The sequence below is a fragment of the Haliaeetus leucocephalus genome, unplaced genomic scaffold, assembly GCF_000737465.1.
Source record: "Haliaeetus leucocephalus isolate CR32 unplaced genomic scaffold, Haliaeetus_leucocephalus-4.0 Scaffold195, whole genome shotgun sequence".
NCBI classification, from domain to species: Eukaryota; Metazoa; Chordata; class Aves; order Accipitriformes; family Accipitridae; genus Haliaeetus; species Haliaeetus leucocephalus.
The window spans coordinates 10,572,957-10,645,045 of NW_010972631.1; positions in this window are offsets into that span (position 1 = coordinate 10,572,957).

Consider the following 72,089-nt stretch of genomic DNA (forward strand, 5'->3'; position numbering starts at 1 on the left):
ATATACAGTTAATCCGTTTAAAGGTAACATCTTAAAATAGAATCAAGACTCTGTATCATCCTTGAGATTCTTTTTGAATTAAAGTTGGATTTTTTTTGATGTTGCAATAACTATTTTTGAGGACAGCTTTGCCAATAACCATCAAGAACCATAAGCTTTAAAAATAACTTGAACATGTTAATTAGTTTGGCATTGTTTGTCCTGCTTTGGGCAGTCAGAAATAGATCCAGTGTGTCATTATGAATTTGCAGTGGTAAAGTACAACTTTACCAGATTAGCCCTAAATTAGCAACCTGAGGAGAGTCAAGAATTTCAGAATAGTCTTCACGAGGGTTGGCAGAAAGCTGTTTATGCTAATACCTTGCCTATGCTGAGGCATGGATTATTTTAACACCTACCATTCTCCAGGACTAAGATGCTTTCCTCCTTGGACCCCAGGAAGGACCCTCCTCAACTCAAGGTTTCATAATCTTTATGGAATTATAACTGGCTTTTAAAATCATTTACTTACTGCAAAAATGGGGCATCAGATCTTTTCACATGGGACTTTTTTTCAAAACTTCTTTCCTATTTGGTCAGTATTTTAAAAATTCACCTGATATGAAAGTCCTGGGCTCAGATTTGTTTTTCTTTAGGGAGATTCGAAACCATATCTCCCATGAGAGTGTCCCATGTCCCATGAGAGCCTGAATGACAGTCTGCTCTAAGGCTTTGCTTTCACACAGTTTTTCTCCTTTTCTTACATAAAAATTTCTGCCTGTTGGGAAAAGGTGGGACCTATCTGTTTGCGGGCATATTACTGTATAAGGCATATATATAATGTATTTTGGAGTTATCATTTATGCAACATTAAGAACATTTAGTAATACTCAATGTACAATATAATCTAATCTATTGCACACTGCTAGGCACAGCAGTGAGAGTCCAGCTTCTTGAAGAGCACCAAAGTCCTCAGCAGAGTCTAAGAGAGTAATTGTCACTTACAAATTCTGGGAGGCTCTGTTCATGCAAAATGCATTGAAATTATTGTCAAGGGAGGTCACTAAATAGGAACAGAGACCTGAACTCAACCATCAAATAAGCACTTCAAGGACAAGAAAATGGCAAGGTCAAGCAAGCATAGTAATAAAAATTACTTAGTTAATTCTCCAGAACTACCACAGAAATCAGGTTTCTGCCAGTGCTTGAAAGTTTAAAATTAAAAAAAAATACTTAGAAAAAAAAGGCAGTTAAGAGAAATTGCTAATTTTGAAATCTGTAAAAAGTTTTTGGTAAAAGTATGAGAAAAAAAGCACAATGGTACCACTTTGAAAGAACCAGAGGAAACTGAAAAGATGAGAACCCTTGGAGAGCAACTCTAACAGATGTTAATAATTTGTTTTATCACACTGTTTTATCAGCCAAAACTGGTTGTTCATGTGTAAATTAAGAGTTGTTTTATTGTTACCAGTGCATTCAAACTTGAATAATAAATCCATAGTTACAAACTTTTTTTTCTTATTCATGCACGATAAGGATGGATATGATCTGCTGTGATACAGTGGACCATAGAGTGAAAGTAAACACGAAAAACTTACCTGAGACATCCCTCTGGGATAGGGATTTTATTTCCTGCTCCATTGAACACAGAACATTAAACAAAAATACTTCAACAGAGCCTGCCATATTCCTTGTGGAGCTTCCTTCTTTGTGTGATCTTTTTCCTGGCCCAGTTAACTTTGATTTTTTTCAAATGCAAAGGAGAACAATCTCACCAGAACTCACTAAGGCTGTCATCTATTCTGTTCCAGGGGAAATACAGATTTTAATAATCAGCAGGCGGAATGCTTCAAGCATTTAGGTATTGGTTCAAAGGATATCATTGCCCCTCCTTTATGTAGGGAGAACCTGACCTGCAATGAAAACTGTACAATTATATACTAGATTGTCCTCAGTCTAGCGAGGGATATACAGAGAAAAGTAGTCATTTGTGTGTACTGGTGGCATCAGATGAAAGCCACCAAGGTCCTTGGCTCATAAAAGGCTAGGGCCATTTCTTGAAAATAGTAACTTCTTGTTTAGCATCATTTCAAATATTTTCTAGGTAGTCTTCTCAAACCAGATTGTGTTACAGCTACTATACTGATGCAAAACTGTGAAAAGCAACTGGGAAAAGCTATCAGGAGCTATGTCAGTAATTAATTATACTGTTTTCTTTAACAGCTCTTAATTTGCCAGTGAAACATGGTTAAGAAGTTGTGAGAAGTATCAGAGGATCCGTAAAACTCGTAGGTGTAAACATTTTGGCTTTTAAAAAGTTCAGACACTCTTCACCTCAGTGTCATCCTCATTATGAAGTTAAAAAGACAAATTCAAATTATCTACATTTGTCCTGCAATTTTAACTGGATATTGGATTCCTCTGTATTTCCTTTATAACTATATTTGCAAAATCATTGTGATTGCCATCAACTTTGTTTGCTGTAATTTAAAAATCAGTTGTAGACCTAAAAGATAATCTGTATTTCTTTATTTCCTTTACATTCACAATAAAAGAGTTTCTCCAAGTATCTAGGATTGTGCATCCATAAAGTTACAAAAAATGTAATATCCCCCAAAGAGAGTCAGTATTCAATTTCACTGTTAAATGACTGTTTTTAAAATTATTATTGATTTTTACTCCTGTTTTTATATTTCTGTGCTTATTTTCATAGCTTCAAATAAGTCCCAGAACATGCTTTGTCTTTTCCATCTTTCTAAATGTGTTTATTTAGAAAAGACGCTACAACAGAGAGAGCAAAAGTAAGTTATGGTATTTTTTAATGAAGTTTCCTAAGATAAGGGACCCTCTGACCAAAGCTACTGCTACAGAGTGAAAGTGAGAACCTGAATGTCTAACACCCAACTTGTATTAACTTCATAATCTGACATTATTAAATTAAAAGCTTAGTCTAAGAAAGAAGCCTTAGGACCCTCTGTATTCAGTGGAGGTAAAGAAATATTTTTAAAGGAAATTTTGAGAGCCTCTAAGATCTGATTGCCTTCTGGACATCCCTTTCCAACTCAGAAAAAGTCACCATAGTTAAGCATTAGAGGTAGTTGGAATAAAGCTACATTATCTTTGGCAGTGTCCACCTCTTTATATCAAATTTGAGAAGCAGGGTACTTTTGTTTCAGCAGAGTCTTTAAATCCTTATAAGGTGCATCTGAGCCTAGCCTGGATCCACTTTCATGGACAGTATTTCTTGGATTATGTGCAAATTTAACTTGACTGATCCTATCAAGAAAATGAAGCTTTGGAAAGAAACTGAATGATTTGCAGTGATGCTTGCATGGCTTTAATAAGAACTAATAACTGCATTTCACCGATACTTTTAATAGAGATGTTGGAAGAGGAAGAACAGAAGATGGGAGAGAAGGGTTTGATGAAAAGATCAGTTAAAATTAGAGGGAAACATTCCAGGGTTTTGATTAAATATTGTTTCTTTTCAGCTATATAAAAAATGAAGATTATTATAATTAATGAAGTTACTTGACTTTAAGCTCATGTCTCCTAAGAATTTATAAAAGCAGAGAGTCAGAAATGCAGAAGGAATTATCAACTGTCTGATTTTAAAGCTCAGATCTCATGTCCACCTACTACCTACTTATTTTCTTTGTTGGTATGCTCACCTTCTCCTTGACAAGAAACATTCTGAAAGCATCAGAAAGGTCAAAGAGAAATCATCCAGTTTAACACTGGTATTTCATTGCCACTAGATCTATATCCCCTTGCAAGTCTGATGTAAATGAAGAAAAAAGTAGTTTGGCCCAAGAACCTGCTTTGCTAGCTGAAAATTCCTGCCTAGAGCACTGGAGAAATATTCTTTTGGTCATTTATGTTCAGTATGAACAAACTATGACTAGAGAACAGTCCAGAAGAGTTATGAAATGCCTTGGTCAACATCTGTTTTAGCTAGTGGGCAGTTACATGCAACTTCAGTAAATTATGAAATTAACTCCATAGTATTAATGCTATACAAACCCCATTGGATTATATAACACCAAGCTTGACATTAGAATGCATATCCATCAATTCTCATGCCTGAATCTCAAAAAGGAAGTGACACTCTGAGTGGCACTTCAGCTGTATTCCTTTGTATTTTGTTAATAAAGAGAAATCTTATTAGTGGGAGACTCAAGATGGTATAAACAAGTTTTTGAGCTCAATATACCATATGCTATAGCTCTGATTATGTTCTTGTTGACATTTTCTGCATGTGGGAATATTATCCTCTCAAATTCATTATGCTTCTGTTCACATGTACTGTGTTAATTGGCATGTGACACTTTAAAAATCTGTTCCCAGGCAATATTCATAAATAGTTCTGTTTCATATGAGCAAATGTATTCAGTGGGCCTGACATTTAAAAGACTGTAACAATATAATTCTTTTCTTCCCCACTGTTCTATTTTAAAAATCAAGTTAGTTTGAATTTGTTTCATCTTTTCTTAAACCATGATTGTTTCCAGTTTATTGTGATATGTCATGTTTAATGATTTATTGTCTAAAAGTGTGTTTTGTTTATATAACACTTAATTTTACTGGGTTCTTTGCAATTAGTATGTGCAAAATAACCAAATAATCCAAAACACCTTATTCCATTTAGCGTTATTAACTAAAATCCTAAAGTAGTAAAGGACAAGCTAGGGTGCATATGCTGTATTCCACAGAACCAGAGAGATTTCATATATTTCAAAGATGACATCTCAATTACAGCACTACAAGTGCAGACTGCAGAAAATGAGTAGGATATATCTGAAGATCCTAGGATGAAAACAATAATAGCTCTGTCATCAGCAAAGACAGTAAGAGCTTTGTCATCAGCTCCCTCTAGAGAAGGTTTGAGTGAAGAGTTCAGGATGCATCTCATCTAAATGCGGCATCAAAATGAGGCTTCCAGGTTGGAACATAATCACGTTAGAATGCTTGTGTAGTTAATGCACATTGATAGACATCTGTGAAGGATGGCTCGGATCTCAGGTGGGTTGAATCACCTTGTTAGACAGCACCATGTTTTCTCCTTAATTATTTTGGAAGTCATAGCCCACTCCTCTTTTTCAGTGCCTAACGCTAGCATTTAATATGAGTTTTTTTCATTCTCATCATCACTAATCATAGCATTTGGGCAATTTTTTGCGTGCTTTTCTTGGTCTAAAAGAGAAATAATAACATACCTGCAATCTTCTACCCACATTTGTTACCAGCTCTGTTCATGTATCTGCTCTTTGGCTACTGTTTCTCTGTTGCCAACGTGACATTTTCCATTTCACATTGTGGGGCAAGCTGGTATTTGGTTTCTCTTCCCTGTTCTCTGCAAGTTCTTGCTGCATCTTATTCTCAAAATCATTATTTTTACCTTCTGTAATATATGAATAGGAATAGCTGAAACAGAAGAATCATTGCTATATGCCAAATAGAGATCTTGCTGTTACCAGGCAAGCATCTTGGTTCCATCTAATAAGTGTACATCTTCCATCTGTGTTAGAAATATGAATTAATCAGACATTTCCTTCAGGAAACGATAAATTTATTCAGCTCTAACTGCTATTTACATCTCTGATAGACAGGACGGACTTACATTCTCACAAGGAAGAACAAATGTTTCCAAAGAACCTGGTCACAGTCTCTTCATCTCTGTCTTCTTTACTGCTGATTAATAACATTTGGCTTGTAACGTCCAGAGACTATATACAAATCATTTTGATACTTGGACATCTGGAAAACCTTGTACAGTGTTAATGGTGTGCTTCAAGTTGCATAATTTCATTCTGCAGTAGCACAAATTATCCTGCAGAAGGCCACTGCCAGATACGAGGAAGGACAATATGTAGTACTCAGTGATGCACAGCCATAGCAACAGATTGTAAAAAATCTTGGAAGAGAAATGGAAGTTAGAATCTATTACTATTTTATATGCATTTATTTAACATTTATGTGGTGCACATAGTTAATCAAATTTATCAATTTTTTTTTCTGTCATGCCTACTGCTAGGAGTTGCTGAGTGCAGCAGCCCAATAAATATAAGGCTGCAGCAGCCCCGTGACCCAAGGTGCTGTTAGTAATGAATAATGAGGCTGAGCACGCACCCCTAGCAGGCACACATGTGTGCATACACACAATACATATATGCATGTACACGTGGCTGGCCACACGGACCAACACAGAAGGAACACACAGCATTTAGGCAACCACAAACAGCAGTAATGGCCTGATCTTGTTCCACTTTCTGGCTGCTCAGGATGAATGTCCATTAATGGAAAATATGTGTATGTATATGTGTAATAGGGATGTCTCCTGCAGCTGGCCTTAGACACACAGTCTACCCAGTAGCTGACCTCTGTATCCTCTGGTTGCCAGACACATGCAAATGGGTCTTCCAGTTGACTGCTAGACCTTACAGTCTCCTCAGCAGCTGGCTTGGACCTGCCACTCTCTCCAGGAGCCAACAATTTATGGTGATTTTGACACCTGTCTCCCAATCTCTTATTTCACTTGCCAGCAAGGCCACCTTGATGCCCACTAGCAATTCCATGCATCGACATATATACGCACACGGTATGCGTGCATTCCAGGTTCTCTCCAGTAGCTGCTACCCAGACACAAGGGACCCTGTGACACATAACCTAAAGCTACACTTATCCCTGTATGGACATACATGTAGTCAAAATCACCATCATCTCCATACAGATGACAAACAGAAGAAAATATATATCCAGAAGTCATACGCTTCAGGTCAATATTTCCACTAAATGTCCTCAAAATTGTATGGCAAGAGGGTGGCTAAATTCATTATTCCATTCCGGATCCTTGCCAAAAAAAAAGACACATTAGCTCTTCTTGTTTGCATAAAAGACATCAGAAGAGCCAATTTCTTGCAATTTCCACACATCATAATCAGGATTAGGTAAATAATTAGTAAATTAACAGCACAAAAGAACATTGTCAGTGTAATTTATCTTTAAAAATTCCATCTGCAGTCGTGACTGTTAAAGAGAGATGTGGTCAGGATATCAAACATTTGATTTTGTACATGAATATCAAATCTCAGCTTTGAAGTGTCTGTAGTTCTGAGACATTATTTGTCACAAATATTGGCATAAATATGAAAAGCAGGAGAGACTTGTAAATAGTGAAACTTTTTTACTTCCCATTCCATGCAAATGCAAAATCATTATTCTACAGACTTGCAAAAACCTAGACACTGCAAATATTGTCTAGGTACAGTCACCTTTTCTACAGTTAATTCAACTTTTGTATTTCTTATTCCTTGTACTATATATTTTGAAAGTAATTTTCCTTTTCCATATTTCCCTTATGTTTCACATCCAAGGGAGTTGCAATTGATGCTTTAAATTGCCTTTTAGTGGAAATTAATGATACAAAGTCACCATGAGAAATGTGAGTGTTTCAACATTAAAACACAATTATTTGAAAGGAGAGTTTTCTCACTCCATCTGTGTGCAGGGTGCTGTACATCACCAAAAACCAAACAAACAACAAAAAACCCCACCTCTGTTTCTTTCCCAGTCTCACAATTCTTTTCATCTTGACTAGTTCCATCCATTTGAGTTTGTACAAAACCTTGCACTGTTTGTATCATGTCTATATGTTTTTCATGCCTTGTAGACCAGAAGAGTTCTTATCCACTGGCTTGTGGGTATATGTTCTTGGTAACATTGGCAGACAACTCATGTGCTAAGAAGAACTTAGCATTAATTTTAACTGAAAGAAAAATGGTAGAATTCTAACTTCAGCCACCTGAAAGCTATGCACTTATCCAAGCTGAAGAACATGCGTTCTCAATATAATTAATGAGAACTAACCAATCAAGCAGGAGATTCACTTTAAGATAATTTCTAGGAGAGGATAGGTGGCCAACAAATATAGCAACTTATTGTATTCCACTGACTATAAAAACAGTCTACAGTTAGATATTAAGTTTCCCCTTTTCCTTTAATTCCTTACGTTAAACGATCACTAATTGAAATATGTATTCCTGATAAATACACAGTACAGTCTGTCACAGGAATAAAACTTGAACAAATAACATATAGACCTAAGACAACAATTGTAATTGATAAAATGAAATAAGGCCTGCAAATGCATTATAAGAAATTTCAAGAACTGAAGAAAATATAGACTCTGCTAACAGAATTGACATTCAACATATTCATAAGTGGTTTAGAAAAAGGCATAATTAATGAGGTGACGAGCTTTGATATGAATACAAGGTACTACAGGACAGTGAAAAAAACCCGGACTGTGAAAAGGTGCAGGAGGATCTCATTGTGATGGGCAGTAAGTTGGCAGATAAAATTCAGTATTAATAGCTGCATAGTGATTCACGTGTGAAAAAGCAACCCTAAAAAAATCTGTACAAACAATACCCTGGAAACTACCTTTTTCCAGAAGGAGATCTCAGAATTACTAAGGAGATTTAACTGAAAATACTAGATCAGTGGTAAAAAATGGTCAAGAAGTCAAACAAATTAACATGAAAGGAGAAGACTACATGAAAAAAAATGGTAAAAGATTTAAATAAATCAAATGGAATACTGTATATAACCAAAAAATAGAAAATACTGCTGCAGGATGTTATGGTTGCCAGAAGTAGGCATGAGTTCAAAAAGTGATTAGGAAATATAAGTCTAATAATTTACTAATATTACTAAACATTAAGATTATAATTTGTGAGTCCAAAAAATCTCTAAGTCCGAAATTGCTACAAACTGAAAGAACAAATTAAAAAACCCCACTACTCTGCACTTGTGATGTGCATACAATCTTCCTTTAGTGTTACTGGCTACCATCAGATTCTGTTCTACCAGGGTAAATAGGCTTTTGATCATTTTATATGACATGATATTTTCATCTTATATTTTTATCACACTCTGTCTCTTGAATTCTGTCAAACTGGAAAAGTCATCACGACTAAACCCAATTAACATAGACATTAAGACATATTAATTAAGATTTAATAATGTAGATTTATTGGGTTTTTTGCCTTTGTATCAACTCTGCAACAAATTATCAAAGTGCTTTTGCATTGCATGTAGTGTTGACAGAGACAGTTTTTAAGAGATAAACACTATGATAGTCTCAGGAGAAAAGCTACCAAAGTGTATTCTTGTCGTTCCGGGTGGCAGGTCACAAGGGTAGGGCGGTCATGCCAGTGGCGTTTTAAAATAATAATGTGGTTTGTTTCAACCGCAGTTGATTGATACAGAGACTTTTGAAGATACTGACATTATCAATGATGTATACAATCAAGAAACAACTGTGAAGAGTTAGTGCCTTAAGAATATTAATACCCAAAGTAGGGAAGAAAATGTGCGTTCTTCACAGAAATTGATGAAAACTTGAAGCATTTATAAATAAACATCAGGAACGTCAGGCTTTGTGTGTGCAGAATGGAAATTTTATCACATTTCGGTAACATTTGGAAATGTTGCCAAATGTTACTCTGGGAGAAAAAATATGAATTTGTGTAAACTGCAAAAACTGTGTTGCAGTTTCAAGAGTTTTAGTCAAGAACCATAAGGTAGCGTAGAGATCTCCTGAGGAGATGCCACATTTCAGATTTCATCAGTTCAGAAGCAGTTGATATGTCTTTAGGTGAGATTAGAGTTTTGATCACATAAATGCAGCTACACTATTTGTTTCTGTCACAGTGAGATGCTCAAGTCTTGGGAGAGTTCTGATACTTATAATCAAGAACAGTTGGGTTAGAGGTAGGTTGTTTTGACCATTACCTGTTTCATAAACAAGTCTAGCCAATATATGTGATGAAATTGTTAATCAACTCAGAATCTGGTAATTTCCCTTGCTGCTCACTGCAATCCATTTCCTCATCAAAAGAAAACATATACGAAGGAGGAACTTAAGAAATTATTTATTAATTAGCATTAGGGAACAACTTCAAAACAGATTGGTTTTGTGCTATTACATGTATGTTAGTACCTGTTATTAGTATGAGCCATATTAATTAAGAAAATTGAATTACTAAGCAAATATTGATGAACAATAAATATTAAATAGGTATTTGGTAATTACCAAGAATTAATGCCTCATTTGACAGGGGTTCAGCTGTAAATGTGTGTTGAATGGGATAAACTGTTACAGTAAATTCTAACTTGCTAATAATAGTTAGGCTCTATTGAGAATTAACAAGAAGTAATGTGAATTGTGATGACCATAGCATGATATCATTTTTCCATCTTCCAAGTAGTGTTCTATAATAGTAAGCATGGTGCATCCTCTTGTCTACATCTCTTTGGATAAAATGTGATGGTTATATATAATAACTGGTCAGCAGCTATTTTACCTTTTTTTTTTTTTTAATGCTAGCACAGAACAAGAAAACAATAAGAGTGAAAATTCCTTGTAAAATGAAATTTAAAACAATTTCTGATCCAAATCATAAACTACCAAGAAGTTGAACAAGTAATTTGGATTTCAACTTCTAGTTCATATAAAAGTATACATTTCTTAAATGGCAAACAGATGAGCTCCATCACACTGTGCAGTGTTTTGCTTTTAAAACTGTCTAACATTATGCTTCTGGTAAAGATTTCACTTTCAAATATTTGGCCTTTTCTGATAAATCTACTTATATTCCTTGGAGTTTTTCTGATCAGCTCTGTTGTTATGATATTCCTACATTGCAATTGTTCAATCTTAGAGGACAGTTTCAAGGGATTATTCTGTCTGAAGTAGTTAGAAAAGTAACTTGGAACGAATGTCATTTAAACGAGCAGGAAGCCCAAAGGCAGCAGGGGTTGAAGTATATTTATATTCTCTCCCCCTCTCCCAGAATGCACAGTCTTTTGAGGACAAAAGACCAAGTTCTGTATAATGTTAGATATGTCTTTCACAGAATTTAAGCTCCACATAGAGGAATTTCAACAATTTCTGAATTTCATGACAGTGCCTACATTTTAGGGTAGAGCTGTGGAACTTTTTGGAACCTTCCTCCAGAGGCAACAGACACACAGGTGGGGATGTTTCATTCAGGTGTCAACATGAACTGGGGTTTATGCCCCAGAACAGAATCTGTACCTGATGTTCAGACAACCAAATGCTCCACAGAGTGTAACTGCCCCCAAGTATTGATTTTGCTAACAGGTACTAATGGTATCATTAACCTCAATAAAAACTGAGTACTCTCCTAGGGGAGTGTGGGATGAGTTCGGATCACTGCTCTTTTGTAAAAATTAATAATTTCTAAGGATGTGGATTGCTTTTTTCAACATCGGAGGAATATTATTTATAGGAAACAATGTGTGCCTTTTTTTTTTTTTTTTTTTTTTTGTAATGTACTACCTATATGCAATGGTCTACACAAGACTTGTACCAAATTTTCATCGTGTCAGGAGCTTTACAAGCTCTATAGACAATTGATTCCTACAGCCAAAATAGCGGTCAACAAAACTGAATTTGTTCCATATTGGAAAAAAGGGTCAATGGTTAGATGAAGACAGATGGAGAATGTTTTTCTTCTTTTTTTTACACCTAAAATACACTTAATTACTACAATCATGATGGACAGCTTGAATAAATTGTTTTTTATTTCCTAGAGGTGAAATCTTAGCTTTATTGAATTCAATGAAATAACTTGCGTTTAGTGGGGTAACAGGGGAAAGGGCTCAGCATTCACGTCAGATGTTAACCCAGGCACAAATAATTGCACAGAAAATAAAACTGTATGCTTTAAAATGGATTTTAGAGATCACCAGTTTTGCAAACACTATTTCATGTTTCTCAATCTCTCAGAAATATATAGTTAATCTGTATGTCATGTATTTCTGTACTTTTTATTTACATCATAACCTTACAGTCATTGCAAAAAAACTATTGCTAGACAATCATTTTAACTGTGTAGGGATTCTACACTATAGTCAAATTTCAACCAAAGTCCAACAAATTAATATTAATTTCCAAATGCTCACACAATGAACTTCTGGTTCTAGAGATGAAAATCTTATCCACTGAGCCATGTTCTTCTCCTTCTCAAAAAATGCAGTCTTTTAATAACATATTTAGTGTAATCAATACTGACAGAGACAATGTGCAAATAATTACTTAGTAGGAGAGTGTTATAATTTGAAGGCAGCGTGTGTTTGTAAATTGTTCCATACCTCCTACCTCCATGTGCCATCCAAACATTCCTCATCTCAGCAAGGTTGCAATATGAAATATGTAATTTTATAGGAGTTGAGGTGAGTTTTTCAGGTGCTTTCTTCTAAAATCACCTAATTGCAAGCATTTTCTCTGCCAGTTCAGATGTTCCCCTATGTGTCTTTTCTGAGTCAACTCAATCTTTAAAATCTGTTCAAAATTCTTGAGTTTTAGATCCTTGTGCTGTATAAATGTACTGAAATAGATGTTAACATGCTTACGGTAACCCATTGTAAATATTTGGATGCTGGCTTGTGGCAGTAATATTTCACTTGACATATACTACAGTTTATTTTCCCGCACAGTCATTTGCCAGAACCCGGGGACTATTGGTAACATACCTTTATATTAAGAGTTGTACTGATTTTCTTATTTTTCAAAATAGAAATTTAAGGCGCAATAATTCTGGAATCAATGTTCCTTATTCAAAACTTTGTTATCATGTCCAAAACATGTAACTGTCATTGTCAGCATTTATAAAATGAGTGTAATAATCAGAAGGAGCTTTCAGGCATAGACAAACCAGCTGGCTGCCAAGATGGATTCCTATCATTGCTGTTGATATCAATTCCAATTTGCACGTGCAATCACTCAGGCCCTAATTCAACATGTTTCTTCAGCAGGTGCCTAATTTTAAATACACCAGTAGTCTTCAGTGGGATAACTCAAGTATTTATACACAGGCACCTGCTGAAGTGCCTTACTGAACTGGAACCCTTAGTATGGCACCTTTAGAAGGGGAAGAATATATGAAGCAGAGAAAAGAAGGAACAATAATAAAAGAAAATATTTTAGTTGTACTTATATTGCCACTCTGGTGTTAAAACCCTATTCCCAAGGGTCACAAGGGAGGATGTATCACCTCTTAGTCTGCAACATGTTACCCTGAGCATCCTTTGCCTGCTGATTCCAGCTATTCCTGTGCAGACTTTGGAAGGCTTTTCTGCTAGCAGTATTCAATATTTATATGTGCTTTATATCTTCCATAACAACAACTTAAGGACTTCGTTGTGTGTCACTCCTATCATTGAACAGTAGAGCACCTTTCCAAATATTGAAATTGCTATTCAGCCCCAACATAAGGAAAGAGACTATATGAAAACAAAGGAGAGAATGTGTTCTGTTTTAATACACACAGCACTTACAGTTTACCTGATTAGTATTATTCTGCCTGGTTGTACACACATAAATAAAAGGATGTGATCAGAGAAAACGAAAAGCAAACAAAGAGAGGACAGCAATAGTACTACTTAAAGACAGAGAGCCTTATCAGAGAAGAGAATCTCTTTATTTGAAAGTCCCACTTCTGGGCAAGCCTACAAGAGAGTAATGCTGAAACCACGAAAGGTTTTTTCTTCAGAGGGAAAAGATATTGCTCAGGCTGATAACAGATGGATATGAATCTCAAGCAGACAAACAGAGAAAGCATATTACAGAAGTATAATCTGATTCTTTTTCCCCAGGAAATATCAATAACTAGGATGACTGGGACTTACTAAAATTTGAACAGTTAAAGCCTAGGTATGAAAAGAATACATCTAGGTTTTCTTTGTTTTTCTTTGCCCTACATGATGTACTTTCTGAGGGTTTTGTTTGTTTTTTTTGTTTTGGTTTGGTTTTTTTACAGCCCAAACTGATCTTGAAGCTCTGTTTATTGTTTTGAAGTTCAAACAGAATGTAATCCATGAAAGGTACTGAACACGTTAGTAACTGCATGGAAAGAAAAAAAAAAGAACAGCAACACCTACGAAATTATTCTCCAGTGTTGCTGAACCACGTAATTCCACTATGCAAGAGGCAAAGGAACCCGTACATTTAATCTGCAAGGTATTTTAAATGTGGTGAACAAGGAACTAGGACATGATTTTCTCAATAAATAGGCAGGTTAAAAGTAAGGTCTGCCTCTGCTACAACACAGAATAAGCTAACATATCTTTGAGAAGTACGATTCCGAATACACTTAAGGTCAGATGATGGAATATAGTGGTCCCAAATCCTTTTCAAAGCCTCCCAATAAGGATTCCTTTCCTTTTGCTTGCAGGGCCATGTTAAGCCTCAATAGAAATACTACAGATGCATACCTGCATCAGGATTATGGGAAGGATTTTAAAGTTATTTCCATTTGAGTGAATTATATATCAAGCAGACATTCTGGTCTTTCCCTGCCAGCTTTCTACTTGGAGTATTTAGTGTGTATGTCTGTATTAGTAAGTAGTGCAGCTCAGTGGAAGTTAACCTTCAGACTGAAACAGTAAATACTGAAGAACCAATGTCTGTACTATATGAGGTTTTACTTTTGCTAGTTCTGGACTGGTACCCTGGCTCGAAGCAATTTTAGCTGTTAGAGAACACTAGAAATGTTTCTGTTCACTTTAATCCAAAATGAATCCAGCTGACACTCTCTGAAACCACTCTGTGATGTGAACCCAAGTGTGTGTGATAAGTGAGAAAAATGAGGAGATTCACCTCAAAATTATAGTCCTGATCTGAACTAAAACATTAATGTAAATTCTTTATTGACTGTGTTTGTAGGAACACAGGCTTTCAGTTTAACTCAATGAAATACATTCAGTAAAGGGAAAATAACAAAATTAATACACCAAAAACCTACTAATGCCAATAAACATAAATGAAAATGCGATCCCTTAAATCACTAAATAAATTCACTACCGAGAACACTTATATTGAAATTGCTTATAGAAGTTATTAGAATAATTTAAGTACTTTTATTTTTTTTTCTGAACATGTTTGGATGTTTGCAAGCAGTGAGAGAAAAAAAAATAAAAAAGCAATGCTTGTATTTGTACTGGCATTTAGCCAAACCTCTCAACAAAAGTGCTTTCTAGAAATCTGAACTGCAGATTTTTTTTTCTGAATAAATTACTGCCTTGATGAACAATATCATCAACGAAAAAATTAAAAATACAAATTTTCATCAGAAAAAAATCTGCTTTAATTACATTTTATATTTACTTAAAACCCCCCTACAACATACAGCTGTTGTCTCCCTCCCTTTTTATTTTAAAGAAATTCCTTGGTGATATTTTGACTTAGTATTTCTTGATATTTCAGATTTTAATTTTTATATATACTTGAAAAAAACAAAACCAAAACTCTCCAATGGATTTCCCCTCATTTTGGTTTGAAGAGGTGCACTGCCATGACAATCTATGGTTTTGGCTTACTGTTTATCTGAAGTAACATTTTTTTCAAGAGGCAGAAGACCTTGTGTTACTTTAAGACTTGAAAAACACCAAGGGGATTAGCAAATAATTTCAAGAGACTTGGCCTAACATGAACAGTACAATTGCAAAATTGTTAAAGTTTCTTTCTCAAAAGATGCCATAGGTAATTGGCAAGGACTGTACCCATTATTTATGTAGAGTTCCTATTGGCATTTATTTTGCAAGTACAAAGTCCCTACATTGCTATCAAGGACCAGGAGGTTAGTTTCACCTACTAATAAAACAATATTAAACTAAAAGGGTTATTTTGTTGGGTATTAACCTCAACTGAAAGGTACTGGTATCTAAGTCTCTAGCTATATATTACAAACTTTTTGAGCTTCTGGTATTGGTCTGTCAATGCTATACATAGTCATTTGTATGTTACTATTTTAATTTTGACTACGGTGCTGATGACATAACCTAGAGTTAGGGCTAGTTTCTCTCACAAGTCTAAAAAGTCGGTTTATTCATAAGAGGTCTTTCTAAATGAACTTAAAAAAAAGCAATAAAGGGTAGAGGTGCCTAGTTACCAATGGGAGAGTGTTTTTCACAAATATCTATTTAATATTTAAATGGAGTTCAGCAGAGCATCTTCAAAAGATCATGACAATTAAAATTCATAGCTCAGTTGAATGTTAGGGGAGAAAAAAAAAAATTGACTCATTAGAAATGTTTGTTTCAGAAGTTTACTTCTTCACCTCACTCGTTCCTTCCCCAGGACAAATCTCTCTTTCTTGTCATACAGAAACTAACAACATTATCATTTTTCCTATTACAGTGGTCCCTGGTCTGCAGCTCCAAAACTTTTTACTCACAGTTTCTAACCAATGAGCACAATCAAGCTAAACACAGAAAAATTGTTCTCAACATGTTGCTAGTTTGTGAGACTGCTGTTTCTGTTTAAGACTAAAACGAAGGCTGTGTTCCTGAAAGCTTATTTCCAATTCTATCGGTTTGTCAGCTACTACCTCTCCCTACAGATTTTGTCTCAGAGCATAATGATAATGAGGTATTTTAACTTAGGAGGTGACTCCCTAGTAAACAAAAGACAGGAAAATATCAGTGTCTTGAAACATGTGCCCAGATAAAGATAAAGAGGGAATGAGTAAATAGACTATGCATAGTCAGCAGCACAGAAAGAATTAGGAGCAAGTCTACTGAGCCAAGTTCAAGTTCCTTGGCAAAGGAGTCTCAGGACATTTCATCCATGCAATTAATAAAGATACAGTAATCATGTCAGGAATGGAGTGCAGTTGGCTTCAATACTAAAGTCTCCAGACTACCCAAAGCATTTTTCTGTCAGTACTTTTTGCAAATAGAATACCCCTTGGAAAAGTAATTTTGCTTTCATATTTTCATTTTATCAACATTTTAAGGACATAATAGGAGACTTACTTCATCTTACCTTACTGATGAATAGTGACTGTGACTGGCAGGGGTAGGTAAAGGTATCATTACCTTCCTTTTAACACTGCAGGGCCACGTTTCTGCCCAGGAGCTGGTAATGTCCTAGCATTCCCTCCTCTGGTCCTTCTACTAGAAAACAGTAGGCATTGGTTATTTTTATCCTTTTATTTTTTTTTTTTCTTGGAGGAGGAGCTTCCACACCTTGATAGCATCTTTAGATTTTATACTTCTGAAAGGCAAAAGATATTAGTGACTTAATTATTTAATCACAGAGGTATCTGACTGGTGACCATTAATCTTGTAATTATGAATGTTAACATAACTACAAAAGGTTATACATTTATTTGTTCAAAGAATTTCAACTTTTCTTTCTGAGAACTTACACCTGTGAATGAAAAGCATAGATAAGAGAAAAAATTGAAATGTACTTGCATAAAACATGGGTTTTTTTTAAATCTAGCAAACTTTTAGTGGAAGAGATCTGTATTTATTGTGATCCTTAACTTTCCATTTAAAATGTTAGCAATTTATGTTTTATACTCTTTAAATAAATAATTGGGAATAAATATGGAGGTTTTTTATTTTATAATATTTTTCTATAGTAATGTGGTTCCTATAGTAAAAGTAGAGAAAAAGATGTCAAGTTTGTACTTTCTCATTGTGCAAATGCACAAAACTGACTTTACTACTACCACAGCTTGTTCTTTAATCCCAATAAAGTGTTCCATGATTGAAACAGTACAAGCTTCAACCTGTTCAAAGCAAAAAACCCCTGTGATGCTCTCAACAACCGCAATAGAGATTTGCACTTACAGAGGAGAGTCATAAACTGAATCTGGCAGAGCTTTGCTAACTTCATCAAGACAAGACACCCCAGGTGAGGAAATTCCTCACCACTTTTACTCAGCTGTTTGCCAGGCCCTGCCTATTTCTGCTTATTTTTCCCATGGGCCCAAAAGTCCCGTTTCAGCCCAGCCGTGGACATCTGCTCCAGCAATGCTGTAGGATGCCAGTCTCCAGCTCTATCCATGGGTTATTTACCAAGGAAATATTTCTCATTTAATGTTCTTTTTTAAAACATCAGTATGTTAACTATTGGGATGCCTATTAAAGATAATTTCCGATACAGTAAGAATTTGAAACAGGAGCTGGTATTACCTTTCCCTTCAGCTGCTTCTTTAGACTGCTTTGTCTTCATGCCATCAGCCAGATGCCATCTGGCTGCCCGGGACACTGAGTCGTTCACCTTTTCTACCCATGTGAGGAATTCTCAAAAGCAACATTTAACAGAAACGTAATGGATATGTATGCTCAAGATGTATGACCTTTTGGGTTCACCCGCTTGTACGTAGCTGTGAAAAGGAAATGGATTCCTTTGTGCCCAACCTCCAAGCCAGTTATCTAATGTAGTTGAGAGACCACAATACAACATTTCTTGTCAGACTGAGTAGAATTTTTTTCTTTTTGAGAAAGTCTAGTTCTTCAGTCCTAATACTTCCTCATTTTTATTACCTTTTGTTGCGGGTTGAAATATTGATGACCTATCTATGGTAGTGTCACTTATGGAAGAGATGATGCAGAATTCAACAGCAGTGAATGAAAAACAGATGCTTCATTCCCACTGATGAGCACTGCAGGCTTGCAGGTCTTCTCTGCTCAGTAGTTAAACACTTGCTGTGCAGGTATTTTTCATTCCTGGAGAAGACTGGTAAATTCACTTTTTTATTCCCCACTCAGTCCATAGCAGTCAAATCTGAAGCTTTTCTCAAACCAGGACATGCTATTGTAGATTTCCATACAGCAGTTAAACCATTTATAATCTGAATTTAAAAAAAAAAAAAAAAGTCTTTAATGGATAAGATCAAAGTTTATGTTTCTATAATAATTACAATCATTTGTAGTGAGGAATACTACATTTTGTGTGTTATGAGAGTCCTTTTAATGTACTTGTGTGAGACATACAGTGATTTTCTATTTACAGGTAGATAGGACTGGAAAAAGATCTGAAGATATGTAGCAGCCCTGAACCCAAAAAGGACAATCCTTATTGTATCTGACAGGTTTTGAAAAATCTCTTCTTAAAGACCCCCTGTTATGGAGATCTCTGTTCTGGATACAACTTGGCTCATTCTGTGCAGGTGATTTCTCTAGGCGTATATTTTAAGACCCTGTTATTTTACTGATTAGCCTGTTTGGAGAACCTGCAAAGGAAATCTGTCACAATGCTTAACTAAAGATTTCTTTGTGTAGAGTGTAGTATTCCATGTTTATATTACAAAGCAGGTGTGATGGAATATGGTATCTTATATGAACTATGCAGCTGATTGTATTGAGTATTCACAGAATTCTGTATCTGCTCAGTACTGTAATGTTAAACACACATGGAATTTTAATTTTCTGCTTTTCCTTTAATATTTATGTCTGTGCCTAACTTTTGTCAACACTTATTGAAAAGTTTTCCTTATTTACTTATTTCTTCATTAAAAATCATACAACCATAGAACATTTCTCTATATACCCTAAAATTCAAATTGAAGGGAACTCCCTGATGTTGATTTGATGCTGGAGTACCTACTGCAGGAACTGTCACCGCCACTATTCTGGCACATTTGTTCTGAATCTCACTCAGTGAATCATTCACCAGTTCCTGAGTGCTAGGGAAGCTCTATCTCATCAGTGGGACTTCTGTGATATCTATGCATAGTGCACCTGTAGAATACTTTTTTTTAAATTTGCTTTAGCTTAACCAAGATTTGTAAAATTTCATCGCTACATTTCTTTTAAATGTAATAGTTGCAGTAAATCTCTATTAAATATATTATATTGTATGTACATAAAGACCACACAAGATGTAAATGGCCTTACTCGCAATGACCCATGAAAAAACACCAGTCAACCCAATGAGCTGTGAGTCAATATTGCCTTTAAATGCATTCCAGCATATCATTTTATAAAAGTTTAATGTAAAGCACTAAAGCATACTATTTCCTAAATGACACTAATGACCTATAGTAAAAGACAAAATTCTTCCCAGGTGAAAATCAGGCCTCTCTTGCACAGTATTAAAACAAAACATTTGTGTACATCACATTGCTGAAACTGAGGTACTTCTAATAACAGGCATAATTTCAGAAGTGCACTGTGTCCTAAATTATATTCTAATGTCATCAATAATCTCATTTCCCATTGAAAATAATCAAATTGAATGCTGCTATCATCTTAGGTACTGACTTGGAGGTAATGTGAACACCTGCTAAGGTGGGAAATAAAAATAAAAGACATCCAGTAGGAAAAACAAAACAAAACAAAACAAAACTAAGATTAATTCAGCAAAATTTGATTTAAATTTAGTTAAGCTAAATTACATATAAAACCTGGGAAATGCCAATGCAGAAAGATACTGAAAATCAGAGCTAACAGTATGTCCCTGACATCATGTGTCAGGTAAAAGCTTCATTATGAGCTTGGTCTACACAGTTAATGAAGTATCACAGCATGGAGCAGAATGGTGTCAAGAATTTTTATCCCAGTGTGAGTCATAACCTGTACTTGCTGAAACCTTAGGCTTGGATTCATCTTCTTTGCCAGTAACGGTCTAAAAACTAGCTGCTCAAACCCTTTCCAAAGTCTCCAGAAAGATCTTTAAAGGGGAATTCATCCCACCTGCCTTACACATCTCAGGTGGGATGAATTGCCCTCTGTATCTTCCTTTTTCTTTCCATTATTTATAAAGGAAACTTATATAACTGTGCTAAGATAGGCATCCAACTTGTGATCAAGAAATGTAGGTGATGGTGAATCTCACTGTTGCTTATCAAAAAAGGCTAAAATAGTTTGCTAGAGATAATTTTAAAAGTACTGGTTTCTTACTAAAGAACTATAAAGAGCTTTTTTCAAATTTGAGGTGTTTAAATCTGTCTTAAACAGAAGATACAATAAATAATTTCACATTAATTTTTTTAGTTATAGAATAATCTGTTTGTCTGAAATGTTTTATGCAGTTTATGACTATGAATTCAAGTTTCCTCTAGCAAACCTTTTAACCCATCTGTCTGTCTGTTATATAGGCAAAGCTTATACCACCACATAGAGAGTGTCATCTTCCATCGAACAGGTCTGCTGACCATTACTTCTAACTTTGTCAGAGTAAAAGTAGTTGACACTGAAGTGCAAACTAAAGCAGATTTCCCTACTGAGAATCTGCTAGGGTATGAGGGTTTTTCGTTAATCTGCTTATCTTTTTTTCAACCTTTGGAAAAAAAAGTATTTAGAGATACAGCTAGAGGAAAGAATTGGCAACAACAGGTTCCATGGTTCCTGCCTTCTGCAAGTAAGCTTCAGTCAAGGGCTGTGTAGGCTGAACAGCGTTTTTTTCCTGGCGTTGGAGATCCTAGCTTACATGGGAATGGTACCAGAAGAGAGGTGTCTTGCCTGTGTTTTCACTAATCTTTCTACTGGCCTTTGAAGCAAGGAGGTGGAAGAGATGGCTGGCACAGCCTGGGTACCCTTGTATGATGGGAAAAATAGGAAAGCAGAATTGCTAAGAGTAATGGAAAAGGAGCCAGTAAAGCTGATTTTGGCCAAGTTAAACATTCAAAACTCACTAAGTGACAGAATAAAGATTGACTGAAAGTTTAGTTCACATTTATTTCCTTCTGGAACTATAAATATTTAATTCCATGATCAAATGCCATATAATCCACAGATCTTGCTCTGGTTTAGTGCTCTCTGTATCCTCAAAATGGGCCTGAGATCCACCCTTCCATGGCTGAAGAGGGGCTTACTTCTTAAGCAGGATGTTACATAGGTCAGGAGTATAATAATTAAAAAAGGAGTAAATTTAAATTAAGGATATCAGAAGACACAAAGCAACGGAAGCCTAAGCTCCTTCTGTTTCAACAGGGTAGTGATAACTAGGATTCACTACCTGGAAGGAGTATACATTTACCACAGAGCCTCACAGGACCTTTCATTTTGTCTCCCTTCCTTAACCAATACATGGCTATCGAAAGATGAAAAAATAGTGGTTGGAATTAAATTTGACTGCCACTTTAATTCTGAAATTTTCCAACCTTTCAAGTCTAGTATTGTTTAGATGTATTTGTTTAACAGGAATTTTATACATAAATCAGTATTTCCAGATGAGATACATACATACATTTTTAGGAAAACATTACTTTCAAACCTGAGGAAAAATTCCATGCTCAAAAGTTTTTCCCCAAAATATCAGTTGCTCTAATAAAAGGTTTTATTTTTCCCTTCAAATAATACATTGCATATGTCTATGAAGTATTCTGGCTATGGCGTTACTATTGATATGGATAAGATTTGTCCGACTGGCTGACATATCTGGCACGAACCAAGAACTTTCATTGCCAAATACATGAGGTATTGTAACACAAGCCAAACGTCGAACTGGCCACTATCTCAAAAAAAATTCAAACTTTTCCCTTTGAATTTCTAAGAGCTACACTTATGAAAAAGAAAAAATTACACATGCAAGGCAGAGTAAATAATTACTATAGAGGTACAAACTGGCATGGTTTAAACAGTTAAAAGTATAAGAAGGAAAGGAATTCCTTCAGTTATTGCCAGTACAGTCATTAATTTGACTTACAATCTGCATAGTAGATGAAATGAGTAGGGCACCACCAAACATAAGAACAGTCTATGACAGTGTGTTTTTGTTTTGTGATCTAAAGCTTTTTATGATGCACACATTAAGTAATATTGACCTGTACAAAATTTGTATATTTTTATGTAACTTTGAGCTATATAATATGACAAAGTGAAACCACTTAGATATCTTTGGGAAAACTGACATTCTTTACTTCCGCTAAGTCAGTGGAAGGGTCTCAGTATTTCAGTGGCTTTGTGAAACTGAAGTCTGAAAGGTTGGTACAAAGGAAAAAAAAAATCTTCTTTCCTTTGGTTTTAAATAAAGCTGATACGCTATGTCAAGATTGAATATCACCTGTAGATTTTGAGACAATAACTTGGAGATCTTTTGATCAAAAGAGAGCACTGTTTGCATATTACTGAAAGACAAAATTTTGTCAAATTAAATTGTGGAGTAATTGCATGAAAGTCTTTGTTTTCATCTTGCTTTGAATTACATCTCTACAGTTCAAATACTACAGTTATGGTGAAGTAATATAAAGATACACTACTGAGTTGAAAAAATAACAAATAAGGAAAGCAAAACAAAAGCATTTGCCAGTCTGTAAGACTGTTCTTGAGAGAGAGGATTTGTACATTCTAAGAATCATTAATTGTGCATCTGATATTCTGAATGCTTTAAAAATGTTAATTTTTCTGTCTATATAGTCACTGAGTCCTACAAATCATTTTGCTATTTCTCATCAAAATCTATCTTAAAGAAGTATGTAATTTAAAGAAATTTCTCTATTTATACTTATCAATGGATATAATTTATGCATTTTTTAAAGAAATATTGCATAACTGTAAAAACAAGCCTGCAGAATTAGATTAGGAATACTATTTTAGTTTCCAACTTTCCTTTTAATATGAATTTATTATGCCCCCTAAAGTCCATTTTGAAATGATTAATAAGTGAAGTTCTTGTTGAAGGCCAGTTCCAGCAGGCTAGAACCCTTCTTGCCTTTCAAATGTGTAAAACACTGAGGTCCTCACTTACGTTTTCTGTTGTGGTTGGGGTTTTGTTTGGGTTTTGTTTTGGTTTATTTTTTTTTAACTAGCAATACCTAATTCAGCATTAATACTAGAAAACTGGAAGTATTAGAAGGAAGATTACAGTCCTAATTCTACTAGCTGACAACAGGAACCAAAATGAAAGAAACATAAACCACTCTAGAAATTTCATACTAGTTACCAGAAATTCAGAAACCACATTAGATACATTGATGAAAAGTATACGAAAAATATTTCTGTCATGTTAAACAAATCTACAAGCATAAACAACACACGGATGCTTTGATTTAGATATAGTAAAACTGAAATTACATCATTCCTGCTTGTTACTTTATTTAAATATATTTGAGGAATTTCATTAATAGTTTTTCTTCTTCCTCTGGTATTCATATTTTCCTAGTGCAGTCTCCAGCAGTTTGTCATGCAGATTACAATGTCACATTAGCTGTAATGTAAAACCGAAACAGTAATGGGTGCCCCATAATGTTTCAGTGGATGATTGTACTTCAGTCTGTTCGGTGTAATGTGATCCATTTACTAACAACCTGAGATGCCCATTGTTTTATGAGGTTATATGAAGATGACAGATGTTCCTTAAAACCCCACTCAGTGGGTGAACTCCTTGTATACAATTGTTTTTACATATAAATCATTAATACAGATTAATTTATAAAAATGTAAAATATCCAATAAAGATAATGTACTGCAGTAAGCTCCTTGACCTGAACTAAATGTAAATGGGCATGCAAGATGCTTCTAAGACAACGAATAATTTGTTTAGGACCGTATCAGCAGATCATGATTTCAGTTTGACCGCATCAACTGATTTTGACCAAAGGACAAGCTGATATAAAAGACATCAACATAGATTCTACTGAGATTTGCATGTTGCAAAACATATTAATATCATATCTAACCATACATTTAAGGGAAAAAAGTGAATCTGTGTGGTAATCTTTAAAAAAATGAATCTGTAAATTAGCATATAAAATCAGGGACAGTTAATTTCATTAATATCTTGAAAGAAACCCCCCAAGTAGATTCTACAGCTTTCTCTCTCCTTCTTTGTTCAACATTTCATAAGTATGACTATTTTGTTACAGATTTTCTTCTGCAAATGAAAAGCCACCAAGAAATATAAGAAACCAGTGCCAGAGACTGTCTCTGCCATTTTGGTACTAAAATTGTGATTTAAAAAGTGTTCAACTGTTTTATATAAGAATATGTGTTCTGAAAACTGTCCTGTTGAACATCTTTGTCAATGACCTGGAGAAGGTGATGGAGTGCTCGCTCATAAAGTTTGCAGGTGACCTCAAGCTGGGGTGGGCACTAGTCAATACAAGGAAGGGCAGGGCTGCCACCCAGCAGGACCCAGCCAGGGTGGAAGGGTGGGCCAACAGGAACGTGGTGACACTCAGCAACGGCCAGGTAGAGAGGCAGTGTTGTGAAGAGACTGTAGGAGCTCTTGATTTGAACTCAGGGGAGCATTTTCGAACTTTCTGTGGTCCCTCTATAAGAAGATGTCTGCTTGATTGAGTACTGTGAAACTGAAGAACAAGCCTCAAATTATGAATATTTAAAATCATGAACGTAGTATGCATCACTTTTGAAACTGTGAGTTTGATTTTCCAAACACTTATATACTACAGATAATTGCATCCACTTGAATAATCACAACATCAATTGGTATGACTAGCCAATCATGGCTACTTCCCCACTTGCTTGGAAAATGTTACTAGGGATTTAGGAGTTAGGAGGCAGGGTTTTTCAAACAGTGTAAGGTCCATAGCCATGAAGGATGCATTTGCATCTTCAGGATCTCAAATCTTACACAAGATTTAGATAGCTATTATAAAACTCTCCCCCCCCACACACATTGTAAGTCTAATTATTTTTTTGTCCCTTTTCTTCAAATAAAAATCTTTCTTCAGCTATAAACTTCTGGATACAGTAACTTGAAACAATGATAAATTGATAACAGGCAAATGCACATTCTGAGCTGAACACAGATATCTTGAGGAACTGAGTTAATTTTTTCATATTAAACCCTTTTTTGATTAAAAATACAAATGTGGTGATTTCTATGAAAAAAACCCTTTTTTTCCATGATTTGTGAGGTTTATGTTGGGGTTTTTTTTGAAGTTTGTAATTATCTTTCATTCAAATATTCCTTCAGTTACTTTATATGGAAATAGTTTAATGTAATTTTTAGTATGGAAAAGTAGTATTTTTATTTATCCTTAAAACCGGACATTTTTATGTTTGTGCTATGCCAAATGCATTTACTAAAACTTTAAACAGAGAGATGACCTATCACACAGCTCTAACACAGAACTCCTGAAAAGAGAAATGCCAATTACTTTAACCTGGTTAAAATTATAATTTTGGGGAAAACTAAAAATGCTTGTTAGTAGAACATAGGTGGGGTTATTCTTAAAGAATTTTCCAAATATTTATTTTATCAGGTGATTTTTCAGATTATTGCAAGTAAATCTTAACAAAAACTTTTCTGTAAAAAAAAAAACCAAACACAAAACACCACAACATTGCCAACTTTTCATGCAAAAATCTGTGCTTTAATTTTGTTGGTAATCTGATTTCCTACAAACTTTATTCATATTTCCAAGCATTTGCAGGGTCAAGGCTTAAAAAAGGGTAGCTAATAACTTTCTTACATGTAGAGAAGATGAAAGGATAAAACAGTCAAGAATGGAAAAACAGCTGTTTAAAAAGCTGAACTCAGATCCTGGAGCAGGGTTTTGTTTGTGGCTTTTCTGCTCTTTCTAGTGGCTTTTTTTTGTTGTTTTGCTTTATTATTAATTTTTTATTGCATTGCCTTCTTTTTTATTGTCTGGTTTCCTATTTAGAAGCCAAATGTGTAACCATTATTCATATGAACAGCCTTATTGAGAGCAAGAGAGGGATTACTGATGCATATAATTACTCGTGTACATTTGTAGTATCATAGTATTCAATTAGAAAAATCACAGGAGTGAGCTATACTCTTACAAGTTTTATAAAACAGCTGGTAGCTTTTTGTACAAGCAACATAGTAAATTAATTAAATCAATATTACATAATTTCTCAAACAGTATGTATCACGTTAAAGAGCATCAACTCTGGATTTTAAACTTATTTACAGTGTCTTTTAATATCATTATTTATTTGCCTTTCAGAATTAATTTTTTTGTGCTTTTTTTCATCTACAATTTGAGATGCTTTGGAATATGGAAGAAAAAAGAATGGTATCTTTGACTTAGAGAAAGCACAGAAAATTCTTCTATTTTACAAAGAAAATGAGAAATAAGTATGCTGCTTCATTATCTTGCTTTATAACCTAGGATGCTCTAGTTTTTAAAAAGTTCTTAAATCATAGAATCATAGAACCATAGAATAATTTATGTTGGAAAACACTTTTAAGATCATTGAGTCCAACCATAAACCTAGCACTGCCAAGTCCACCACTAAACCATGTCCCTGAGCACCACATCTACACGTCTTTTAAACACCTCCAGGAATGGTGACTCAACCACTTCCCTGGGCAGCCTGTTCCAATGCTTAATGAAGCAATTTTTCCTGCTATCCAATCTAAACCTCCATCTCCTCTGGTCCTATCACTTGTTACTTGGGAGAAGAGACTGACCCCCACCTCACTACACCCTCCTTTCAGGTAGTAGTAGTAAAGAGCGATCAGGTCTCCCCTCAGCCTCCTCTTCTCCAGGGTGAACCACCCCAGTTCCCTCACCCGCTCCTCTTAAGACTTGTGCTCCAGGTCCCTCACCAGCTTTGTTGCCCTTCTCTGGACACGCTCCAGCCCCTCCATGGAACATAAGAAGGCTATTTATGAATAATTTGAATGTTAAAATCAGTACCTGAATAGATCTTATTGGGATTTCACTACAGTGTATCTTAGTTTAAAGTTTTATATCTACCAACCTCATTGCTCCCTTTCTGACTAACAACAGATTGAGGCTTATACTGTGATCCCTCGCTACCTCTGCTCCTCAGCAGCACGTCACGAGCCATGTGCCTCATTTCTTTCAGGCACTCTCAGCAAGGAATGATGCATGTCTACGTAGTGAAGCCCATTATCTGAATTGCTCTGTCTCTCCTGGCACTGGAAAAAATGATTTTTGCTGTCCAAAATCTTCACCTGGGAAGTGTGGATTTCTTGATAACGTCATATTCTTCCTTGCCTTTGAGGTCTCCTGGGAGTACTTTTTATGAATTTGATGCAACCACATACTGATAGGATCTGAGTATTCATGAGGGTGGCAAGCTATAACTGGCTGTCTAGCTGTTTAAAATATTTATGCAGCTTGCAAAAGAGAAACTAAACTTATCTAATAATGCTGCAGGAACCACGTTAACTGCTTTCAGCCACCCTGCTGTCTCAGTCATGTGTGCCACAGGGTCTTGGTCCAGCAGACTATAGTGCTATGTCATCCATCATCATGCTTCACTCGAATTAGCAAACCTGTTTCTCAGCTTCAGGAATTAGCTTAAACTTAATGGAGTTATACTACTTCCAGTCCCCGAGCCAGTTCAATTGTTCAATGTGAGCTGTTATCTCTGCACAATGCTGACATCCTCTAAAAACTTAGGAGCAAAAATCCATTGAAAATCACTGGGACATTCATAAAAAATCATGTAGACTTTTTAAAAATCCAACTTTACTTTCTATTTTCCTGTTGCTCAATATGACTGTAAAGAGCTTCTGGTCTATCCATGTTTGCCTTCAGTGTGTAGACAAGAATATTGTGGCCACCTTTCGTGTAGAAAAATTACAGCAGCATCAGTAAAATTCAACATGGAGAGCAAAAAAAAGGTTATGAGCATTCTAGGCCACAAGACAAACAATATTCATCACTGATATGCATCAGATAACTGAGATGGAAAATATTTGCTGTCCATTTCCTTGCTGAAACAAAAATTGTTACTCAGATGCAGAGTACTACTGCACCCTCCTTTTACAGGGAGTAAGCCTGAGCTAGGGATTAATTGGGCTTTAATTTTTTTTTTATTCAGTGTAATTTATTTTTCTTTAACTGCTTTTTTTCAGAAAATAAGTTTAAAATAATTCTCAGAGATGGCAGTTTTGTAATTTAATGCAAGTATCGATACATTATTTCACAGTGAATTCTAATTCTGCTTTCAGTTTATAAACATGGTAATCCATTTATCTGACAGGGTTTTCTGGATGAAAATCTCCCTCTAGAACAGATCTTTGCGTTACAAAATGTCTATGTGTTTCACTTAAATGTTACAGTCAAAAATTGTAGTCTAAAAATCTTTTTAACACATTATTATTTGAGATCCACGACAGCTTTTTATTTAAAAGAAACTTAGTCAGTGTTTACCTGACATTTGTAATGAAATAAAATTTACCTGCAATGAAAGGTGCTTAGATGAGTAAGTAACAACAAATAAACTGAAAATACAAGTCTTTTTATAATTTTCCCATGCAGTTTATCACTGAAGAAAAAGTCAGTAAATATATGCATCAAGCCTCATTGAAAAATTATATTCATACTACTTTGGATAAACCAGAAATATGTTTAATACATAGCTGATAATATTTAAAATTATGAAGGCTACTAGTCTGTACTGAAGTCATGAAACTCACTGTTTGTTGCAAGTGCCATGTTTTGAGCGCACACTAAGACTGTGGAATAGTGTCAGAGTAGCACAGTCTGCTTTTTCTTTAAAAGCATTATCTTTCCTCTCCTTTTTCCTTTAGATTCTGTCTGCAGCAAATTTTAGTAAAGACGGTACATGCCAAAATCCAAAATTCATATTGAATTATGGTCTGTTTAAGCTGCCTCTAGGCCAAAACTACTCATTACTGCGAGAGGAAAAACTATTCTCTCAAACTTTACAGTTAAGGCTCAGGATAGATTATTACTATTTTCTTTTCCAGTAGCATCTTTGAGCTCTGAAACAAGATCCTACCTTTCCTCAAGGTACAATGGCCAATAAGATAGGATTGTTTGATTTTGTTTGGTAGTGACTTAAGAATGACAGAACAGTCATTTGTAGAGTATTGTAGTTGCAAGTGATTTGATGTTAAAATTAGCTTAGGGTTGAGATACCCTTTTGTTTTTCTGGAAGATAGGTGACATTCTTTCTATTGTGAGAAACTTGCTATAGTCCTTGTTTTAGAGGACAAAACATAATCAAATACTTCTAGAGTTAGGCATGACTACACGTTCTGAAGGACTTTAAAAAATATGTTGTAAACACCATAAGATCTTCATTTTGGAAAGCAGATCTATGAAAGACTACAACTCAAATATTAAAATAAGTATACTTCTTATAAAGCTGATATTTCTGATATTTTACTTAAACATTGTTCAGAAAATCAAGCAATATCTGGTGCAATCGGAGCTTTAACCACAAAAGAATGCCTCAACTTTGATAACTAAATTCAAATTGTAGACCCTCACAACCACAGCTCAGTTGCCGCCTATTCCTGAAAGCTCCCGAGATTAACAGATGTCTTTTCCTTTTTCCAGTGTTAAACTTTCCTCATGCCAAAACTTCGTATCTTGATGAGCTACATGGGCTTCAGTCTTTACAACATTAGACAGTCCATGGTCCAGTTGATATTCAAACTTTGGCAATATACACAGGGTAGATATCGTGTCCCCTTTAAATAATATCTCACTAGCTGTAACTAAGTCAGGATAAGATTAATTCAACTAAATTAAACATAGTTCTGACCAAAGTTTAATTTTCTCTAGTGTCTGAAGAGATCCGAGCCCTTATCTATCACCTGAGTATGACAGCATCCTCTCTCTCAAACACACTGTAGGCTGCACTTGAACACAATTTCTAGAGACTCCACATCTTTGGAAACGCTGCAGTGAGGGGAAAAGGAATGTAGGAAAGTGCTCTGGGGTGTCAGCAAGGTGTATTCGGGGAACCAGCTCTGTATTGTGGGCCCCTCAACATTTCTGAGTAGAATGTCATTAAGTAACTACTTACAAGTATTAATCCTAATTAGTTAATTAAAAGTAATTAAAACACACCTCCAGGTGTCATATTTACTAGTGGACAGTTTGTTTGGGTCCCTCAGCAGTTCCTTTTTTAAAATTCCATACTCATTTCCAGGCAGGGATCCCCTAGCAGACATTTTACTAGAAATGTATTTAACTCAGGGAAGTAAATTTTGTCTCTGAGGCCAAATGCTGAAATGTTGCGATGCTCCAAGTATTGATACCAATCTCTTAAGTTTTTATTATTTGAAAGGATATCACGAATTCTGCAAAAAGATGACATTCTGTGGCACTGAATACTGCATAAAAATGTCAATTAACTATGAAAAGGATAGAATTTGAATTTCTATGAGAAGTAACAGAATCTTCCATATGCGATTCTTTTAAAGTTTGCAGTCCTTACTCTTTAGATTGGGAAATCTTCTTTTCTTTAGATTTTAGTTGATATCACCAACAAGCATGGTCAAACCCATGGATATTTAAAGTGACAGTTTGATCTTGGAGTTATACTTTCTGTAATAAGACATAAAGTGTTTAATTCAGTGGGAAGCAATGGACCTTTTAAATTTCATGTAAACAGTCTTTTCAGGGAGTTTTGAATAACATCCAGAGTAACCACAAATGAAGCTCTCTACATTTAAATAATTCAGCATAGAGTTGAAAGTGGAGCTAACAGAGGCAAACTTCTATTACTTACTGACATTTAAAGAACACTGACTTCTCTTCCTAAAATAAGTCATTGACAGTGGACTCAGTGAAATACAGAAAAAAAGCACAAGGTGCTTTATTTGTTTTGGTGTTTTTTTAGATCTGTTATACATATTAATTATAAATTAGGGACACAGATCTCAACTGAAGGGTATGAATTGTTAAAAAGTTACAAATAATTGAAAAAGCAGGAAGTCCTCTAGGACTTCATCTTTCTTTAAAAGGCCTGTTTCTCATTTGATTTTTGGAAAGCCGAATTCTTGGACTCACGGGAATGTTCTTTAAAATGCGGGCTTGTGACTCTTCTGTTCAGAGCTGACTGACAAGATCTAACCTAATCTACATGGGTTGTTATTATGAGAAATATTTTAATTACAGGCTTATATGTGATTTGGGGAATTTATCTGAAATAATGCTGAAAAATAAAATTTCAACTCTCAAGCATTTGCTGGCTTTATTACTAATAAATTAATTTCCTAGTACAGTTCAAAAAGATGGTTGAATCTAATGCTTTTAGGTTAAAATTTCCTCCCCAAAGTAATTTATGAATTCTCTTTCTCTCCTTACTTTTTCATCTAACCACAAGCAGACACACACTTGAACATATACAGGTGTTCGTATGAGGAATCAAGCTACCTAATAAAGAAACCTAGAAATTTCTTAAATGGAAAAAGTATCTGCTTGCCATTTCAGTCTACTTCAAAGGTCCTGACCCTACAACAATCTTTACACATATATCAGCAATTTCTGCACAACACTGAACTGAAGTTAATCAGGTTGTATATAAACAAGTTTGCCTATCTCAGCATAGTCACACAATGTTAATTTAACATAACACAGAGAACAAAACACTACATGCAGCTATCATTACCAGGATAATTTATCCATCTTAAAACAGAAATATTAATTAAACTTAAATTAGGTATATAAAATTAAATCACGTTTCTTGATAACAAATTTCAAGACAACAAATCATTCCGAAAAAAATTAATGAAACAGACAAAAATCATAACTAGATATACATTTGTAACAGAATTTAATATTTTTTTAAATTTTATTTATTTATTTGCTATTTTTCACCAGCCTAAGTAGCACCTTCAAAGTCAGAGAGGGGCAAATCCTTTGAAAGATGAGAGATCTGGCTTTGCAGTATCTTCTAAAAAAGACTCGTGCTTTGAAGCATTTTCTCTATAATATTAATCACTGCTGTGCTTGTAGTATGATGAAAGCAAGCCTCTGTCATCGTATTGTTTTTTATCTTACAGAGGCGTAAGGGGAAGCTTTGGCACAAAGGGAGTGTAAAGAGGTACAGTAGAAATCAGCTTTTGTTCTAAACAATTTAGAAGAAAACTAGCACTGCATCCAGCAGTTTTAGAGGGAAAAAACCCTACAAGGGGTTAAGGAAATGCCTGCCCAAACCAGAAGAAATAGATGGAAAGCATTCTTTCAGTTCGGAGGGGGTGAAGAGCGGGGGGAGGTTGCTGGAGATGGGAAAACAGACGTGGTTAGTCAGTGATTTTTATGAGCTGCTTTTTCAAACTTCCCCACTCTTATTTCATGAAATGGAATATTCTCTTCCCTCAGGGCTGAAAGCATTTTAGATTTGTTGATGTTCTGCCTTTAACTTTGCAGCCAAACCCAACATTGTTTTAATGGTAATGTATTTCTATTTAAAAGACATTTGCAGTAAAAAGTTGATTCTGGACTGCTTACATACAATCCAGTCATTTTGTAATTGTTTCTATAGGCAATATAGCCATAGGCAAGTTGTCAGTATTTATGTTAAAGATACAAATCCTCGTTCTAAGGAATTTTTCCATCAGGATAAACAATAGCCTGGAGAAAAAAAGCAAGAGAAGGAAACCATATTTCTAAAAAATCAAATAAAAATGGAAAGGTGAAATCCAGTACAAAGAGCCGTAAGGCATCTGCAGTTGGCACTTACTATGAAACTAACGGATATTGTGCATACTCATACACCCACACACACTTAAACACACTTGCATACATATTAAAGTTTGTCTTGCCTTACAGTAGGAGAGCTTTAAAAGGAGAAATATATGAAAATACTAATGGAATAGAACTTGATTAAGCTGTTTAAAAATCCAGTTCTTGAAATCTGTTCGATTAACTTCTTCAAAACACCCCTGAGATTTGCCTTAAACCTATCTGGTAGAATGCTGGAAAGAAGCATGTATTGTTTTTTTCCAGATTTATTACAGTTCAGTCACATGGCTATTTATTTCTAGTTTAAGGCACAGTCCTATGTCAAATCAAGATATTAAGCAATGTTTCTAGTAAAAAAGGAAGCAAAGCCTGACCTATTGACCCATTATGTCAAAGACAATCTTTGCAGTCTCTTCAGCGAGCAGTGGAATTAGACATATTCCCTGACACTTTGGAGGAATAAAATTTAATTCTGATTGCTTGATGTAGAAATAGCTGTTCAGCTTCCACACAACCGTCACAGGTTTTGCTGAGTGCAAAATTTAGATAACAGTCGCAATAACACCAAGTGACTTTGTAATTATCATTTTTACATATCATAGGTTAATATTTGTTCATTAACACTGAAACCCCTCAGATGAACAAATATTTTGAGATTCTTGCATTACAGCTGTACTTCATAGTCTCTTTTTTTTCCATCCCTGCTTCTGCTACTTGCAAAATTTCAAACAGTATATTCATATTTAAAATGTTTATACTGTCCTTTCTTTTATTTTCAGTATTAAAAATATGAATAAAATATACATGCATGATTTCATAATGGAATTCATCCTGGAATTAATGAACAAACATTAGCCTGCATGTTCCAAGTGTGAAAAGAAATAATGTTGAACTGAAAATTCATAAAGAACCAAGATTCTGCTTCTTTTCCTATACAAGAAAAAAGGAATCTAGCATAGCTTATCCAAAATCCAAAGAAACAGCAGTAGCACAGGAGAATCAAATTAAATGATTATTGGTATTAGCAGAACATGTACTATCCTGACTGAAATTCCAGTAAGGAAGGAACAGCTTCAACATAGTTGAGAAAGATAGCAGAATAAAATCTTATGATTCATCACCTAACCCAAAATACAAGTAAAGCTGTAGAAATATGTTATATATTAATTCATTGGTTGCAGATCATAGGATTGGAATAATCTCCTTTATGCAAATTCAGTTTGCCACTTTTTTTTTTTTTTTTTTTTTTTTTGTTTTTTTTTTACCCTCCAGGAGAGAGGAAATAAGGAAGAAGATCTATCTTATGAAATTCCTCTCTGGAGACCACAATGTCTTCAGTTGCTTTCTTTGAATTATTTAGTTAGAGAACTAGCATTAAAAAAAAAAAAAAAAGCAGTATTTGAAGAAATGAGCACAGTATTCCTCTAAGTTTTAAGACCAAACCTTCACTTCAACTATAGACCCAGCTCAAGCTTCATAATGGTACAATGTATACACATGAAATCTAATTCTTCAGCCAAGCAAAAGAGCATCAAAAAAGGACATCCTTGACCTAGCAAAGACTTTTAAAGTTGCCAACTTAAATAGCCAAACTTGCCAATCCTTAAGTAGCCAACTGAAAGAGGTGGGTGTATCAAGCTTAGGAGTCCAATTCAGAATGAAGTACACATGATAGGTGATAGTTCTTTTACCCACACTAACTATCCAGCATTACAGAGCTGCCCTGAGCTATTACTCTTGGTTTTCTCTGTGGTCAGTGAAATGAGACAGGTCCCTCCAAACAAGTTGCCACACTAATCTTTCGATTAAGTTAATTTTTCATGAAGGTCCCTTTCTCCACTAGCCTCAGAAAAATCGCAGTGTCTAATTTGAACTATCATCTCAGTTTTTGATATTCAGAAAACAAGCTGAAATCCTTCCTCCTGTCTGGTTCACATCCAATGACTATGTATTTTAAAATGTCCAGGCAGACCTGGAAACAGGTACCAGAGTCTCCTCCCATGTGAGTATCCCAGCCTCTAGAACAAAATTTTCCTCTCTTTATCTTACATTTTATTTGCAAACATGACCTAATTCCCAGGAAACAACAATGCAAAAAGATAAATCCCTCTCATCTAGCATGTGTTCGTGTTTATATATGAACATATATTCAATTAAACTCATTATAGAAGAAACAATTCATCATTACGAGATAATCTGAAACACCAGGCCCAAAGTTATCTAGGAAAATCTGTGGTCCAAAATTGTGTTAACTAAGTGGAGAAACATATTAACTTCCAAAATTAGGCTGAACTGTAAATCAGATTTTTGACCAAAAAACCCGACTTAAATTAGGCATTTCAACGGTTCTTGTTTGACTGTGACAAGAAACTGTTATTGGGACATGTTTAATTGCTAATATTTCCTTTAAAGACAGTTATATTAAAAATAGAATATTTTATAGTTGACAGCTCTCAGCAACAGTAACTGTTGAGTATCATCAGCCTAAGAAATGAAAATAGATTTTTCTGGTTCAGGACATACTGGCAAGCAAATGACCAATGTATCTCTGTGTTAAGATAAAACAAATAGTTAAAAGATCACAACGAGAACACAAATATAAAAGCACTTACTTGTATCCAGCTCTGTATTTCCCCCTTCAGGACTCTGATTTACCGGGATGCAAGCCAAATGTTAGCATTCACTTCCATGAGGTGAACTGCCTCTCCTGATTTCTCATGCTGATGTCTTTCTGCATGATTCTGCACGCGTTGTGCAACAGAGAAGGTGGCGTGTCTGTTGCATGTGACAGGAACAATTGTTCTTGTGGGTTTTTATAAAGATATTGGTTCCACGTGCATTAGCAAGAAAACGAACTGGCAAAATGAAGTGTGCCATAGTGTCCTTCTGTTTGGGTCTAGTTTGGAATTTTCAAAAGAAGGTAAGAAATGTGGAAGTCCGAATCACTAGAAATCCAAACTTCTGAGATAGAACGATCTTATTCTTCTAGCATAAAAAAAAAATGAGGATAACCTCTGACAAAATGGAAGATCTGCCTGGTTTAAACTTATATAAGAACCACAAATAAACTTGGACATTCATAAACACCTGACCCAAAACCTGAAACAATGTTGGTGACAATTGTGTCCTAGGAGTGGAACTACATACAGAGACCCTTCCAAATGCTCCATGGAGCGTTTCCAATTTCAGCTTAGCAGGCTTCCCACAACGGATACATTTTCCTAAGGGCTGGCTGAACTCATACCCAGAGCTGAGAAGTACTGGCCAGTTTCAAGACGTGCCGGAGCTCCTGGCTGAGCTCTCCCACAACGACGGTCGTCACCAACATGTTCTCTCACTCTGGAAAAGTGGGAGGGCCAGTCCTCAGCCTTAGATGGCGACCCAGACTTTTACCACCTACTATGTAAAGTTACCTCAGCATTACACTTTCCATATTTAGGATCCACCAGTTTCTGCACACACGACACTTGTCTGGTTGTTCTCTGTCTCCAGAACCCCACGTCCTAGGCCTTGCCCGTGAGCTCTGCCGGTGTCCAGGCCCTCAAAACAGCCACTTGAGTTTCAATGCAAAACCAGCAGTCTATAGCTTCCTGACAACTTTTCTCACAGAATAATACAGAAATTTGGAAGGCAGCTCTGAAGATCACCCAGTACAACCTCCTGCTCAAAGCAGTCTGACTTTGATGTTAGGTCAGGTTGCTCAGGGGCTTTTTCAGGCAAGTTTTGAAAATTTCCAAGCATGGGGATTCCATAACCTCTTGGGTGACTTTTAGCACAATCCTTTAAACACAATGAAACTGTAAAAGTTTAACATTGGCCAACAGAGGAAAACATTTTTGGAAGCTGTCCAACAATAGAGTGAGCTCCTTCAGGAAGGGTAAGGACTAAGATAATTTTTGAAACCACAATTTAAGGAAGACATATTTTATTCTCTGGTTTCTTATATGAACCCACAGCAAAAAGAATATAGTGAACTCAAACGAACAAAAAAGATGAGGGAGACTGAAAAAAAGCAGAAAATAAAGTATACAACTTTCCTTTAAGGAGAATTGTAAATAAAATATATTAAGAAAATTTATGAACTTTTTTTTTTGAAAATACAGATAGAACTCCAGTGAATATAAAAGTTAAAATTAGTAAGTTAGCATAGAGTGGATTGGAATAGTAGGAATAATAGAATTTTAGAAGCCATAGAGTAGACAAGGGATGGAAATTTATCAGAATACATTGGTATAGCATTCTTGAATATCTGGTTAGCAGTAATACATTTCTATAAAAAAGCTTACGACTGAATTAGAAGCTGCCACAATGGGACAAGCCCATGTTTTCTCCAGTTAAGACAATAGCCCAGGTTCCTGTATATCATGGTTTTCTGACATTGGAGAAGATCTACCAAGGCCCTTTGCAATTTTTCATTTCTTCCCTGCATTGCAATTTGGATTTGAAAAAGTTCTTTTTCTCTGTGGGTGGCTCTCTTTATTGATGCAATGGATCCTTTTGCCATTGTAACCAGGAGATCTGAGATATGTCAACGTACAATCAAAATAAAATGAAAAAGAGCTTACTACATCACAGACAATTTCTTGGTGGTGATTTCCACTCCACATATGCCAAAGACCCAGATTTTATCCACCTGCTGTGTTGGTCTTTCTAGTTACATTGTTTCATTATCCAGATGAGAATTAAACAATTACTGATTTGCATGAGTATTCCTTTTGAATTTGTACTGCTTCAGCCCTCAGATATCTTTCAAGTCCCAAGTAAATTATACAGATATCTGGCTGACAGCTTACAGAATTCTTTTGGGATACACAGAGCAAAGCAGGAAAGGGAGATGAGGATTCAATTAATGGAGATTCATTAGGATGGCATCAGACATAATACCAGCACCTTCTAATATCTCCCCAAGGATTTTCAAATATTGGCATACAGTGATCTTAGACTTTAGCTTCAGAAGGGTGTTCCACACCTTACCCTATTTATTCAAACAAAGTTAGAGAGGATTACAAAAGAGAGATGAAAGAGATTTATAGACTGGCCCATCAGATTGTTCATTCCCTCCTGCATAGTTTCTAATACTATGCAAAATCTATCTTTAAAGGTCTCCACAGACATCTATATGTCCCTATTGCCATCCTATCTCCCTGATACTAACTACAAATGTTCTTTTATTATTTATTAGTTATTCTACTATGTACCACACTAATTAATCACACTCTACACATTTCAACAGCCTTCATATATTTGTAGAATATCATGACCTACTTGGTCATCACCTACCTGTTAAACTTAGCTCTTTTAATCTTTACTCAAAAGTCAATGTTTCTCCTGTTCATTCTAGTTATTTTTTTATAACACAGAAATTTCAGCTAGAAGAAGCTTTTACTGTTTTCCTGTTACTTACTTCAGACTAATAATATTCATAATTATCATACTAACAAATGTACAAAATCATAGAATCATAGAATGATTCATGATGGAATGAACATAGTTTGGAAAAGACATTTAAGATCACTGAGTCCAACACTGCCAAGTCCACCACTAAACCACGTCTTTAAGCAACACATCTTTTAAACACCTTCAGGGATGGTAACTCAACCAGTTCCCTGGGAAGTGTCCCCTCAGCCTCCTTTTCTTGAGGCTAAACAACCCCAGTTCCCTCAGCCGCTCCCCACAAGACTTGTGCTCCAGGCCCCTCACCAGCTTCGTTGCCCTTCTCTGGACACGCTCCAGCACCTCAAGGTCTTTCCTGTAGTGAGGGGCCCAAAACTGAACACAGGACTCGAGGTGCGGCCTCACCAGTGCCCAGTACAGGAGGACAATCCCTTCCTTAGTTCTACTGGCCACACTATTTCTGATGCAGGCCAGGATGCCGTTGGCCTTCTTGGCCACGTGGGCACACTGCTGGGTCATACTCAGCCGGCTGTTGACCAGCACCCCCAGGTCCTTTCCCATTGGGCAGCTTTCCAGCCACTCTTCCCCAAGCCTGTAGTGTTGCACAGAGTTGTTGCGAGCGAAGTGCAGGACCCTGCACTGAGCCTTCTTGAACCTCATACAAGTGGCCTCGGCCCATTAATCCAGCCTGTCCAGATCCCTCTTGCCTATCCTCAAGCAGATCAACACTCCCACCCAACTTGGTTGTTTGTAAACTTCCTGAGGGTGCACTCGATCCCCTCATCCAGATCATGGATAAAGATATTAAACAGAACTGGCCCCAGTGCTGAGCCCTGGGGAACACCACTTGTGACCGGCCACCAACTGGATTTAACTCCATTCACCACAACTCTTTGAGCCTGGCCATCCATCCAGTTTTTTTACCCAGCCCACAAGACTACACCCATCCAAGACATGAGCAGCCAGTTTCTCCAGGGGAATGCTGTGGGAAACAGTGTCAAAGGCTTTCCTGAAGTCCAGGTAAACAATGTCCACAGCCTTTCTGTCATCCACTAAGTGGGTCACCTTGTCACAGAAGGAGATCAGGTTGGTCAAGCAGGACCTGCCTTTCATAAATGCATGCTGGCTGGGCCTGATCACCTGGTTGTCCTGTACGTGCCATGTGATGATGCTCCAGATGACTGGCTCCATAACTTTCCCCAGCACCAAGGTCAGACTGACAGGCCTGTAGCTCCCTGGATTGTCCTTCCAGCCCTTCTTGTAGATGGGTGTCCACATTTGCTAACTTCCAGTCAACTGGGACCTCCCCAGTTAGCCCGGACTGCTGATAAATGATGGAAAGTGGCTTGGGGAGCACTTCTGCCAGCTCCCTCAGTACCCTTGGATGGATCTCATCTGGCCCCACAGACTTGTGTGTGTCTAAGTGGTGTAGCAGGTCACTAAACATTTCCCCTTGGATTATGGGGGCTTCATTCTGCTCCCTGTCCCTGTCTTCCAGCTCAGGGGGATTGGTACCCTGAGAACAACTGGTCTTACTATTAAAGATTGAGGCAAGGAAGGCATCAAGTACCTCAGCCTTTTCCTCATCCTTTGTCACTGTTTCCCCCCGCATCCAAAAAAGGATGGGGATTCTCCTTAGCCCTCCTTTTGTTGATAATGTATTTATAGAAACATTTTTTTATTGTCTTTTACAGCAGTAGCCAGATTAATTTCTAGTTGGGCTTTTGCCCTTCTAATTTTCTCCATGCATAACCGCATGACACTCTTGTAGTCCTCATGAGTTGCCAGCCCCTTCTTCCAAAGGTCATAAACTCTCCTTTTTTCCTTGAGTTCCAGCCAAAACTCTGTTCAGCCAGGCTGGTCTTCTTCCCTGCTGGCTCATCTTTCAGCACATGGGGACAGCCTACTCCTGCGCTTTTCAGATTTCCTTCTTGAAGAATGTCCAGCCTTCCTGGACCCCTCTGCCCTTCAGGACTGCCTCCCAAGGGACTTTGTCAACCAGGCTCCTAAACAGGCCAAAATCTGCCCTCCAGAAGTCCACGGTGGCAGTTCTGCTGACCCCCCTCCTTACTTCTCCGAGAACTGAAAACTATCATTTCATGATTGCTGTGCCCAAGACAGCCTCCAACCATCACCTCACCCAAGTCCTTCTCTGTTCACGAACAACAGCTCCAGCGGGGCTCCTTCCCTAGTTGGCTCGCTCACCAGCTGTGTCAGCAAGTTCTCTTCCACACACTCCAGGAGCCTCCTGGGCTGTTTCCTGTCTGCTGTGTTGTATTTCCAGCAGACATCTGCTAAGTTGAAGTTCCCCATGAGAACAAGGGCTAGAGACTTCTCCCAGCTGCTTATAGAATATGTTGTCTGCCTCTTCATCCTGGTTGGGTGATCTATAACAGACCATGATATCTGCCTGGTTGGCCTTTCCCCTGATTCTTACCCATAAACTCTCGACACTTTCATCACCATCATCAAGCTCTAGACAGTCAAAACACTCCCTAACACTCAGGGCTACCCCACCACCTCTCCTTCCTTGCCTGTCCCTTCTGAAGAGTTTATAGCCATCCATTGCAGCACTCCAGTTATGTGAGTCATCCCACCATGTTTCTGTGATGGCAACTATATCATAGTTTTCCCGCTGCACAATGGCTTCCAGCTCTTTCAGTTTGTTGCCCATGCTGCGTGCACTTGTATAGATGTACTTCAGTTGGGCTATTGGTCCCACCACCTTTCTGGGGGGAGAAGCTCTAATTGCTACGTGAGCATTCTCACACGCTTCTGTGGTTTCTAACACATCAATAACCTTTGTGTCTTTGCTGCTGCATGGATCTCCATCTTCTACCTCCACTGAGACAGCAGATCGAAGGACCTTGCTAGCACACCGTCCCTCAAACACTGTCATGCTGCCCCCAGGCTTATCTCTAGTGAGCCTGGTTTTATCCCTTTCCCCCATCAAATCTAGTTTAAAGCCAGATGCATTTATGGTTATCATTGCTTTTTGTTTACTAAGTATTCTCCAATTTTAAGGCATAGCAATGTACTTCCCAAACCTCCTTGGAAGTTATTCTGTTTCATTTTGTCAAATACTACCACTGCCTATCACTATGTCAGCATCTCTTCCATGTAAGATTGATGACAATCGTAAAACTGTTGAAACATGTTGGTTCTTCTTTGTGAAAAAAATATTTAGCTTAGGTTAGAGATTTTCTGTTGTCAATCTTTTAAATTTTACAGCTTTTCCTGTTTTTTATCTTTTGTTTTTCATTGAATGTTGAGTAAAAGAGTACATCCAAACAGAGGATATTATTCTTCCACCTCTAGGTAGCAAATAACACAGAGTGATGTTGTTATCTGGTATGTTTAACAGTACAGATCCTCAATCCTTCTATGTAGTGTTCTAATATATGGTAAAGTGGCTAAATGTCCAGTTTGTTAAAATGAATGGCTTCTTCAACACTGAAATAGAGGAACATGCCTTTAAGACTGCTTGCTAAGGACATCAGTGAGACCTAACATAGTTACTGGTCTGCAGCTGGGCAACCTCAGGGTGAGATATTTGGAAAGGGGAACAGGACTGCAGATAATCTGGAAGGACATCAGTCTTTAGATAAACCTTGAAAATATTTCTGCCACTTAGATTGGTCACCAAGCTGCCTCAGTAGGATTCACAATCTTTTCCTGTCATGCTTCTTTGGGGTTGAGCCACTCATGATTCCGTGAAGTTGAAGAATTAGGTCCTCAGACTATTTTTCAGTGTGTTCTTTCTCATTTTATATTGCTCAGGCATGTCACTTTTTTTTTTTTCATTTTGAACATGTTTTCTATGTTTGATGTGACATCTCAAATTGTGATGTTTGATGTAAATTGTGATGTTTGATGTAAATTGTGATGTTATGTAATACTGAAAAAAGGGGAATCTGGGAAAATCCTAACAGGAAATCATGTAAATGAAATGACCAGATTTTTTCAACAGTAGTAGGCCTCCTTAGGTCATGTATGTCACGACGAACTTTTTTAGAAAATAGCACTCTGACTTTTTCTAAATTAATTTGAGTTACCAGGCACAAACTCTTCTGCGGATAAACTCATAGCCCTAAAAAAATTGGATCACAGTGTCATTGAAAATACAAGGAAATTTAAAAACTCTTTTGTGATGAATGTGCTCACAGTGCTCATATAATTTGTGATTTCTGCAGTGATATACACTAGTGATCTATAAAACAGTTTCACATGTCCAAATATTCCTCATGTTATGTTGCATTAAAAAAAGTCTCTGGTCCTCCAGACGTGGTGTGACTGTTTCTCTGTACTTTAACATATGTATTTGGATGTAATCACATAGTAATGCATTCTATAGAGTACTTGAATTAAGGAAGGCAGAAACCATCTACCCACACCCTATAACATTCGTAGATCTGTAGCTAACTCGTGAAGAAAATTACTCATAGCATGCTTTTGCTTCAGGTATAAGGGAATCCAGATTCATATAAGTGGGAAATGAATCCCATTTATGTTTCATGCAACTGTTTTATGTTCAGGTACTGGACCTAGAGAAGGATTCATTATACAAATTCTCAGAGTTTAGTAATACAATTATATGTTGTAGTACAAATCAGGTAAAAGTAGGTCTAACTAAAATGGTTATTAAAGGAAGACCATGAGAGAATCTGAAACAAAGAAAAAATAAAAACAATATAATTTAAAAGGAAAATAAAATCTGAAAAAAAAACCCCAAACACCTTGTATTATGAGAGTTAACAGAGAAGTTATTTTAATATAAAACATTATTTTAGTGTCAAGCTTGAAAAAGTACACACACACACACACACAAATATCCACACAAAAAACTCTTCTACTAGTTATTTGAAATTGCTGAACAGTTCTTCCTGAAAACATTTAGAAAGGCATACTATGCAGGAAAAAAAACCAACACAAAAAAGCACCAACCAAATTTAATTTACCACAGTGAAACATTAACATAAAAAAAACAAAGCCAGAAAAACAGGAACAATTACAGGGATGGAAAATCTATTTATTTATAGGAATACAAGGCAAAAAGTCCATAAACATGGTAGCATTCTATGTGAGAGGGAAAGACTCAACATGATGAGAAACAAAGAAAGAAATTTCTGGTTTGTCTATGATTCAATGAAATTCAAGCCCTGGTATGTAAATAAATGATTGAAACCTAAGAATAAATTTACATGAATGAAAATATAGTACAAACCTCAACATTAAATTACTGAACAAATTCCAATTAACATAAATAGCGTATTTCATAATGCCTTTGGTTCTAATAGAAAAATGAAAGCAAAATTGGGAAGTTGTGTGCATTGTCAGTCCTCTATATTCCCATTTTACTAGTTCAGCTTCTGTCAGTGTTTACATTCCCGACCAACCTAGCCTATAAAAGAATGATTCTTTCCTGCCACAATCACATGCCCACTATTCATTCAGTTTGTTTCTGCTTTCCATAAAATAAGAAAATTGCTAAAATGTTTTTTGCACTCAGGCTTGAAAAATGAATTCTTAGCAGTTATAATTTGAGACATTCTATAACATAGCCACAGAGTGCCTGGGGGAAGTGAAGCATTGCTTAACATATCACTCCAAAAAGAATAGACAGGATGCAGAGTAGAAGGAAACTTGCTGTCTTATGATGTTGGTTTTCTTAGCTCCAAGGAAATTAGACCCTTGGAAAAGGGGTGCCTATGACCATCCCTGAGGTAGCTTTACAAAGCCCCATAGAACACTAAGATAGGTGACCTTGCAACAAAACTTTCCTTAAAACCAGAGATTCAGATATTTTTTTAAATGGAAAATACTTAGCCTAGTAAATATAATACATATCCCACTGGTTCCTGCCTAAGCATTCTCTGTCTCTATCATTGTTTATAGGTTTTAGTCAACATGACATGATTTTAAATATATTTCTTAAGCTAGTCTAGGTCAAGTACCCTAACAGATACTGTCCTAAAAATGACAATATTTTATACCCAGTGAATTACCTGTGAATATTTTCTCACAAATGTAATACTTTGTTCAGTTCACTAGTTCAGTTTATTAGGTTTGATACAAAAGAAATATTTTAATCCATTTTCATTCCACTGGGAACAAGTCAAAAAGGATCATTAAAAAAGAGCCAGTATCAACAGCAAAACCGGGCCAGACACAGATTTTCAGGCCATGTGAAATGTATTTTCAGGACACAGTAAGTACTTTGCTCATACACTCACTCCTTCTGAAAAAAGGGAGCAATCCTTCTGGCTTCTTATGGGATCCTGCAGGAATCCTACAGGATTTTTCTCTGCCAGTGAAGGAACAGGATCAGAGCCAAGGTTCTCCTTACTGCTTTTCGGGGTCCTTCCATTTCTTACCTTACTTCTGTGTAACCTCACCATCATACAGCTATTGTTAACATCTTTTGGTGGAAAGCACTGGTGCGACAGGGTGGATTCATTGCAAAAACAGAGGGATAGCAATATATCCATTTTGTAGCTGGGCTAATATATACAGACAATTTCTTATAGCTTCAGAAAAATTTACTTACAAGTTTTCAGACTGAGACTAGTAGTCTGATTTAATAAGGTGGCAATTGATTCAGCTCCCCCCCATTAGTGATATTATTAAAAACCTTTTGGCATTCCCCAAAAGAATCACTTCATTATGTTAAAAGGAACATATTTTCTTTACTTTGTTGGAAGAATATTGACTGGAAAGAAGGATTTTTCTTTTAAAGAAAACTCCATAGAAACTAATCAGAAAATCTGTTTACTCTATTTTTTTTTTTTTTTCAGCAAGTAACTGATGTAGGAGAGAATTTATATGCCGTTATAATAATTACAATATCTTCTGTTGAGTTTTGAACATTTGTTTTCTGTTTACTACCATATGCCGTATCCCATGTAATTTCATCCAAATGCCATGTGGCCATAAATATGACATAGACAAAAAAATGACATGGAAGTAAAGCTATGCATAAAATGCCCTGCTACCTGAAAATCCAATATCTCAAATGTTTTCTAGATAGATTTGTCGTAATTATCAATGATTCATTGCTAAAAAAGTGACGTTTCTTACTAAAGAACTCATAAGAAGAGCCTTACCAAGTAAAAGATATATTGATATTTGCTCATGCTAACCCTATCACAGAGAGTGTATTTTTAGACAATAGTTTTTCAGAGAATAGTGTTGGAATTTCCAGATAATATCTCCAATGAGATTTTCCTTACATAATCACTCAACAACTACAAATTTCATAGAGTATATAGACCTGTACACTTTAGCAAAAGCCTTTGCTGATGTACGAAATCCCCTTGATTTCATATTAATGGATACCATGTCATAGATACTCAAATGTTCTAAAGTAATAGAATAAAGACATCTGCAACTCTAAGTGCCTGCACTGGAATCAGCAAACCAAACTTTTTGTATATAATCTGCATAGTCTAAAGATACACCAATTTAATAAATTGCTGAATTAATGTCAAAGTTAATAAATAAAAAACCAACCCACAATGTAGAAAAAAACCTTTAAATTAGACCAAAGTCTACACAAAAAGCGTTAAATTTTCACCAAAGCATATGAAAGAACTATTTTAAAAGAGGTAGGATACCCACTTAAGGCTGACAATAAATGGAATTCAACCATGTTTCGCTCAAATTTTGGTTGCAACTAGGTCTGTTGATGGGACACAGCCAAAATAAAGAAAAACAATAAAATATGGTAAAAATGAGCAAAATATGTCGACATAGACTTTCCTGTCTGGAGTGCCAGTTATTTTTCCTAGACAACAGCTTATTTGCAGGAAGGTCCTATGAATGTAGAATATTTTTATCACCACCTAAATACTGTAGTAAAGCGGTGAGGTTGAGAAAGGCCCTGCCAGGGAGCTGCAAGAGTGGGGCTGCTCCAGGGGGACCAAGTCCGGAGCCGGGGTGGCCAGTCGGGAGCCGAAGGAGACAAGGGTCAGATGTAGGGCTGATGTCCGACCAGGAGACAAGGCTGGAGGTGGACCCACTAAGGACCAGTAGTACCCTCAGGACCCTGGCAGGCATATACCAGAAAGCAAAAGAATATAAAGGTAAAATGACATGTTGTTCTATAAGGACATTCACATATAGTGAGGTACCTTCAGTTAAAGACAGAGGTGGTGATGTTCCTTAGGTGCTCATAAAACCTCTGGGCTATTTCCTCACAGATCAATACTGCTAATCCAGGTAGCACTGCTGAATCCACCTCGTCAAGCCATTCCTTTTCCTAACAAGAGTCTCTATCAAGGCATCTTAGTCATGATTTCTATAGTATTGTTTTTAACTGCTGTAACTGCTATCCTGAATGCAGGAAAAATAGCTTTATTGACCATTTGAAACTTATAGCCAAGTAATCTTTTGAGTGGTATTTTACCTTATTGCCTATTCCTTCTTGTACATTTTTCATTACGAAGATCTCACGTGGAGGAGGAAGAAAGGAGAAGGAGATGGGTGAGCACATGAAGGATATAAAAAAATGTGGAAATGGTGAAGCATTAAGATGACAAGGAAGAATAAAGATGATACTCATGTGTCCATGAAATGGTATCTATCATCTCACATTCATCTCTTCCACATATAAGAAAAAAACAATAGGTGAAGGGGAACAACCAAGGTGATTAAGCAAGGCCATTCTCTCCTACAAAATCAAGTATGTGCTACTTACCTGTCTCTTTAGGTTTTGGAGTATGAGCATCCTCCATTCTCCTTTGCTATCCATCAGTAATTGCAACTTGCATTTTGAAATTATCTAGTTTTTGATGACATCCACCTGTTAATTAACTACTATCCCAAAATTTTTAGAGAACAAAATGCTAATATGTATCACTCAGGAAGCTGACCTTTTTACTGTTCTTCAGGACTCACATTTCTCTTTGGATGGGCAGATTTTGCTGAAAGGAAATTGTATTAACTTCATAGGAGTAACAACAAATTCATAATATTCATTCAGCTGTTGAGGGGGCAAGGAAATAACAATGTATTCCTACAAATGATACTGAGTTAGGTCTGAAATTATAGGCTAGTAAATGAAGTATGATATGTGCAGATTAAATTAAGTTTCAGCTTTTAAGGAGAGGTCATTTGATGTACTAGGCTTGCGCAGATAAATAATTTAAAATGTAACATTGTTGTCAAACTCGATGCATTAAAACTACTTTTTCACAGTATCAAAAATTCCATTTCCTAGATCTCTTGATAATCTAAAGCATTTATGAAGTCACTTTTAAATTTGGTTCTGGAAGAGTTTGTCCAAAATATGACCCAATAATAACTTTCAAATCATTACAGTTCACAGAGTTGGAAATAGAAACTCATTGTTCATACTCTGCTCTCCTTGATCGCTGTAATAAACTTCAGAGGCACATTGCTTTTATCTGTCTTAACCATATCAAGACTCAAGACTGAGTGTTGTTTTTCTTAAGGAAAAAATATAACTGTTCTGTAAATACTTTTAAAAATTTAATAGAAGAAATTATTCCAAATAATGTTTAATATTTAAAAGCATACTGCTAAAATGTTATCAGATTGACTTATTGACCTAATTTTTAACCAAAGAAATCTGTAAAGGAAAGCAATGTGGAAAAAAATGTTCAGCAATCTGTGGTATTTTTTCTTTCCAAACATTTATGAGAACAATTAATAATGAACTGATTGTGCAAAGTTATAACAGTAAGTGTACTTAATTTTCTTTTAGAGGTTTCTTTGTTAAAAAACGTGCAAGGTGAATCAATCTTTTGAAAAAATGCTTGCATTTAAAAAAAAAGGGGCTTTTTTTTCATTTTGTATTTTATATATACATATTTATTTCAGATAAATTAGTTACTTATAATCTGGACAGATGATGAAGAGTAGGAGCTGGAATAATCTTAGAGTTCAGTGGAAAATTCACCAAAAAATGTTTAGAACTTAATGGAAATCTACTATATTCCAATAGCTAATAATGAGGTATATTATCAAAGAGATTTCTGAAAAGTATTTCCTTTTACATATATATACGTATGTATACATATGAGCACATATATATGTTTGTACATGTATTTAAAATAAATTAAATTGTATTTTCTGTTTCATTTTTTCTTCAAAGAATTTATGCATATATTCCCCTTACTGTCAATCATCTTAACATATTTGATAAGAGGGAACTTAAATCTGGACATTCTAAGGTCTCATAGACTCAAACTGAAGAAAAATAATTTCTGTAATAGGGGTCTACATTTTTTGTAGTTATATCAGGTGTCAAAGAACCTTCAAACCTGTCAGCTGTTCTCATGGAAATGTCGCCTATGTTGTAAGTTCAGTAGGTCTCCCAGTGTGGCTTTTGCTGAAATTATATAACCAAAAGATGTATTTTATAAGGACATTTAAAATTTTTGAACAAGAAAAGGTCACTTGGCCCAGCAAGTCTTTACCCTTTAAATTTAGCTCTATCTCCCATCCCTGATTTAACATTAAAGAGGTGAAATTCTTATTAAAGCTTTGCAAAATATTTGACTTGTAATTAAAGAATACAAAATGTCCCTTTTGTGAAGTCTGAAAACTTCCATTATATTTATATTTTAGAAACGTAAAGATGTGTGTGAAAGTATTGTAATCAGAACAAAGACACTTTTTTTCCTTCAGTGACCACATTTTTTTCTCTCTCATTTATTTCTTTGTGGATTTATTGGATGTTTTGATACTTGAAATGAGACTGCCATACTTGTGAATACCCTTTTCTTGAAACTATGTAGCTATACCTACAGCACATGTTTACGGGACTATTGGAGACCTTTTGACTTATCTAGTTGTTTAACATGAGCTCAAGTTTTTAACCAAAAAGAATTGCCATTGTTAAGGAAAAAAGCCATATTAAGATGGTGAAACAGGTTGTTGTTCAGTCAAACACGTTGAAGCAGGTTACCTTGTATGGTAGTAGGAAAGGTCAAGCACTCAGGGTTGTACTCCACTTTTGGAGCATTCATTGGAGACTTTATTTTGGCATATCAATACTTAAGGGGGGCTTATAAGAAAGATAGAGAGACTTTTTACCAAAGCCTGTAGTGATAGGACAAGGGACAACTGTTTTAAACTGAAAGAGGGTAGATTTCGGTTAGATACAAGGAAGAGATTTTTTACAATGTGGTTGGTAAGACACTGGAACAAGTTACCCAGAGAAGCTGTGGACACCCCATCCCTGGAAGTGCTCGAGGTCAGGTTGGATGGGGCTTTGATCAAACTGATCTAAGTGGAAGATATCCCTGTCCATGGCAGTGGGGTTGAAACTAGATGATCTTCAAAGGTCCCTTCCAGTCCAAACCATTCTACGATTTTATGATCACATGAGCTTCCTCATTCCTAGCAATTTGTTCATACCAAAACAGATGGGTGGATGGGTTTTCAGGGTTTAGCTCCTGAGACTTTTCTCTACAGTGTTTGCATACAGATTTATCCCAGTATCCTGCATAGTTTGAGAAAGAACTGAAAGAGATTGCTTCTGTCTTTATGAAAGCAGAACAGAGCCTTTTCCTCTTCCTATCCCCCATCAGAGACTCACCTATAATAACTTAAAAATTAAGGACTTTCCTTCTGCAGTGGAAATTCTTTGGGGGCAGCTATTCAGGGACTGCTTACAGCTAGCAAACAGTAGGTAGCTGAAGCAGAATGAAACTTGTGCTTCTATCATCAACCATGTACAGGGAAACAAACCCCTGAGCTGTGCCACAACCTTCAGTCTTTGAAACTCAGTAACCGTCATTTTATGTGTGTTTTCACTGCTTCAGCTTTCCCATGTGATTTTGTGTAGCATCATTGTGTGGTTAGTGAAGACTTATTGCATAGTTGGCATATACAGGCTTGCAGTGCAGAAATTGGTTTAACAAGAGTTTCACACGTATAGAAAACCTTCTTTAATTTATGTCATTCTCTTTAACCTTGATACATTATCGATGTATGTTATGTGTTTATTTTTAATCACATTCTTATACTTCTGGGAACACAATGAGAGATGAAAGCTCCTGAATTTTCATGAAGTTCCACTCCTGCACTTTCTCATTTTCTATAGTCAATCCTGATGCTTATGACAAGATTGAGTGGATGTAGGGATCTTTTTAGATTTAGCCATGTCTTTGGAGCTAGCATTTATGTGGCTGAAAATATATCCTTTTATTCTGTGACAGAAATTAGTTTCATATAGTCATGCCTTTTTTTTTTCTTTTCCTTCTTTTTTTTTTGACTCTTGCTATCTTGAATTTCTGTATAGTCCTCCTGTATGCTACACCTGGAAGCCCTTTTTTCGTATACTAATAATCTCATTAAACATGACTTCAGTCAGAGGCATTCTTTCTCCTGAATTCTTTACTATTAATATTGTTGTCTTGGCTTCTAAACAGTGGTGTCCCGCTGGGCCATCAGCAACACTTACATCCTATATTTTGCAGATATCCTTGAAAATCATCTCCTCCTCAAATGGAGGAGAAATTAACCACACAAGATGTCATTATATGCTGAGTGTAACCCAAGTGAAAAATATCTTTAATTTTGATAAAAACATTTGAAATTCACTTTCCTAACTGTTTTTAACCCAGTTCTAATCTTTCCTCATTATTTTTACAAACTGATTGCACACCCACAGAAGTGCACTTCCATTGAACAAGGAGGTTATTGGTAATCCATATCACTTGGCAAGGCATGAATCATACAATTACGCTCTCTTTCCCCTCTGGAACAGGGTGGCTGCACACAAACTGGGCACTAGAAATAATCTTTTGCTGATGCCTTTGATCCTTGGACTATACTCAGGCATCGTATCAGAGAATATTAGTTGTCCTCAGTTGAAAGCCTTCCAGAGACTATGTTAATAGCAACAGAATGGACGACCACATGCCAGTGGTCAGGTTCATGCCCTGACACTGTTTTACTCATATAGGTGTACATTTTGGATCCAGACACTGACTTTTGATATAATATTTCATAAGCAGCGAAGAATAAAAGGATAAGCAATATTCTGTTAGTATGAAGGAAACAAGGTGGTTGAAGGCTTAAACTGGCCAAATGAAAAAAAAAATTGAAACACAAATGGAAACATTGATGAAGATAACAAGATATTTAAAATATCTTGATGACTTCAGATACAAGCAAGCTACTGTTCTACAAAATACATTTCAGAGGAAGGAAATATTACTGTTTTCAATATAGAATTAGTGAAGCAAAATATAATGGCTTGTGATATACTGGTCAAACTGGATGATTTAATAATTTCTTATGGCCTTAGGCTTTATGAATTGGCAAATCTGAGTAAATTAAATACTTGACAAATTCATGGTAAACTATCTCATTTCAACATACAGATACATTCTCTGCAAGCTGCAGTTTTCTCAAGGTTGTATCTTTAATGCCAAGTGTATTGTATTGCTGTAGAAACTAACTTTTTATACCGTCATACTTCCTTTTGCAATTTTTTTCTTTCCAGTTTATTCTTTCCTCTGTCCATTACTAGAACAATATGTTGAAAGGTGTGTGAAGTTTTGTGTGTGCGCATGTGTATATTATATCTATGCACATGGGTAAATTCATTGGGTAGTACAAATCATTCAAAACTGATTAGCCTAAAATATTTGAGAAACTATAATGATCCCAAAGCATTACCTGCAATTTGGAAAATGCAGAATAGAATGAAGAGAAATGAAGCTTTTGAAGTGGGGAATATTACAAAATCAGTTTAGTCACATAGCGTCGATACTCATTTTCAGACCACTATATTAAAACAAGCAAACATGTTCAGTTTAATTGGTCATTCCACTGTAGCATGTTTTACATATTCCTCTTGTCATTTTTAACAAAATCAGACATCTTAACTTTCAGTATTTCTTCAAAAGAATGGGAGATAAACCCCCTCTTATTTCAAATGCTATTACACGATGATGTGATAACCAATCTGCAAAACCACTGCTGTTTTATTCTAGAGTATTAGGCATTTTTGAACATACTTGTTTTCATCTTTGTTTAATCAGTGAAACCAGAAATTGGAAAAAGCAATTCAACTTCTTCCCTGCTGATGAGACACAATATTCTGATGTTTTGCCTCATATCATTATAATTATCTCAAGGAGAGGTGCCCACTCTGACCAATAAGCTATTACTGGGCTGTCGCCCCTCCAGAGGCCAAAGGTGCACATCAGCACTATTATCCCAACATAGTATCAAGAAGAATTTCAGAGATAAACGCTCATCCAGCAATATCCTGCTCTAATCTTTCATAAACAGCTGCTAGTCACTCTCTCTTAGTCCTGCCTCTCAAACACCTGGGCAGTTTCTTTTGAAACACAAATGGAAAATCATACATCTGAGCTGTCTTTGGCTCCAGATCTGCTGAGAACCGGATGATCTTTGTCTGTGATCTTGCCAGTGTGAGCAGCAGCTTTTCCTGTAAGGGCATCTGGAGACAGAGGCAAAACCTTTATTTGCAGTAATCAAGTCATAAGAGTATACAGAACAATTTTAGGTTGGAAAAAAATAGAAATATTCTGGATTCTTTGCTGAAATCAAGATCAAATTTACTTTTAAGCCCAAAGATGCAATTTGTTCTATGTGACAAAAGATTGGAGGAGGGGGAAGTGTTGACAGAAAAGTTTGTTTTGCTTAGCTAAAATTGAAGCAAATTTTGTAGTGACTGGTTTTCTTGAGGATAACCAAAATAATTTGACATCCCATTTAAACAATTTTACTCACCTTTTTTTTTTTTTTTGGTCCTTGAAAACATTTTGGCCAAGACATTTCATCCACCCATCTCAGTGATATAATTTCCATCATTTGAAGCCACAGTCTGTTTTACTTTCTAACACATCTCATAGTCTGCAAGATTGTGTGGGGTTTTTTTCTTTTTTTTACACTTCTGACTAAATTTGCTTTTTTGTAGTTCTTACTTGACATTTTATCCTATACTAATGAAACATTTACAGTTCTTACAGTTTTTTCAAGGTTTTTTTTTTAATCAGTATTTACTATTTCTCTGTTTTGGAAGAAATGCCAGACAAGAAAGATGATGGTGAAATAACACTATAATAAACTAAATCTAAATCTTAATTCCTGCAGTTGCAAGCCTTAACTGAAAGAGTTCAAAATCTAAGAGCAACTGAATAGCAGGCTTTTGGTACAGCATGGAAAATCCAGAAAAAATTACAGATTTAGAAATGCTCTATTGATAGATAATTTGATTGGCTAGCTTTCTGTAAATATTTCAAAACCCTTTATTATTAATCCCCCCCAAAGCAAATGTATATTCTGAATTATTTATAAGATTCATTACTTTTGAACTGCTCCATCATTTTCTCAGAAACAAGATTAGCTGTTGACTATATATAAACTGAACAAGAAAAAGCAGGCACTATTAACAATTTCAGCATTTTATTTCTGAACCTTTATTGTTTTCAAGATATCAATGAAATTTTAAACTAACAGCCAATTAAAACACTGAAATTGTTCACAGGTAGAGCTAGCTATAAATGATATAAAAAATTATCTGTCTCCACATAATTCCTTTAAAATATTGTAAAGAGGAAACAAGTTTTAAGCGATACTTTTCCATGAAAGAAAGATTTCTCTCATCAGCTAGCAAGCATCAACATCACAATTCTTATTAGAAATTTCAGTCCCCCTCTAGCCTTTCCTATGCCAGTTTCCAGCTACTTCTGGGTTAATGGCAACCATGAAGTTAGCTATGCAGTGGGAGAACTGGTGGGAGACCAAACCAAGCTGTCACCTGAAGTACTTTTATAACACTCCAAGGCATTGACAAATCTGTTCAAACCATTGTAAATACCTGCTTACGTATTCATTTGGGTCTATCCTCAATTGTAAAATGAAAATTGTGTCTACTGAAAACAAAAAAGTCCTCCAGTCTTCCTTGGAAGGGTTTGGTTTTGTTTCTCTGTGCATAAAAGAACACTATATACAGCATGGCATTGAAGGTGAAGTTAGTTCTCCTTCTAAGTCTGTTTTTTTCAACAGCCACTTCCACATGTTAATTTAGCTTTCTTCCTTTGAGAAAATTTTTAAAATTAGAAAACATATCCACAGTTACTGCCTTTTTTTAGAAAATATACTTGAAATTTCACCCTTAGATTCCCTATTAATAAATCTGAATCAAAATACTGCCATAATATTGAATTTACCCTAGAAATTTCATCTTGTTTGGTCCATTTTATCCTCAGCTGAGGCTGAGGTATCAATCAAAAACCATGCATTGTCCCTCATGAAGGTCAGCCAACGATGCGTATTCCATTGACACCTTGCGAGCAAAATGTTCACCTTCTGATGCGTCTCTGTATTGTTCATTACTTTGTAAAACTTTCTGGATGTGAAGTGTCCATGACAATAAAACAAAATCCTCTGCTAATCCCTTTCATAGGTACCTTTTGTACCTTTTAAAAGATGCATACACGTGTGTATAAAATAATGATAATAATATGGTAGCGATCAGAGTAGCTGACATACTATCCATTTGCAAAACTCATAGTGAATTGGTTTAGATTACTTAATTTTTCTTTCAATTTTCTGATTCCTTTATGGTTGGAAAATTGCAGTAATAAATAATAACTCTCTTGTTCTCTATTTCTCCCCTGCTCCCCTTTCTTTGTGCATAATCAGAGTACAGCACTTTTAATAAATCAAGGCACAATCAGAGTGAATTATTTCTAATTTTTTGTGCTTTTTCTAGTCTGCAGAGAAAGCAGATGGCTAGCAGTTATGGTCCTGTGGTCTGCTTTTGGCTATTCATTGGTGCAGGAGAGAGAAAGGAGGAAAGTACTAGCAGCCAGGATCCCTCAAGCAAAAAGCACTTTCAGGAGGGTGAGTCACAGCACCTGAGGGAGGCAAGCAGAGCACTAATCATCTCTCTCATTTATTACCTGAGAGAGGCTGATGGCAGATGGAGTGAGAGAACATAGCTCTCCTGTAGGGCTAGGTAAGGAACCAAGATCATTGATTGCGATGTACAAAAGCACAATAAAGACACCAGTGGAAAAACTGCCTGGAATCAAAATAAGGAAATGCATAAAAACCCCAACAACAAAAGCAACAATAAGACCAATAACAAGAATAAACAGCCAGCCATCATAGACCTGTGCAACTTCATGTTTCTGCTCTTTTGTCTCCTAAGAGGATGATGTGCAAGCTCTAGCCTTACAAACAAAATATTTATGAAATATAGTTTGAGGTTTTAACTGTCTATTGTCTGTAGATTAAAATATATCACCAGCTCCCCCACCAAAACTTTAACATTGCCCTCCCATTAGATTCCAGGGTGTTAAGAGAAAAACAGGTGTTCAACAATCTGTGGCATATGGAGTTTCTACTCTTTGGTTTTAAATTTACTTCTGTTCCCTTCTCTGTTAACTACGTTGTGATATACATTATCTGGTTTCCTTTTGAGTAAACATGGAACAGTTACAAAAAAAGTTCTTTTTTCTTTCCCTTTTTCTTTTCCTTTTTTTTTTAAACTCTTGCAATGTTAACACAGAAATAGATGAGTTGAATGGAAATAAGTAATGCCACAACCAAAGCAAAATAGAAGACAAGATGCCTCTGTGGAAGCTATGAGATTTTAGAAGGGATTCTCTGATTCTCTGATTTTCCTTCAGAAACAGGAAATATGGAGTAACACATATTGGACTAAAATGGGTTTCCTCCCCTGACTGTTCAGGGCTAGTCAGCTCAAAAGAATTTATACAGTGTTAACACTGGGTGTGTGAATGTTCTCTTATAGTTTCTTCTTTATCTTGAGGGAAAAGAAGTATGCATATAAGGGAAAATGCACGTTTTTGGGAAGCCCACTGGAACACCCAGAAAAAGGATAACATTAATCAATATATAGAGAATGATATTTCATCTCCTGTTGACACTTCTTCCCCAGTAACAGAGTAAAACTTGTACAAGGAAAGGAAACATGAAATTCTATTTCTGCAGATAAACTATGCAGAGTATTCTCGGGGGGTAATATCATAGAATCATAGAATGGTTTGGGTTGGAAGGGACCAACATGAATGCAATTTTATCACATGGCTTTGGTTTAGCAGCAATTTAGGATTTATTAATATTTTTGAGATAGATCACAAGATTAGGTTGTACAATTTTAGCAGTACTTAATCAGCAGCCATTTTAACAGAGTGATTGAATGGAATTCGTTACAATCAAATTTGCGACAGTTAAAGATTCAAAAATGGGAAGGATCACCCAAAACTTACAGCAGGTTTGCACATAGATGGAGGTTAAATTAGATCACACACATGCACAGACAGATAAAACAGTTCTGAACCACACAGACAGACAAAATATTTCCCAACAAAACTGCAAATGCACATGCACAGATAAAACAGTTCTGAACCAAATTTTACACCCCACCCCCCAGAGGTTAATATATGATTCAGATTTCCCTTTTCTGAGTTTAATGAATCACTCATTTTTATGTGCTGGCATTCATCAATGGACGGTCAGTGAACCTCACAAAATCAGGCCTTTAAGTCCTTGTGAAATTATTGATGGACAATCTTTCGATCCTCATGAAATCCACCCTGAGAGGTGTCCCAGCTCAGGGCGAGACACTGGGTCACAGAGCCCTCTGCCATCCTGGAGAGCTCCGAAGGTCTCACCTTGGATTGCTATTTATAGGGATATTTACAGAGTTGATTGGCTTTGGTCATTATTTTACATTCTGGCCACAATTCCTGCTGAGTCATTCTGATATACAAGTCAGGCAGCAGATGGCCCAGGTGTGGCCAGGGGGTTCCTTGTTGAACTTCATGAGGTTCACATAAGCCCACCGCTCAAGCCTGCCAAGGACCCTCTGGATGGCATCCCTTCCCTGCAGCATGTCGACCACACCACACAGCTTGGTGTCATCAGCAAACTTGCTGAGGGTGCACTCAATCCCACTGTCCATGTCACTGACAAAGATGTTAAACAGTGCCGGTCCCAATACCAACCCCTGAGGAACGCCACTCATCACTGCTCTCCACTTGGGCATCGAGCCATTGACTGCAACTTTTTGAGTATGACCATCCAGCCAATTCCTTATCTACTGAGTGGTCCATCCATCAAATCCATGTCTCTCCAATTTAGGGACAAGGATATCATGCAGGACAGTGCCAAATGCTTTGCACAAGTCCAGTTACTTTGCTATTCAAGAGGAATGTTCCAATTTCACATTGTGTCAATGCTAAGGAAACCTACACAAGAACTTAAATGTTGCATGTTTCTACAGATTATGAAATAAGTCTGCAGAACTTGAAAGAATGGGACTCGTTAAGGATGCAACCAGTATTCCACTTGTTAGCCTACTTTTCAGCACCTCTGTCATTGTTTAAAGAACAAACACAACCTATTCTGTCTGGCCTGCAAATTCTTTTGCCTAGTTTGAAACTACAAAAGATGAATATTTTGAAAGTTCAAAGCAAATCAGCCAAGCTGCTTTCAGCTTGTAGGATAGTGAAAATGTAACATGTTTCTGCTTTAATTTACACATTCATTATGTTAATTCTTTGAAGTTATTTTGGGAGGAATGTGTTAGCAACCTTCAGCAGAACATACTCATTTTCATGTGTGCGTGCATGTGTGTTCGTGCATATTTGTTCAGGAAAAAAAAGTTGTATATGGTTTAAAATAAACTTGTCCTCATTTGACAAACTGATTTTTTCTCATAGCTTTGTGGATTTTGACATTGAATTGTAGTGAGAGGGGTGATTCTGGACAACAAAGTATTCTCACTACCTCAGTCTCCCCAAAGTGTCTCGCTATAATATATATAGTCACTATAGCTGGCGTCAAGGATAATATACTAATTCTGATTTTAGGCTGTATGCCCCTTTCCTCTTTTGCATTGTTGCTGACACCAGATTGGTGGAACGATAGGCTAAATCGGCACTAATAAATTAAACATGCTTATATTTACTTTCTGGTGGAGCCTGCATTATTAAACTCTCTCACACCCCACTACTGGGAAGCCACATCCAAACTACCTGGTGTTAACAGCTCCTGTGCAGTATTAACCCCTGAAATCATGCCCAGGCACTGTCTGGGGAGGGCTAGTTGGCCCTGATCAAAGTGTGCTGAGAAGTGTGACAGCAATTTAGGAACACAGTTGGCTGTCTTCCAGTACCTCGGGATGGTCCCTGACCCAGTTAAATAAACCAGTATAGGTGTGACCTGTATGTAACCCTCCTCCCAGGGGTTCAGCTGGCTGTGGTACAAGGCCTGGTTTTGACAGAGCACAGCTGTGCAACCTTGGCTTAGATTTCTGAGAAAAGTGCTAAGCTGTGGGAAGAGCCATGAGAAAGTGCATAAACCACAGCCATTCAAGGTAAAAAAGGTAAAATTTCAGACAGAGAAGAGTGTTGAGACTAGGTAGTTAGCAGCTCAAGGATTCAGGAGGGAAAACACTGACATGAAAAGTTATAAAATCCTAAGGAAAAAAACAGGAAACTGGAAAATAGCAACTCAGCAGAAGTAAAAAGAGCAGCGCAGTTCAAAAAGTAACAGCAGCCAACCTTTACTCATCTCCTTGATGAGTGCCGGGCCAACAAATATTTATTAGGTGTCCTACCATGGGTGGTGAGCATATTAATGCTTAACCTGTTAATCCCCACTGTCTATCATGTCTGTTAGTCAATAAATAATTGTTTTGGTCTTTAAAGTGGCGTTATGTCCTACTTGTAAAGCTTTTTGGTTCACAGTAAAAGTTATCTAAACAAAATAACTCAGAAAGACAAGCTTGTGAGAATACATGAAAACACAAATAATCAGTTTGATGATATTCTCTTAAAAACAATGTCTCTAAGAAATATTTTTGTCCTATTACAAAAAGTCAAGAATAAAATAAAGCAGATATCCTACATTCCAAGTTTATTAATGTGACTTTAACGAATGAAAATCTATGGCCCTGATCTTGTAGAGAACCTGATTTTACACGGCTATCTGACAGTAAAGGATTCACTACAAGATTAGGATTATATTAGAATAGCATTAATTGGACTGCAGCACTAGGAAAAGTGTACTTTATTAACCTGTCCTCAGCCAGGGTTTTTCTTTTTACCTTAATTCTCTATCAATGAGAACAATGCTATGGGGAACCAGGTAACATTTCAAGAAATATCTAAAATAAACAGAACAAAGAACCAGTAAAGGGATGGACGGGCTCTGGTGATGCCCTCATGTTCATCTCTGCTCCCTGTCCTAATTGTCAACTCTTCTCTATTTTCCTGGTTTTGAATCTCATGGCCAGTGTGGCCAAAAAGATTTGAGTTGGCAGATATATAAATTTGGACTAATAAAAAAAGTACATCACTTGACATTCTTCATTCTGCTTGCAAGTTCTGTTATTTTGGCTTGTGCAGCTCTTGTCTAATTAGACAGTGGTGATTTAATACAGAGGGCATGTGTTGCTGTGTGTTTATGCATGCCTCTACACATTCTTGGTAGACACGTATGCAGGTAGGACACATTAAAAAAAAAGATAAAATAATAATATAAAATTAAAAAAAAAAGAAAAAATCAAAATCTTCTTGATTTAGGTTTGGTTTTTTTTTAGGCACAAAATTTCACATCCATGAAAGTCTGTCCAAATATATATCCTTTCTCTTTTCAGAGTCCAGACACTTTTCTATCCATCAGTGTATTTTAACACACAGGCTCTAGGACAATGAGCACAGGAAGGGAAAAGTATGTGAGGTTTTTAAATTATTTTACAACTGTTTGACTTACTACAATGTAACTTCGTAAATAAATACGTATTTTATCACAGGGCAGTCATTTTTTGATCTGCTTGCCATAGTTGTGAAGAATAAAAAATAACATTTAAAAATTTGACATTTATATAGAAAACATACTTACATTTTACCCGATAAAAAGTTTAACACACATAGCTTGTTATTGCTTTCCAGTCATTTCTACCTACTTCCCAGTTAGCTTGCAGCATGTAGACTCTCTTGCCAGGCTTTTTCACTTGTTTAAGCAGGGAAATAGGAAAGTACAGTGTAACCACATTCAAGGAAGCAGTCCCCATCGTCATCCTCATCCCAGTAGAGCTATGTATGCCCAGCTCAGAATCTAGGACGTGAGTCACAATCATGACGAAGGATTTCAAAACTTTCTGTTTCTTCAGAGTGAGGAACCATGCCAGACTGGGCAAACTTGTACAAAGCTCTTTCATTTACTTTACAACTGGAACATGCTAAGCTAAGCTTCTGTTGCAGTGACTTGTTTTGCTTCTGCTTCCCGTTCCTAAGCAGTGCTTCCCATTCCTCTGCTTCCCACTTCACCTTGGACAGCTGCTAGCTCATTCTTTCCAGTCACTTTCATCTGGCACTTCAAAAACCTGTTGAAAGATTACTCAAATCATGTAAAACTAAAGCCTGTGTGGAGCTTTAAATTAATGTTAGGAGACCTCTGAAAATTAGCAGTGATATACCTTCCTATGGCCTTGAGAACAGCATTGAGCATTAAGGCTTTACAAAGAAAGGTTGGTTAAAAATTTTGTTCCTTGCACCAGCTGCCTTCCTTCTCAGTTTGATTCCACACTACTCTTTGCCATCCCCTTCTCATAAGGGCTGTCTCCATCGTCAAAGCTCAACATCTGAACTACGTCAACAGTTTGTTCAGCAGCACTAGTTGAAGAACAACAGTCAAATACCAATTACTGTGCAACAGTGTAGTAAAATATTTGGCAGCTACAGTGCTGACAATAATGGCAATAGTTTGATGCATGTTTGTAATTCCTCTGTTTAAACACAGACCAACTGAGACATAAACAGACCTTGGATTACAAACTGATCATGACATTTCGTTATCTCAGAGCTTTGGTCTTTGACCTAGCTACACATACCCTGAACAATTTATTGTATTCCCTTTCTAAGGCTTCTCTATGAAGTTCAAAATAATATACCAAGATAGCAGTACCTAAAAGAATTGAAATAGATGGTTTAGATACTGAGGAAGTTTTTGCTGTATCATAAATTTTACAGCATAAAACTTTTTATTTATTTATACATACCTAGAGTTCCTAATAATATGCACGTCAAAAGAACCAAGAGCAGATTGGAAGAGCAACCAAGCACCTCTGGGGTCTATACAGGCAGAGAGTAGGAGTAAGATTCCTAAATAAATAAATTAATATTTTATTGGCATATTTTATATAACTGCCAGTTTATTTATTTTAATGTATTACTAACCAGATGCGTTTGAATATCTGTTCATGTGAGACTTTAATATCTTTTTCACGAGCAAGGACTCCTCTAAATGTATGGCTTTCACTTTTTAAGAAACAATCAAACTTGTTTTTTCTTATTAAATAAGAAACATATACATAAATAAATGTCTAATAAAAATACAGTATTATGCACAAAGTGTTGTGGGGTTCAATAAAAGTAAACCAGGTTTCTAGAACTAAGAATGGTATCATAAACAGTTAACCATTTATGTCCTCTTTTTTTTGGATCATTGGAGTCCTCTTCATGAGCCATTATTTTCACTATATATTTTAACTCATTTTACAATGCATCAGTTTTTGTGTTTGGTTCAAAGCAAATTACAATTGTTCAATTCAGAGATTCATCACATCAAAGAAAAAAGAATCTTTCAGAGAATATTGAGATTTCCCCATTAAATACTTCTACTGAACTCAGGTTGTTCATTAAAACACTCCTGTGGTGTTTGATTTGCAATCACCGCCAGACATAGTATATTTATTGAGCTACTGAAGAAAGCAAATATTAAGTTGCCCAGAAATGTTTTTGAAACTGGAGTCCTTTTAGACAGCAAAATCTCAGATACAACCTCTTAGCATGTTTCAGAAAAAAGGTGGTGGTGTGGCAAGCTTTGAGCCAGAACCATGTGATGTTTGCTCATTTCTGCTCTGTAGAGTTTATGATTGGCCCATACAGTTCTGGAACTGCTGTGTCAAAAGTAAGGAGTAAATATATTTATTACTGAAGTAGTACTAACAGATTCATCTGTGGTTTTAGCTCAATATGTCTTCCTGAGACTTCATTATCATGATGTCCTGAACAACACTAATGTATAAGCTACTGGGGGGATGTCTGTCTTGATCATGAGTTAGACAGGATTGTTCCTAAAGCTCAGATCATCTTATGTATTGGGCATTAATAAGGCACCTCTGAATTTATCAAAATCGTCATTTAGTCACTGGTGAAATCAGCCACAACCATAGTTTTTGGGGTACCTGAATTGTTACTCGTTGACTAGTGAAGTGTGAAAAATTCCAGTCAATATCCAATGACGTGCTTTGGCTCTAACTCAGGGCTAAAGCCACGAATCCCTACAGTCCAAGCTTCTCATAAGGCAAGGAAACTTTCGCTTTGCATCTTACCTATGTGCCAAAAGTAGGTGGAAGCCAAGGGGTGTATCTATCCTGATATGGGAGACTCCTGTTCCTGTGCCCTCCTTTAGGTCTCCTATACCTTACCATGCCTACAGAATGCAGTAAATGCTTTGTATTTCAACGTTTACATCATCCAAAGTGGTAAAGAGGTTGCTGAGAATATGTACTAATTAACATGATTTGTGTAAACATTTATTTTATAAAGTCTATCCCCATATTACAAAATACAGAACCTTCCTAACTATCATTAGTATCAGGGTAGATATAGAGTCAAAAGATTTTAAGACTGAGTCACATTCTAACAGGTAGTGTGGCACAGAATTTTACCACCAATTTTTAGTGATATCTTGGTGTTTTAGGAACAGATAATTTACAATTCAGAATAGCTACATATAAAAATATATATGTTTAAAAATGTATTTTCAAAGGGATCTTCCATAATTACATACAAAACTGGGCATCTGTGCAGTAAGTCAAGAGGGAAAATATTTCTGCAACCGCTTGAATATTTTTTACTGAGAGGTATCTGAATGAGGTGACTAACATTCTGACACTGTCCTTCCACTGATATTGGGCAAAATATGAGTCCTCTCTTTGCCTTTTCCCCATACTATCATATACAGTTTGGCTAATAAACATTTTCCTCCACTTCAAGCAGACACAAAGATCATTATGGACACATTTTTGCTGTTCCTGAAGTGACTTGGGCAGAGGCAGCTTGTGTGTCGCACCACCACGCTTCCTACTTCCATGAACTTTAGTTCTGATTTACATCACAGGATGAGACATTCTTACCTCTGCACTTATAGAATAGGTTTGCTTTATGCCTTATAGTATGCTATATAGTGTATATACTATAGTGTAGTGGACTATATATAGTACAGTATACTATGAAGTATGCAGTATTTTTTATGATGAGGTAAAAAACCCCCTACTGTCTAACTTATCAATACATAAAATTTAATTAGATAAGGTTAGGCAAAGCTAATATAAATAGAATGGTATAGAAAATATATTATCAGACTTGTTCCTGGTTTTCTGTCAGTCCTAAGTTATGCATGAGTGAGAAATCTTCCTATTAAATTTTCAGTTTGTAAACATTGTGAGGAAAGTATTTAATTGAAATAAAAACAATCTAGCATTGTTATGTCTTCCAGCTTAACCTGGATGACAGGATTAACGAAATGCAGAATTGCAGTCTTTCTGGAAGATGAGATCTCACTGAGCTTTGTGACATGGCTTTATAATTTTCTTTGTAGTAATACCTCCAGTGATACAACATTGGCACACATTCGCCTCTCCCCCAGACATGTTACGATTGTGCCTTACAGTTATAATAACTTACTAATTGCTTACTATTCTGAGGTCTTTCTCAGTTATTACCAACTGCTAATGTTCATTAGTACAGAAATAAGACATCTTTGAAAAATTTCTAGCAGGCTAGTTTGGTGGGTTTGCAGAGATGTGCTGACCTTTGAAGTGACAGGACCTGTAGATCCAGCTCCTACCTTGTTGAAATCTTTCTTAAACATTTGTTAGGTTAAGTATTATGCCCTAAAGACTCATCTTATTTATTGTACTAAGCACTGAGTACTGAACCTGTCCAAGAACCACCTGTGTAAGAACATGACACTCCAAGCTGTTAATTTAATTTTCATTATTATTCCCTAAACACATCTTCCTACATTTTATAATACTTAATTTAATACCACGGCTTTCTTATTGTCATCCAGCCCTTCCTATTTCTCCTCTGAATGAATGATGTTTTTAAAATTTTGTCCTTGGAACCTTCTGCTGCTCATTCTGTCTTTTGTTCCACATTGGAATACTTCAACAGTATTTATCACTGTATGCAACTGTACAATATTTGTTTTAATCACTAAGACCATCTGTAATTAGATGAACCTTAGAGAGAAAAAAGAGCGAGAGAAAGGCCATTGACCTTAGACCTTTAAAATTCAAGTATCTTCCTCTGTTTTCATCGGTGTGAAAATAAAAGCAGAGCCTTTTGGAGAGGTGGTGAGTGTTTTCAGTGTCCATAATTCATAGTTTGGGCTGTCACACTTGTGTAACTTTGGATCTCTTTCACTTTGGTACTTTTAAATGGAATTTAGATGAATTATAAGGTCTGATCCACCACTAAGTCCCACTAAGTATCAGTATTTGCTGACATCAACAAGGAGACTTCTGATTATGTTTGGTGGAACTAAAGAGAGGATAAATGGTTTTGATCTGTGATATGTGCACTGACCGGTTATTGTTATGTGACACTGCAAAGGAAATCAGAAGAAGCCATTTGGCTCGTGCAATTTTTTTGTAGTGCAATTTTAATGAAGAAATACTGCCTGGTGGACACTGTTTTAAGTTGCTAAATCTCAACAGATGACTGAATACAAATTTTTGTTTATTTGTTATGGATGAAGATGTAGACTCCTACACAAAGTAGAAAGTACATTAGAGGAGTTCAATTATTTGTGTTTAAGGCGTTTAGAAGTTTTTAAAGTTACTGCCATTTAAGTGACTTGCTCAAATTCTCTAAATGCTGATTTTGCTAAAGAAGTAACTATGTACCATCAGCAGTTACATATTATTTTAATTTAGAAGTGCTATTCCATTCCTGACTTCCAACATCTGGCTTCTTTCCCTTAATCAATACAATCCCCTAGGAGCGACAACATGTAGCAAGTTAAAACACTTGCACGAAAATAAAGGTTTGGTTTTGTATTTTAATAGCCATAAGCAGACAGTGGGTAAGCTATGTCTGAATTCAGGTAATCCTTGGTAACTAACAAATAGGTAAACTTTGCTAATATAAATGAATCAATAAACACTGTAAAATGTGTTAACCTTGGAAAATTTTTCAGTTTATGCAAATTTAGACCTTTAAACTGGAAGCTTAAAACTGGAAAAAATTTCTGAGATATGTGCTGTACTATTCAGGTGGGGATTTATAACCCTAAACACTGGATGACATTGTTGCTCTACCACAGTACTCTGAAAAGTACTACTGTTTTGTAGTCAAAAAGCAACTCTTAAGGAAGAGAATTGTACTTTCAAGGCTAGAGACAATTCCAATTTCATGTCTATCTTTACAAGTACGTAATCACAGCCTGAGTTACGATTAGTTGTTTTAGATGCCCTATTCTGACTGTTCCATTTATCAGGTTAGATATTTATATGATTTTAGATTTTTCAGGCAGTTTAAAAGGATTTTGAAACAGAAATTTATTTCCCATCTCCATCTAAAGAATCTAAAAGTACAAAGAATCTTCAACAGAGACCCAAAGTAATAAATACAGCAGTGGAGGACCTGAATAGCAAAGGCAAAAGTAAAAATTAACTAACAAAATAAGTGAAAATTAAATGTAAAAACTGTAACCTTGAAATGAACATATGTTTGAGTAGCACTAAGAAGCTATCTAGTCACCAAAGGATTTATTAAACTCTATTCATTTGATAATGTATCAACTCAATTTTGTTAACAAAGAAGTATGAACAACACAAAACATCAAAATTTATTATTTGGGGTTTTTAAAATAAATTTATATCTTTTAAATTTTCCTTTGAAATGATGGTATGACATGCTGGTGAGTAGAGTTCTTTACAGACTATTGAAAATTAAAAAAAAACAAAACAAACAAAACAATGCACCAAACATATTTATTCTTCCTATGAGAAATTAAAAAAAATAATAAAAATCACAAGTATTAGACTCATCCAGAAAGGTATCTCATATAGATCCTAAATGAGATGGAATTTATTGTGTAAGTTTTGCATTTGATTTTGTTTTCCTTTTCCTGTTTGCTTCTCCTCTGTGAAGTCTCAGGTTATTCTAGCACCCATTTGTGCAAAATCCTTCATTCACTCTGACGCTGACTTGGAAGCTCTGTAAGGTTTCTCATTGTCTATCCTTACGAAGAGATGATTATTTATCCTTTTGCAGAGATCCACAGAATCGAAGCTAGCATAGCACAGACTGCTGAGGCACCTCAGAGGTACATGAGAACAAATTCAGTAGCCCCATTTCTTAATGTACAAAATGACTGATTCTTATAAACCACTTTTTAATTTGAAATAGCAATTAGGTTGATGGCTGTCTGAGGCAGAAACATATCAGTCTCATCTGGGATTTTGGACAGGCAAATTACATCGCTTCAAGTGCTCTTGAACCTATAAATATCAAACAGTAATTTTTCAGCAGTATAAATAACAACATATACTTGCTGTCTCTTATTTAGATAAACTCAGTAACAGTAATAACAAAAATAATAAAGATAACATTTTTAAGGTTTGTGTTTCTGTCTGGGAATGTTGTCAGGTAAGAGTAGACCTTTGTATAGTACAGTGCTCCTTTGTTTATGTCGGAAAGGAAGTGGTTTGTTGCGCCAGATTACAGAGTTTATTTCTCTTTGCTCTTTTGTTAGGGTGAGAAATCATGCCACTAAAATATTTATATTTAGAGTTAACAGTTGCATGCTCGCTAAACAAGCACCATCAATAAATTTCACTTTGATGCTTTTTATGATAATACACTGTAATTGGATTCAGCAGTAAATCCAAACACAGCTCTGAGGCATTGATTTTCCAAACAGTTCTGTCAAAATTATGCAGTAAGAAATGAAGCAGCAGCTTGATGAGGCATATCATAAAATGATTTTAAAATATGATTATTGAGCAGAAGATATCAATAAGTTGATAGTTTTTTTATTAAGACAATCCTAGCAGGGATATCTAAGGAATTGATATCATTTTCTATACTGACTCTTTGTAACCATACATTGGCAGACAGAGACAGTGTATTTCATTTGTTGAGACCGGCGTGTAAAATGCCTGTCAGTGATGTCAGAGGTGTTGAATGATGGTTCAAAAGGAAAACAATTAAAAAATATCCCAACAACAATAACAAAACCTACTTCATATTTTTTTCTCTTAGGATTTAGAACATAATTCTTGCAAACAGATGGGTCATTTTTGGACAGAGGAACATCATTTTGTGATGTTTTATGCACAGGCTATACATAGCACATGATTTATTAATGCTATGAAATTATTTATAGCCTCTATGCATGTATGTCACTAGCATGACCTGCACGTAAAATACATATTATCCAAGTACAGCTTTCCTTTCTCATGCTATTCATGCAAATAAAATCTTCCATATATATCTAGAGAAAGTCTTCACTTGGGAAAAAAAGGGAGGGGCTAGGGAAAAAGTTTATTATAGGTATAATTCCCTCTCTTTCTGGTGAAGACAGAAGCATTTTCCGGCTGAAAACCTAAATCTACTGCAATTTTCCTACAATCAATTCAGTCTCTCTGAGGAAGGAATGAGGGGACTATTTTGCTGTAGGGCACGTGAACAGGAAAATTAAGTTTGTGACAAACAGTACAGCAGGATCTTTGTACAGATGAGCATGAAGGCGTGACCAATTCACTAATCAGGGTACAGTGGTACTGACTGTATGGGTTATGCCATGTTCAGACCTTTTAAAAATCAATATGCATTGATTTGCTGCAGAATAAGTTGTTCACTTGTCCACAAGGTAAAAAAATCCAAGTTTTGCTTTCTACCTCCAATTTGCCCTTGCCTGAGTTACACTCTGAACCCTTTCCTAAGATTTGTTTTAGCCATCACTGTGTTTCTAATATGTGCGCAATATTTTTTGAACTATTTTGAAAAGCAAAGAGGGTATGACCCCTAGTATGTCATCATATATCTTACTTTTCCCTCAATTGCATAAAACCCCTGTCATTTTCTATAAGAAAAACAAGAAAGCAATTTATCACAGCAAATCAAGCTCTACTCAATCTTCTATAACGTTCTTAATATTTTGAGAAGATACTTGTTTCAGCTGTAAGATGACAGTCTGAAAGGGTTTTCAGTCAAAATGTTTCTAAATCTAACTTCTGAATGATATTAATAATGATTATTCTAAGCATAAGATTAATTCAAATTATGGAAATAAAAAATTTAAGCTTCATAGTAGATTTATTCTTTCTCCTTACTGTCATTTTGTAGGAACCTATGCTAAATTAATTCAGATGAATATATCTAAAATGAGCTTTAATGGTACAATATGTGATATCAGTAAAAAGGAAATACATGTCATACAGAATTTTGGCAAAGACAACATTGCTATACTTAAATGTCTGGATAAGAAGGTTTTCATTGTTACAATGAATTATGAATAATAAAAAGAGTGATTATTCCAGAATTAAATCACAATTTTTACCTGAAATTAAATGTGGATTCACTTTTAATTAAAGAGATGGTTTTGTAGTAAATTTTGACTTGATATTGAAACTTTAAAGTTTTTAAGAAATGTCTAAAGTTGGGCTTTGTAACTTGAAGCTTTCCATAATTAAATCAAGAAGAATAAAGGCTAGGATAACATCAGAAATAAGTATAGACAATCATGTCCATATTTTTATATATTTCTCTATATTTGCCAACAAAAATCTTAGTCTTCTTATTAGAAGAAAAAAGTTCTCAAAGAGAAAAGTATAGGACATGCCTAGGCAAGATACCGATATGTTTTCTTTTTAATACTGTTAATGAAACTTTTTTTTTTAATTTAATGAGAAATAGCAAAATTCCATTTAAACAAAGGATATCAGAGAAAGATGTAATATTTATTAGCAGTTTGCATATGAAGGCTAAGAGTTCTATTTGTAGATTCTAGGGGTGCCAGAAAGACATGAACTAGTACTAAAGATTGTGATTACAGCCCAAAAAAGGAGTGGTGGCAGGAAGAAGGAGATTACTTAAAATTCAGAGGGGGACGTTACAAGCAGGTGACTTACACAAGTGGCTGCAACCCAGGCTGAGGGCTTATGCTGACGACTTGAAAGAGAATTAGGGCACAGCTTCAAAGGATGAGATAGATGAAGCCAGTGATGATGACACATAGCAGGAGGAAACTGAAGATACGAGGTCTTAATGGGTTTCAATTTTAGGGTTATTTTACACACTAGAAAAAGGGTAGAGATTATTTTATACTATCCAGTGAAATAGGCTTTTAAAACACTCTATGTTAAAAAACAATTCCCAGAGAACTGGTTCTTCTAAAATAATTTAGGTTGAAGGAGAAGAGAAATACTAGTTTTTAAAGTCTTGGGCTATAAGTGGATTTTATCCAGAGATCAGAAGGCAAGTTGAGGTTAGGAGGGGATTTTCTATAAGACATCTATCCGAAATTATTCTGAAACTTTAATGACAGCATTCTAGTTGTCTATCTGAATCTTCTATTAACTGCTTAAGAAAAATTTACTGTTCAAAGCACTGTATGCAACCATTCCTCAAGAGAAAATTTCACCTTTGTGCAATGGTATTTGACAAACATCAGGAACACATTAATCTTCCTTAACAGGGAAAACATAGAATTTAGTTGATAAGTTATCTAAAATACCTCTGATGCTCAGTTTCTTAGAGGTGAAGTTTATCTGGTTTTTTTTAATATACTCTAGAAAGCCTATCAAGCACAAGCTGACACTACTCAGTCAATTTGGTTAAAGGTTGCTTAGCAGGCTGCATACAGTCAATCATATGTTCAAATTCCTTTTTCATGAAGTGTCAGCAGTGAGAGAGAACATCAGCTATATGAAACCATAAATTACTCAGCACAAAAGAGCTGTTAGGATCACGTTTGGCAAAGCACATGCCTCTGTTTGAGAATCTGAATTGTCCTGTTGACCATGAGTACACTGCACTAGCCTAGAGTGAGAGCCATATTTTAGCCATAGTTGGCTAAATCCAGGTTTTAACGGAAGATTGTTCTGTCCAGTTCTTTTCAGGAGGTTATTCTTTTGATAACACACATTCTATATGAACTAAACACATTTTTTGATACAGAGACAAGACAAAATCAACAGGTTATAGTAAAGGGAGGTTTATAATCCCTCTGTATTTGATCAAATAAAAGCAGCAGAATTTGTATTCTATTTTGAAGAATGACTTCAATTTAAAACTAAAACCACAGTGGTAATCCTGTACAAAGTACATTCAGTTTAAGATGATTGGGTTGAGTGAACTATTCTTTTTATTTATTTCCAAAAGCAACTTTGTCACTGGTTTTCTACGGATGATTTCATTTAGTTAGGCAGTTGCTGCTGACTAAGATTTGTTCTAAGATTTGTGAAACCTTTCAGTTTGTACATTTAATTCCCACTAGCAGCACTATTGTTTCAACACTGCAGGAAGAATATAAACATCTGTAAATCACCATTTCTTCCATCTTCTTTCTCACTCTGTCTACGAATAGCTTTCTCTTTCATTTGCAGCTTTTCAGTTATGGCTGTCCCCTTTATATACATTAACAGATTTATCTTTATGATAATGAGTCATTTTAATAAAAATTATTGAAGATTTAATTCAGGGGAGGAGGAGAACTGCCACATCAGGCAAGGCAGTCTCTTTCTGTCATTACTAAGCAGGCTAAAACTATGTAAATCTACACAGATACATGCTACATAGGGCTACTAAGGTTTACAGAAGTTACGTATTTGTACCAGTAAGCACACGATGGATTTAAAATACTACCAAATGTGAAAACTTTTTTTTTTTTTTTTACTATGAAAATAGCTCCCTACAAGAGTAAATCAGTAGAATTAGAAAGGTGTAGTCATTTGTGTTTTTTTTTCTTTATGTCTTAATATGATCTGTCTTGTTCTAGGTCTTCACTTTTAGCAAATCAAACAATTTTGTATATTAAAAAAAAAAGCTTCTCAAGACAACTCTACATTTCAGTGAGGAAGTATATTTAATAACTTTACTAGTTCTCAGTACCTTTACAGAGAGACAAATCTGAGTACTGAAAGGGTCTCTAGTCCATGAGAGAAAAGCATAACAAAGTGAAGTCAGGCAAATTCACATGGAGGCAAACTTTTCATTGAGTTGCTAATTTAACATTTACTCAAATTGTGGCCAATTATGTATCTCTTGACACCTTCAGTTTATGAATGAATGTCCTTTTATGGAAATGCTTTAGTAATGCATAAGTCAGTGAGTTTAATACAGGACTAAAGGCATCCAAATCTACAGTTTCTGTTAATCAGCAAGTCAAATTAGATAACCCAATTGTGTCTTCTAGAATTAAACACTCATTGACTATATAAATCTATTTATCATCCCATTAAATCAAGTG